The sequence below is a fragment of the Drosophila melanogaster genome, chromosome 2L, assembly GCF_000001215.4.
Source record: "Drosophila melanogaster chromosome 2L".
Taxonomy (NCBI): Eukaryota; Metazoa; Arthropoda; class Insecta; order Diptera; family Drosophilidae; genus Drosophila; species Drosophila melanogaster.
Genome location: NT_033779.5, coordinates 15529379 through 15601467, shown reverse-complemented (window position 1 = coordinate 15601467; position 72089 = coordinate 15529379). Strand labels below are relative to the sequence as shown.

The following is a 72089-nucleotide window of genomic DNA, read 5'->3' as shown; positions in this document are numbered from 1 at the left end:
TAAATGATGAGCTTAATAAATTCTTTAAAGAACTACGACTGTAATTTTTTTTTGCAATAAGCTAAATAATCGGTGGCTGAGTATTTCATAGTCTTTTCTGATTCTCATTCCTAGTTATTTATACTTTTGCTGTTTTGTTGCCTGTGGAGAATCGCTCGAGCAGGGTAACTGGTGCGCATTTCCCTTACAAGCCGGATTAAATATGGCTTAAAAGTCAGTTGACACGAGTTGGCCATTTCTCGCCGACTGCTGTTCACTCAACCTCCGGTTGGCCAGCTCCTCGTACTCTTCTCCGGGCAAAATGTTGTTGTTCGGCGGTGTGAGATGATAAAACATTTATGTAGATGGCCCAGGCCCAGAGTGCACCAGCAATCATTGACATTAAGTGGATAAGCAATGGGGTGGGAGCTCGGGATTGAGGCGAAATGTCTTTTAGATGTCGTTTAAATTAATTGCAATGAAGAGATTATTTAAAAGTGGAAACTGATTTAATGCACACGCCTTAAATGCTTCATATTCTTGATGGGGGTGGACCGCATTGAAGCTTGGGGCTCAGCTTTCAATATTAAAAGTGTAATCTCTTACCGTTTGCTTCCGACCATTTCGTCCAATCTTATTTTCCAATTACCAGCAGCTCTATGCCAATTAAATCACCTGCAAAATACCCAAAAGGGAAAGCAGAAACCAGCTTGGACAACCCTTATCTGGCCAATTATGACCGTCTATTTGGCAGGAAATATGTTGTGATATATTTTCCTTTTGCCTTGTTGCCTCGTTTAATTGCTCGAGTAGGTATTGAGTTTTCTAAGCAAAAAAAAAAACGCAATTCAAAATTGAAATTGAAAAAATATATCTCGGCTAGTCCGCAAAGGAAATTGCAAAATTTTCACATGTTGTGAGGTAAGAAAAAAGGATTCCGTTTGGTGGGAATTTTCACTTTTTGACACTTTTCTAACAAGGCTTTTGAAGACTGAATTCTGCTGTGTGAGAACGGAAATTAGCTTGATTAGATAGTCTGATGACTTCAGACAGTTGGGGTATGGGTGAAAGTCGTTCTAGTTGTTGAATGTACAGTGAAATGATATATTTCTGTGATACCTTTAAATGACCGATTCGAAATGTAACCCTAAATTGACTGAAATTAATTACTTCCTAGATATGCAGTTATCCTACGAATTTATTTATTGAATGTTTCTAATACAATCTCTATTTAATTCAACAGTACAAATATAAAGTTCAAAATTATAAATATGTACTGTGTAATATTTGCTAATTAGACAGAATTTCGAAATCAAATCCTGTGCTAATGGATCTCGATCTCCTAATTTTACGTTGTGATTCTGCGCCACTCGACGTCCATTCTGTGACCAGCTGGCGAGTTTTGGTCCTGGCGACTGGTCCGGCTCCTTGTGCCTTGTTCATCCTGCATGTCGCACAAATGTTGTATTACCTCCTGACATGCAACATGAATATTCACTTTGCACTTTGCGGGCGCATTGGCTGGGGCAAGGATTTGGGATACAGGTGTTTCCCCAGACTGCCCCAGGGACAAGCCGGGGAGTACGAGGTGGATGTTGATGTTGATGTTGTCCTTCTACCCGAATTTGCATCTTAATCTCTGCCGTCAGCGCCGCTGTTGACAAGCAGCAGCGGTAGCAAGAGCAGGACCAAATCGCCTGCTTACGAACTCGAGAGTCCTGCACGGTCTCCCCTGCTGATTGCTGTTTAGTTTTGCAATTTAAATCAGACTTTCAGGTGCAATGGTCGGACATTCCCTGCTTAAATTGGCAGGACATCTTCGTCCTGGCATACTTATCATCATCCGTCCCCCAAGGACGAGATGCTGTATCGAAAACCCCTTTGAAACCTCCATAACGCCTTTGGGGGCGGCTGGCTAGTTGGCTTTTATTTTTCGGTTCTGCTCTTTGCTGCGAAATAAAATCAAATGAAATGAAATGTAGATGCATATCCTTTTTTCGGCTGCTATCCTTGTATCGCCGCTGTGTGTGCGCATGTAAATTGTATAAATGTGCGCATAAATTTTCGTAGGCAAAATTTGAAATTCCGATTTTCGACCAGATTGGTAAACAATTTATGTAAGCAACCGAACTGAGCCGAACACATTGAAAATCTGGTCAGAAGTGTCCTCTGGCTTTGTTTTGTTAGCTCTACCAACCCCTGTACCCTAGTTCCGGATGGTGCTGGAAATCATGTAATTGCGTAACCCTTTCGATAATAGGGCCCTTGAGTACTCGTATGCGTGCGTTGGGTCCTTGCTTATGGTTATGGCCACACAGAGAGGCAAACAGACTCGCCCCATCACTTGTGCTTATCTTAAGTATTTTACTTATGTCCTGTCGGAATGTCCCAACTCCTGCTGTCTGTCCCCAAAATTTTCCATGTTTGCATTTGCACATTTCCCACTTTCCAGACCATTTTGGGTAGAGAATCATAGGCTGATTCTGAAAAGTTTTTCTACCACATTTTGTGCAGTGAAAAAAAAACATTTTTTTTTTTTGAATTGCAAATCACATATAAATTAATATTAAATCATTATTTCCCTAATGCTTAATGTAACAAAATTTAAAACTAAATGAACACATATTTGAATTGTAAGGATTATAAAAAGGAAATTGTTCATTGATATGATCCCAATTTGTTTTGTCGCTGTAGGAATTTTTAGCTTGGCATTTTGGACAAGATTTCTCAGATTATACAGCAATTGATTTACAGCAGTTTTGAGGTGGTTTAGCCTTAACACCGATACCTGGTTTTGGTAGAAAATCAATTTTGTGCTGATTACTTTCTCCATAGATAGTGACTTATTCAAAAGTTTTCATAGCTGTCCTTTTCGATAGTTTCGATTGTTTTTTAATCTATACAGAGCTGCTCTCATGGAATTTCGTCTGTGACCTCTCAATTCTGTTACCCGACTTGACTGGCTGAGCAGCTCTGCGTTCTCGACAATTTGCCATTAATTGAAAACAGATTTGCCGCCGAGATTGCATTGTCGACAGGCATCTGATTTCCGCACAAATTAATTATAACTGCCATTGACATGGCCCAGACCTCGACTGGCGATTGCCAATGGCCGATTGCCCAGCATGGGAGCTAAAAGCTGCTGGGACCTCTGCGATAAGGCGACTGCTGAGTTTAATTCAATTTTATTGAGATTTATTCAGCCAGAAGTGGAGAGCCGATCGAAATGACAGTGAAAGTGCTTTGGTCGTCCATTTAGTGCGGTATTAAATCGCGCGTGGAAAGTTCCTCAACTGCACCTAAATATATAAAATATTGTAATTGCAGCTATGTAGCATTGGGCGGAAACGGAAATGCCAACGTGTCAGCGGAAATGCAGCGGCATAAGAGTGAAATAGAGATTTGCACAAAAAAAAAAAAAAACGAAAGTGTCAAATCAATGGAGTGGATGCATTTTTCTGTGTCTGAATTTTAAGATGAATGTTCCGCATATGTTAAATATAATGCTGCAACATTTTTACAGCTAATTAATTTTAATAATTGGGGCAATTTATGGCCAAAATAATCGATAGTGTGGGTTATTAATGGACATTGGAAAACGCAGTTAATATGGAAAGTTTAACTATATATATAATAAATAAGTTCAATCCGTTGCTTTCATCGTTGGACAAATATTTCTATAAAAAAGTATCAGAGCTGGATAAAAGGCTACTGTCTTAATGCTAATATTTTGTATCTTTCAATAAGCTATCAAAAATGTACTTAAGTACTTTAAGAACGTTTAGTATTATGCTGTGAATTTGCATTTAGAAACGAATGCGCTTTTTCATGTTGCAATAATGAATACAGCTTACATTAAGATAATGCTTTCTAATTGAGATTAATGACCGGCTGACCTGTCAGCTGTCCGATTTGGTCCGCATTGCTCTCTGACCCAAGCCAATAAGCAATTGAAATCCAAATCCGTAAATTAATACAGATGTTCGGGTGTTTTGTGTTTGCCATTGGAGGCATTTAAATGGAGACAACAAATTAGTTTTATGTTTAGTGTTATGCAAATAAAATTATCGTTTAGTCCGACACTTTGGGCCCATTGAATGAAATGGCTGGAATGCTTGAACGGACAGTTGGATAGATTGATGGCTCTACATATTGATTTGTTTGCCAGCCATATATATTCCCCTCGGTGCAGCCATTTCAATTATTTAGTTTTGGCAAGGCAGCTATGCAGCTGCATGTGTGAATATTTGTGTCGGAAAGTATCTGTGTAGGATTTTAATTAAAAATTGATTTAGCGAAATTTGCATAAATTATGCATATCACAACGGTAAGCCAGCAAAGCACATAAACTCAGGCTGTGTCAATAAATTAGAAAAGATTAATTGCAAATTATATAACAATTTTCGGAGAGTTGCGTAAGAGGCCAGAGTTAAAATTAAAGATTTATAATTAACTTTACTGCATTTTACTCAATTCTGCAAAATGCATACCATGTTTTATTGCAAAGGCATAATTAAAAATCATTTAAGCTTGCTAACTCCACCGAGAGTCTTTTGAGTCAGAAAAGTTGACCAAAAAATATGCACAGTTCACAAAATACACTTTTTGCAGAGGGGAAGCGGGTGCAACAATTTATTGTGGCAGCGTGAAATATGGCAAAACTTTTGAAACGAACTTGGTCGAAAAGGACCGCAGCAACATTAACAAATGAATGGGTAACTGAATAAATGAATGACAAAGTGAGTGATAGACCGATGAAGTTACTTTTTATTTCCATTTGGATTTTCATATTGGTTATGATACAATTTTTATAAGCTTATAACACTATAACAACCCTTCTTAATGTCTCTTTCTACAGAGCATTACAATATCGCGTTCATATTATTACATTTTTATTTTTGCTACCATTTAATTTAATTATTCACCGCCTGCCTGTATCTCCTATTTTGGGCACAGTGGCATTTACATGAAAATTTAACATGGAAGGCAAATAAAAATCCATCCACTTATTTCTTTTAATGTTGCTGGCTGAATTTTACTTCAATTTCATTTACCTAGGGCAAATATTTATCGACACTCCCACCCAAAATGCTATTTATATGCAGTTCTGGTGGTTGCTCTGATTATTTTTCTGGTTTTTCGTACTGAAGAAAACATAACCTGTGGCTCTTTGTGACCAAACACTCGAACACTTTGGCTCCCACCTGCAAGTGGTTCGTTGGCAGCATGGAAATGGACTTTGTTAGTTTTTGGAATTTTTTTTTTATTTCTATTCCGGCGCAAACAAACTTCCACGTTCATCGATGGCAAATCCAATTTAAAATCAAATTTTACCCACCGGCCAGGCGGAGGAGAACTCTCGACATGGCTTCGAGTGCAAATTAAATAAAATCGTAAAGTGGCAAGAAAAATGTAGTCCCTCTCTAGTTGCCGGGCGTTGATTGTCTGTGATTGATTTTAATCGCCTCAAGTGATTTCACTAAACGATTCGACTCCAAAATTGGTTACTTTGCATTGTGTCTGTATCGCCTTGAATGTATGTATATACATGTATGTAGATAAATACGTACCTGTTTTGTGTGTGGGTGGTGGCTTACCTTTGGCTCAGAGTATTGCGCTTCCGGCAATTTTGGCTATAGCAACGAATTACTAGAGTATTTGCAAACTGTCCGCAACACATTTGCCTTCCCAAAACTGAGCTTGAAAAGCATTATTATTTGAACAGTTTAAGTTACGTAATTGCTTCACGATATCCTTGAGAATGGAGTATTTCGATCCAACGTATAAATAAATTGTTTAGATTACTTTGGGAAAGAAGTGTACCGATTTTGTAAATCAAGAGTATCCAAAATATATTGTTACTTTGCTACTGACTGTCGTTGGCAACATTTTTGCACATTTCGCTTTTGCAACAATTTCATAAAATTCAATTTAAATGCACACACTCTAGCGCAGAATATTCAAATGAGTTTCAAGCGCAACTTGCAATTCTACTCCACTTCTTCCCTCTTCGTTATTAGTTGAATGAGTATATATATATATATATAATTCAGCTGGCGAAAAATGCTGTGGAGAGTGCAATCTTGATACCGCTCTGATTGACACTTTTCGGTTTAAGCTCGCATTTAACTCGGCTCGCTTAATTAAAGTGGTACCCGGAAAAATGAAGCCGCTGAAAAGTTGGCCAACAAAGCCGGGCGTTGCAGCTGAACCACGAACAAAAGAGGCGAATAACTGCGGCCGACAAAAAACCTGGCTAAAAGTTTTTGGGGCCACAATTCGAGATTTTTTGTTTTCAGCGGAACTCAAACAAACGGAGGCGACGAAACCAATACAAACAGACAACAGCACCAGATAGAGTCACACCAAAATGAAGAAGGAGAAGCTAGAGAAAAGGATACCCGTCAGATTATCCCGGTGCTGGCAAACAACAAATTTCAAGTGCGCTGCAAGGCCATAATCCGCTAAGGCCTCCAACTAACCGTAACCGCTATGAAGGTTGCGGCCTGGAGACTGCCATAACATGGCTGATTACCCGCTGCAACTTGGCCAAAAACCGCTAAGCGCCCGGCAAAAGTTTTCATTAAAGTGGCTCTCGGCTTTCGGCCTTTGTAATTGCTCGGCATTGAGGAATTCGCCGAGCTGAGAGCTTAGCCCCGTTTCGGCTTTTGGCTCTGATTGACAGTCGCCAGGTGTGGTCTAGATTGGCCTACATTGGCCCCAGGCAGCAAATACTTGGCAAACAGCGACGAACGAATTTATTGGAGAATTTGTACAGGTTTCCACGTTTTTCAATACCTGTTCAAAACTTTGTGAAAGCTTTAAGAAAGAATGCACACTTTTCGATTCGTAAACGCAAATATTTTGCAAGCTTTTGAGCATTTAAGAACAGCTCTTAAAAATGACTTCTTAAAACATTCACGATTATGCATTTTAATTGGATGGAATGCATTCAAATGCTTTGCATTACAATCATTTATACTATTTATACTATACTATACATTAAAGAAAAACAGATGCATAAAATATCCGACAGAATTAAGCCCTCAGTTTTTTCTGTCAAACTTTAATTGACATCTTAAAGCAATCAACAAAATTTCTGTTATTTCTAAATATGTTAAGGCAGCAGAAAACTTTTTGCAAATTCTCGTTGTCCTTCCAATGATTGTGCCATGCGAATAGAAAATTAAAGCTGAAATCGTCCGACCATTTCATTTCCGGCAGCCAAGCACTGGCACATTATCCTTGACATTTTTCCACCAGCCTTTTGCGCTCAGATTTTACTTTTTTTTTCGGGCCGTCGTCTTCTCGTTTTTTGCCCCGCTTTGTTTAATGAATTATCAGTGCGCTCATTACCAGCACTTAAGGGGGCGGCTCCCAGGCAGGGAATACAGGGCGTGGCAGTGACACTGCAGCTTGAGTTTGTTTTATGTCACCGGTGTCCTTGGGCACTCTTAACCGCAGGCGCCTTGGATGCCAGATATACCCCCTTCCTTGCACTGAGATTCTTTTTCCTGTAGAGGATTATTTGACATTGATGCGTTGACTTGTTGAACTTGCGGCGAAGAGGGCAATATCTGTTGGCTTTGCCAAGCAGGAAAATTAAATCCAAGTGGCATTTGAGGGTACACTTGATATATCCCACTCCTGGCGGGCTAATCAATAAATGCAATTGCCATTAACTTTTCGGGTGCAACTTTTACCCAGCTCGCTTGTGTTTCGTTTGCGAACGGGGGACGAAACTATTTTTCAATTTTCGCCGCTGGAAAAGTTTTTTGTTCGTACAGCTGCCTCGGAAAGTAATGCAACATCCATTAAAAAAGAACGACAGCAGCGGAGTCGAGTGGAGGGGAAGGATTGAACGGGACGACAGGCAGTAGCACATTAAGCAGCCGGCAGCATCCTGCTTTGGGTCCTTCCTTCTCCTACCATATCGATTGCCAATGTGGCCAATTGAAAATAAATTCTAGGCAGAAAAGTACCGAAACAAAAATTAAAAAAAAGCTAGAATTGTATAAGTAATATATATAGTAAAATTGTTGTTTTATTTATGAGTCGAACTAATGTCCCGTCAGTTGACTAAGGACAACGCCAAGAAATAAAAAATAGTTTTTAGGAGAAATAGTTTCACGACTTTATTCTTTGGATCTCAGCTTAAGACTAAAAATCAAATGCAAATTGGATTGAGGAGAAGCCTCAGTATTTGAACAATATTTGTATTTCGGGAGAGCCTCGCTCTTGGGTTCTTAAGATTAGGTAGCGTTGAAAGAGGGCAGTCAAATCTGCTTAGGTCAGGCTTTAGGATGTTTACAAGAACGGCTGCGCTGCCAAAGATAAACGAATGCTGCGCAGCTGGGATACGTTATGGAAAATTACTAGAGTGCATTACTGATTTCTTTGAAATAATGGAAGTGGCTGGTTTGGACCACCCAAATACGTCACTCCCCTTCCCTTAAAGAGAAGCCTATACTTGGGCTGGGATTGATGGATATAGTGTGGGAAATGGAGTTTCTTCTATTTCTGTTTGTTGTGGTGTGTTTTGATTTTGATTTTTTCTTATTTTAAGTTTTGCATACAGCATCATAAATGGTTTAAATGATACATATCTTAAATATGAGTACAACAAAATTAGTGCGATTATTACAATGATCATTTGTATGTAAAGTGTAATATTGTTCTCTGAAATCATCTCAACAATGTCGTTGTGTTTTACAATTTTTATTTTTGTTATATTAAGTGGTGTGTATAGTGGTGTCAAATCTATTTCTGGTTCTAACAGATTTTCACTTAAAATTATATTATTGATTTCTATTTTGCATTGCGTTACTCTTATCATTTTGTTTCCTTCTATTTTTATTTTATTAATTGAATTTTGGCAATTTTGGTTAAGAATTGTTTGGGTTAAGTTCCAGGTTACAATTGTGTTTGGTTCTATGTATTTTATTATTTCGTTCGTGTGTACTGGCTTAAAATTACAAATTGGATTTAAGTGTTTAATAATATTGGTGACACATTCATTTTTTACTTCTTTATTTTCGGTATTATAAACTTTATTTTCTTTTTCAAAATATGATTGTGTGTCTGTGTAATCTAGCTGATAGCCGTTGGAGTCTGGGTAAGGAATTATTTTAATTGTGCTTATTAGTGAAAGGTAAATGGGTATGTGGGATATGATTAATACTTGGTTATCATTGTAGTTAATCCAAGTGGATGTTTTAATGTTCAAAATGTTTTGGCTGTTCACATTTTCAAGTTTGTCGTAGTTTAGTAATTTGGGGTTAAACAGTCCAAGTCTGGAAAGCTGCATAGCCATTTCCAAATCTTCTATGTATTCCGTAAACTGCATTAGTTCGAACAAAAGACTGTCAATGATGGTGTGGTTATTTTCATAATTCTGTATTTTTTGCATTCCGTCATTTATCAATCGTATGGCGTCGTTGAGTTCATGTAATTTTACTGAGTTATGGACGTTGATTTCAAGTTTTTTCTGTATTTCGACTCGATCATTTTCATCTAGTGTTCCAAATAGGTATTTAAAACCTGAACCCACAATGTTAATAAGACCCCGTTTGTTTCTATGTTTCAGGGTTATTCCGGCTAGTTCTCTTTTTATTTTATTGTATAAAAAATTGATCTGGGGTGCATGGTAATCGGTTCGTAGTCTTTGCTCAAAATAGTCAACCACGATGTCTATTTCAGTTAAATTGATTTTTAAGGAGTGATGTTCAAAGGAGGATGGTATCTGTACTGGCTTATCAGAAAAAAGGAGATATCCGTGGTTGGTGTCAATATTATTAATTTGAATTTGTTGTCCATGAACAGCTGTGATCAGTATAAACAATAGTGTTATCGGGTACCAGGTGCCTGTGAAATTGAGAGTTTATTATTTTTCTTTTGTTTTTTGAATTGTGTTTTGTAGTAGTGCGTAACTCTATTTCTATTAGTGATTTTGTAATGGTCAGGGTCTGTCTGTTCTACATTTTTGGTTGGTTTAAATGGGTTTTCTAATTTGCCTTTCTGTAGTGGACCTTTTCTGTAATTAGTGTCAATATTAAATTCCTGTCTGTCTTCATTTATTTTGTCTATTTTCTTCTCTTTAATTTTTTGAGTGTCTAATATGGGATGCCCAGCGTATAAGAAAATTTGAGCAGGTGTCTGTCCAGTAGTGTCATGTTTAATTTTATGGTTGTATGTGTAGAGGATTGTTTCTATCTTGCTTAATTTTACTTCTTCATCATCAGATGAATTGATTATACGAATTTTTTCATTTATTGTTTTGTGTAATCTTTCGACGTCTGCTACCCCGTTTTTTGCTGTATTGAGCTGTAATTCGACTTCTTCTTCTTCAAGCCATCGCTTTAAAGCTAAACTGGAGAAAGCTCCGTCTCTGTCTGCCTTTAATAATTTGGGTTTACCTAGTTGATTAAAAATGCGCATTAATGCGTTTCTGCATTCTATCCAATCCTTAGTTTTAATTTGCTCAAGTGTAGCGAATTTAGAATAAATATCAATGCAACTGATGTAATGTTTTCCCTCAGATGAATAAATATCTACTACAAATTTTTCTCGGCAATGTTCCGGGTTGGGTGTGATTTTTAAAGGCATTTTGGTGTTTCTATGTTCTGTTTTGGCCAAATTGCATATGTTGCATTCGTTTATTATATTCTGAATTAATAGTTGGCTATTTGGAAAGAAGTGATTTTCTTTAAATAATTTTGTCATTTTCTGTATACCAGGGTGTAAAAGTTTTTCATGTGATTGAAGTATGATTTCTTTGAATTCGGCGTATGAACCAACGTTCTTTAATAGGAAAAGACTGCGACTTACTTTTGTGTAGGTGGTATTAACAATTTCTATGTGTGCTCTTTGAATAATTTCAAAATCTACATCGCTCTCAATATAAATGGTAATGTTTCTATGGATAAAGTGATCGAGTAAAATTTGTTTGGCCTTTTCAAGTGTCATTACATCATATTGAATTGTGGTAATGGAGTTACCGAATATTTTTGAATGCTCTACTTTATTTTTATCGGATTTAATAAAGATTATTTGTTTTTTGAAATAATTTATTGGTTTTTCTGTTAAATGAATAAGGTTGCTATTGTCCTCTTCTGCACTATGTTGAGTAGCTTCACTATGATGATTTTCTTCAATTTTAATTCTTGATAATGCATCGGCAACTGAATTTTCTTTCCCTTTAATATAATCTATTTTAAATTGGTATTCGCTTAATCTAACTCTCCATCTTTCTAACTTAGCATTCGGTTCCTTTAAGTTATGAAGCCATCTAAGAGGTTGATGGTCACTGGCAATGAGAAATTGTCGTCCTAGTAAATAATGTCGAAAAGTTTTTGTGGCCCAAACTATGGCAAGTAATTCTTTTTCGATAGCACTGTAATTTAATTCGTGATCGTTAAGTGTTCTACTAATAAAAGATATAGGATGACCGTTTTGAGAAAGGACAGCCCCGAGGGCCAAGTTACTTGCATCTGTGGTTAAAACAAATTTCTTTTCAAAATCAGGTAATTGTAAAATTGGGTCACGAATTATCAAAGCCTTAAGTTTTTCGAATGCCTCTATGTACTCAAGTTTTTGTGTATCTATCTTTGCTCCTTTTTTTAAGCAGCTGGTCATGGGTTTTGCTATGTCTGCGTAATTTGGAATAAATTTGCGATAATAACCTGTTAATCCAAGGAAAGCTCTTATCTCTTTTACTTTTGTCGGAATTGGGTATGAAACTATGGCTTTAACTTTAATAGGATTTGGTTTAATACCATCAGGGGTAACTATGTGACCAAGAAAGTTAGCTTCCTTTTTTAAGAACTCACATTTGTCTAGTTGCAATTTTAAATTTGCATCTGCAAGCTTTGTAAAAACTAATTGTATTGAATTTAAATGTTCTGTAAGGGATGTTGAAAAAATTATAATATCATCCAGATACACCAAACAGTGTTTGTTAAGCAACGGTCGAAGGATATTATTCATGCACCTTTGAAAAGTAGCGGGTGCATTCCTAAGGCCAAATGGCATTCGAAGGTATTCGTAATGACCGCTTTTTGTGGAGAATGCAGTTTTAGAAATTGATTCTTCGTCCATTTCTATTTGATGAAATCCCTTTGCCAGATCGATCGTTGTAAAATATTGGCATTTACCCAGTTTGCCAAGAATTTCGTCCATATTTGGAATTGGATATCTGTCAGGTATGGTTATTTCATTTAGCTTTCTATAATCAATTACTACTCTGTACTTATTTACGCCAGAAGCATCCGGTTTCTTTGGTACGACCCAAGTAGGACTATTGTATGGAGAATTACTTTCCCTAATTAATCCCTGATTCAGCATTTCCTGTACTTGGTTTTCTACTTCGATTTCGTGTGTTTGCGCAAGTGGGTATTGTTTCGAATAAATTGGGGAGTTATGTGTTGTATTTAGTACGTGTTTAATTGTATTTGTAAATGTTAATTTCTCTCCCTCCTTATATTCAAGATTTCTAAATTTATTTAACAAGCCTTTTAACTTAAAAGTTTCCTCCTGATTTAGGTGATCTAATCGAAACTGTGAAAAATCTAATTTTTTTATTGATTCCTGATCTGAGCTTGCAATTGATTCTGGTGTCCTTTGGATATACAAATTTTGGTTTCTTTCGGATTCTGAAGTAATTAATTTGTATGTTTGATCAAAAAGGGTAACTGTATCATTTTTGTAATTAATAACTGATTGAGCATTTTTCAACAATTTTCTGCCAATTAGCATATCGTAATTATTAGAAAATCTGTGCACATAAAATGGTTCGGTTTTTTTGAAAATACTATTTCTGGGTAACATAATCAAGTCGTTCAAGGTAATAGGGCCATTTGATGTTAGAACTTCACATCTACTATTTTGAATGGGAAGACAAAATATATTTTCATTGATCATATTAATTGTTGATCCTGTGTCTAGAAGGCATTTGTATGAGCGCCCTTTGTATACTATTTTTATGTATTCGTATTTTCCGGGGCTGTTAACCGAAAATTTTCGTTTAGTTCAGAATTATTTTGGTTTTGTTTGTTATTAATTTGTACAGATTGGACTTGTTGTTGCCCTTCATTAATGAAGCTATGATTTTGATACGGATTGTATTGATTTTGGTTAAAATACTGTTGCTCGTAATAATTAGGTTGGACTTGTTCGAATTCATGCGCGTCTTGGAATCTAATTTCGTCAATAGACATTTTAGTTTGTTCACTGTCCGATGGTCTTAGTCGTTTAGTAATCGGGAAGTTAGTATTTTTATATGTAGAGGGTTGTTGTAGTCGAGGGTATGTATTTCCTCTAAAATGCGTTGTTTGGGGAAATTGGGCTTTGTTGGGATATTGTTGGAAATGATTTTTTTGAATAATGGGTTGTGGGTTTATGTATTGGTTGGGTCTGAAATAATTAGGTGCGTGCCACATGGGTGGGTTGTTAGTTATCTGCTGTGTATAGCTAGGTCTAAATGGTTGAATGTATTGATTAAAATTAGGTTGGAAGGGTTGGGAATATTGTGAGTAACTTGGTCGATTTTGAGTTTGAACATTTGTATTGAATTTTTGTGTTTTCGAATTCTGGTTAGAATTTGAATTTTTATTACGATATTCTGGTTTTTCATAAAATTCAAAATTAATGTGTTCTTCATAAATTCCCTCATTTTGCGCAATGGTAATTAAGGATCTTAAGTCTGTAATATCGTGATGGGCTAAAATAGTGAATAATTGTATTGGTAGTTTCCTTATCAGTATCTTAATAGATTCTTTAATACCCTGAATATAAATAAGAAAATCCGATTGGTTACCTTCCAGGTGTAGTTTCGAAATTAGTAATTGACGTCGTCTCTCCGCTTCTTCGCAGAATGCTCTTAGGCTTCCTCTGTATGGTGTCTCCCTGAAGTTCTCCAGAAGTTTGTAGTTTGGTGTTTGAATTTTAAATTCCGCGATGAGTCTTGCTTTAAGGGTAGGCCAATCTTCGATGTTCGGAAGTCCCAAAGATCGTGTAATTTGTCCGTCCAAGTTCCTTTCGATGGCTCCCAGTAGAATCCTCTGTTGTCGGACATCATTTGTTTGGTAGAGCGAAATTACGTAATCCACTCTGCTGATAAAGGTGTGAAGGGTTTCTGGATCACCCTTGAATGGCATAATGTCTTTAAGCTGCCGACGGGCTTCGGCAAGGTTTATGTCGCTCAGCGCAATAATTGGTTGTGACATTTTTATTGTAAAATTTTTAACTTTTGTGTTTTATTTTTTTGTTTTGTTTCGGATTCAATGTTATTATTATTTTTAAGCTTTCTAGTTTCACTTGTTTGTTTTTTTTGTTTTGTAAATTTTTGTGTTGTATTATTAAAATTCTATATTGTTTTAATTTTTTATTTTTATATGTTGGTTTTAAAACTTAGTTGCCTTTGGACTTAATATTTTTGTTTCGTATTTCACTTCCACTTATTATTGGATAACCGAATTGGAATTATAATCCAAGTTGAAGAGTTTTCACGAATTTATTTTGGGAGATGTTTCGAGCACTGGACTATAAAATTTAACTTATTTTCCACTCGAAGGTTCTTTTTTTCGGATACTTTTGTATCCTACCGACTGCGCCAGTAAAATTGTTGTTTTATTTATGAGTCGAACTAATGTCCCGTCAGTTGACTAAGGACAACGCCAAGAAATAAAAAATAGTTTTTAGGAGAAATAGTTTCACGACTTTATTCTTTGGATCTCAGCTTAAGACTAAAAATCAAATGCAAATTGGATTGAGGAGAAGCCTCAGTATTTGAACAATATTTGTATTTCGGGAGAGCCTCGCTCTTGGGTTCTTAAGATTAGGTAGCGTTGAAAGAGGGCAGTCAAATCTGCTTAGGTCAGGCTTTAGGATGTTTACAAGAACGGCTGCGCTGCCAAAGATAAACGAATGCTGCGCAGCTGGGATACGTTATGGAAAATTACTAGAGTGCATTACTGATTTCTTTGAAATAATGGAAGTGGCTGGTTTGGACCACCCAAATACGTCACTATATAGGTAACCAAATTTACAACACTATTTAACTTTCAATATATGTACACTTTTGTAGTATGCAAATAATCTGAAATACTAAGCTTTCTAATCATTTGAATTTGATTTAATTCTGCATTATATTTGCTTACATCTCAGTGTACTAAAGTGTTTTCCTATCACTTCCTACTCTCCCCTTCAAATAAGAAATATTCATTTCCATCCCAAGGCCATCAATTGGCATTTGGTGGTCGAATGTGGTACCTGCTAAAGTTATGACCTCCCACTCAGACTAATCAATACCCTTACTACGTTCATGTGTATTTTTTTCTTTTCTACCAAAAAAAATGGCCACAATTGATACAGGCTAAATATAAACAAAGCATCTGCAAAAAAAGCGAGGAAGCTAGGAAACTGAAGCTGAAACAGGTAGCAGCTGCCTGGCGCTAAAGTGCCAACTTATGCCACGAAAATGCTTGACTATAATGGCCGTTGTGGGGGCTTGAAGAATGTCGAGGTGGAGGTGGTTGGGTGGTTGGGCGGTAGGGCGGTATGCAGTTGTGTGACGCCACCACAAAGGCCGCCAAGATGACGACAACGACGACATGCAAAAGTGGGACGAGTGCTGGCTGCGCTGGTGCGTCGGCATTAAGTGGCATGTGGAAGCGGCTACAAGGACACTGATAATGATGGAAAAATTCCCTAGGCACATACACATAACACACATTGCTCCGTTTGCTCCGCTCATCGCTTTATCAGCGCAAGAAGTCAACTAGTTGGTACTCAGCTTAAAAGTCCTTCATCGCCTTGGCGACAACCGAAAGCCCGTTTTACACTTATCCAAAAAGATGTAACTTGTGGTGTTATTGAATTAAATTAATATTTTGAGTGCAGTAATTTTTGTAGCCTATTTTATTATTGAATTGTTTCTCTTCTACAATGCTTGTAATATTAACTTATTCCCATATAGGCTTTTATTTGCAGTGTGTAAATATTTAAAATATTCATCGCAGCTCGGCACTATCAAAACCACCAGGTCACGTATATATCCCTAATACCCTGCGCCAGCCACATAAATTGCACTGGCAGCCGCAAGACAGTGACAAAAGGGCACTTGCCGACCTTCCTTCCACTGCCTCCCACTACCACCCACCTTCTCGTCCTCTTTGCCACTGACAGGTGCAGTTCAGGATAATGGGAAGGAGAGGTGGGCGTGGAAGGTGGGGCTGCGAAACGAAATCGACCTTGACTGACAGCTTGACATGAACTCGACTGCTCTCGACGTTGTTGCTCTTTACTCTGCTTTACGCCGAGATCCAACATCGGGCTCATTATTTTCGCTTTAGCTGGACAGCAGGCGGTCAGGTGGGTGGAATGTAAATGGCTTTGCTCTTTAAAGCCGACAAACCGCAAGGGCTCGGCGTGCATCTGGGCCCGGTCCACGGTAAGTAACTCCAACTAGCCAACTTACCCCCGGCAGATGGAGTCCCTTTAAATGGCCAACCATTTTCGGTTACTTCTGCCTTCTGACACGTCTGCGTGCTTGAAATTCATAAGCCCAGGGAGTTTTATCAGCCAGTCATAGCTTAATTACATGTTACTCACGTATAAATCAAAGCGAACGTAACGGAATTGAGATCACGGAAGGAAATTAGCTGATAAAAAGTTCAGCAGAACTGGGCATATAATAATGGTATAAGGTTTAATAACTTTGTTCACGTTTCTATTCAGTAAGAAATTTCTGTGACTTAAAATATTTTTTAATGTTTTTTACAAAAATTAAATGTTTATTTCCTTGTAATCTTTAAACTGCGACCTTTAAATATTTACAGCTTATGCATGCTTAAGTCGGGACTAAAATATTTATGCGCTCATGAGCGAAAGGCCCAAATGAGCTATTGATGACGAGGTCACAGGAGGATAGTCCCCGATTCGGGATTGCCTGGGCGCTTTTCATTTCACACTATGTATCCCGGAAAAGTAGGCAAAACGGTTTTATTCAGCTGCCTGCGGCTCAAAGACAAAGTCAGGCTCTCCCCTGTGCGACATTGTGTGTTGAGTTGAGTGCGAAGGATGTGGCGTGGGGAGAGGTATAAAGCGGCTATCATGTCGTCGTTGTCGTCGTGCCAAAGGTTCATAAATTCGTTTTAATCCTGCTTTATGGCGACATCACATCGAACATGAACTTTAACGCGCATGTGACTACGGCGACGGCTTCATTTGCATTTTACAACTTCATTTGGCAGCCGGAATGCGAGGCGAAAAATAAAAGGAAATGGGCGCCGAACCAATTGGCGTAGTTTGGCTGTGTGAAGAAGTTCATCCCCCCTATTTTGCGGTCCGAAATTATTGTTTAATCTTGACCAACGCCTCCGCGAAAGTGAATGTGGCACGGCAAGCGGCAATTCAGTAACCTTTTACCCCGGATGTGGACATTTGCACGCCCCTCGATTAAGCCATTCGATACAGTGAAACTCGTTTTGCTTTTTTGTTTTATTTTTTTTTTTCTTCAATTCTCAACTAATTTTATTTTTGCTTTCTCTTGTTGTTTGGGTGAAATGTTTTCGAGTTTTAGTTTAGTGACACCCTAAAATACGTTTTCGGTTTTTGTTTTTATCGCTTTAAATTACAATTTAGAGTTTGGATCTAATTGGCGTACAATTTGTGACCTGAACTGCGGAACTGAAAAACAAACATCTAACAATCAAACAATATGTCAATCTATCGATCTGCAGTCTGTGCCAACTCATACTTATGATAATTAGATTCATCTATATTATCCTTGTTTATATTGAGATCGCTTAAAGTACAAAAACACTTGTAGTTAGACTAACACGAGAGTTTTATTGGGGATTCTAGGATTAGGTTCCAAATAGGTGTTTTCGTGAAAGTATTTTTTTTTTCTTCTATGGGATTGCTGTCTATACACTTACAATATCTTATGTTCTTCGACCTACGGCTTCACCGAATCGTATTTAATATTGCATAGTAGCGAGTATAAAGAGTGGAAAAGTGTTTCTATAATACAACAGAGGGGCTGGGTATCGAACCAGTTGAATGTCCTCCAGCTATCTAGCTAACTAACTATGCAGACAAATGCATTTAAGTCGACACGGAGGAGCTTGCAGGGAAAATGTGTATTTCGTTGTTGTAAAAGTAATAATTTACAAACCCAATTATAAGATAATGGTAACATTCATATTATCGACTCATGTAAAAGATGTGAAAATAAATCAAAATGTATTAGTTCCCAGAAGTGCAAGAAATTACCATACAAATTCTTTACTTCGGGTTTGTATAATAATATGAAAAAGAGTGATATGTCATAAATTATAAACTTTTGAATTTTGATTAGAGACTATGTTGATTCCTGCAAGCTCATGCCTTCTTTGGCGGACCAAAGTCTATCGATTTTCCTCCTGCCCCATCACTTAATCCTCCGGCTGTACACGATTGCGATTAGCTCTTGAAAATATCCTGTCTGGGCTGTGGAGAGGCGGGAGATCCACCTGAACCATTAGTACCAGCACTTCCATCACCATTTAACCGCTTCAACATGGCGTTCCGGTGCAACCAGTATGGTGGTGGATCGGGTGGTTGTCCTGGGAGTAGGGTCTTTGTCTTCAGATTGCTGGTCGCCGGCGGTTTTGGACTGTGCGAGGCTGCACTGTACATTACGGGATCCGCCAACTGCGCAGCCGACTGTCCAATGGCCACTCGCAAAGGAGTCTCCTTTTTACGGATCGTATCGCAGGTCTCCTTCATCTTGCACAGCTGATCCTGCAGGTTGCGGTACTCTTCCAGAAACCTCTCCAGCTGCGCGGCATGATAATCATAAGCGGCCACCGATGTGTTGGCAGCTCCGGCGGCCCTCGATGCCAGGGCTGAGAAGTCCAGAAGGGGCGTGGCCGCACTCGACAGAGATCGCTGATGCTGGACCGGACTTGAGGGCAGGCTGGGCTTCTGGCCCAGATGACTCGGCAGCAGTTTCCCTTGGTGGGCGCCACTTTGCACGAGGTTAAGGAAACTATTGGCCCGCTGGCCACCGCCCGTGTAGGTGGCCGTGCTTGAATAGTTTGCATAACTCGATTCCGCAGAATATCTCCTGCCCAGACCCATCGCTTCGTTAAGGAAGCTTCCATCGCCCAAGGTGCTACTACCATATTTACTGGAGTTATCCGCCAGCAGGGGTGATTGGCTATCCGAGGAGTTGCGGAAGTACTTTCCACTGGTCTTTAGTTTGCGGGGGAGCGTGCACAAGCCCCCATTTGGAGTGGTCGTGGCTTGGGCATAACCCTGACCCCGACCTTCCTGTTGCGCCTGGGCCACTGCATACTTGGCTATATCCAGCAGATCCGGATAGTTGCTATCAAACAAGTCGCTCTCCTGCCCCTCGCTGCAGAACACCGAGGTGGCCATCTCGTCCGCCGGATGGTTTCCATAGTGCGCGTATGGCGTGGCCTGTGTATTCAGAGACGATGGTGCCGCCGAGGTCACTGGTTTGCTGTGCGGGGAATTGATCTTGGTGGTGGCAATGGGTGTGGTCTTCCAGGTGTGTCCGGCATAGCCCGCTAAGCGGGCAGCAGCGTCCACCTGGCTGGAGATTGAACTCGATGCGGAATCGGTGCTGGTGAAAGGAAAAGAAGAAAAGATACCATTTTAATTTTTGTGGGACTCAAGAAAAAGGAAAAAAATATTTTAAAAAAAAGTAAAATAAAACTCTATAAACTGCTAATAAAAAAATACAAGGAAATACCCAAGTATACATTTTGGCTACATTTGAATGCTTACGATTTTTGATTTAAAAAAAAAAAGAAATTAAACATTTTTTATTCCTGCCCAGTTGAATGAGCTGTCCCCCTTTGTTTTCACAGCCCTAGTAATTGCCTGCATCCTATATTGCTTAAGTGCTTGACTTTTCGGATTGTCGTTATTCGGCAGTGTCATCGTCCATGAAGATAACCGGCACCGCAGATCCATTAACCCGCACTCGTACTCGCATCCGCGGCAGGATTCCTTTTACATGACAAGCGCCAATCAGGCAGAGTGAGTTCTTAGTGTGCCCGAAATAAACCACTTCTCCGGATCGCGTGTATGAGGATGTGGATGTGGTCTTGGATGCTGAAGGTTGGGTGCGGGGGGCAGGACGTTGAATGTGGATGTGCTCGCATATTTCGCGCGTCATTAGCACGCGCGTTCTCATAGTCGCCGGAGATGGAGGCGGATGGCTGGTGGGCAATGGGCGTGGGGTTTTTCAAAAAGAAGGCTCGAGCCAAGAGTGGAAGTGTCAAGTGTTGCCCATAATACGGACGCAATACGGAGATCCGGGCGCGTTCCGCACTCGAGCATGACAGCTCTTTGACAGGGACACGGACGCCCGGTCGGGGGACAATTGCCACTCGAAGTAACGAGAACCGCAGAAACAAAGGGCACCCGAGGCATACACTGAGTGAAGAAATCATGGTAATGGTAATGAGCTAATATAAGATGTACATTTTAAGCTTTAAATAAAATCTAAAGATATATTCAAAACCTACAAACGAAATTCAAGATATAAATAAGCCCAAAAAATTTTTACATGTTTTTAATTTCAAGAATTTCCCTCACACTTTTTGCCCGGTGTTGGAAAACTTACCCGCCGATGTCGATGAGGCGCGGTATGTGCAGATCCGTTTCCTCCAGCGGTGCTGAATTATTCGCCCCGGATGCGGAGACAACATGGCCCTGGGAGCCCTTCCTTTGCTGATGCTGCTGCTGATTGGGATGTGGGTGGTGCTGGCTCGCGGGCTGCTGTTGTGGGTGGTGATGCAGCTGTTGGTCCTCCTCCTCATCATCGCAGTGGGTGGACACGTGCAGGTAGTCTCCATTTCTTCGCTGTGCACTTCCTGCACTCGGATTTACGATGGCCGCCGCCTGCCCGGCATCGTTGTCATTTAGTGGCGTATGAGCTGCCCGCAGATAGCCCTGCTCCTCGGCATCGTGAAAGAGTCCGGCGCCCGTGGCACTGCCGCCTCCGCAACTAGCCCCTCCTCCCAGATCCGGTCTCGTTCTGGCCGTCATCTCGATCTTTTCGTAGCTCTCGCTTCTCCTCACAGGAGGTACAGAGTTCCAGAGACGCAGCTTTCTTCGCCTTTGTAGGGAACACAAGCAAATGGCCGCAAAGGAGGATCCACCGACGAGGAGCAGAGCGGCTACCGCCCCCAGCAGAATAATTCTTACGCCCCACGGAGCTTCCGGGGGTCTACGGGATACTGCCAGAGTCACACTGGCCTCCACTTTTCCAGCCTTATTTTCCGCCGCACACGTATAGATCCCGGCATCCTGCATGTCAGCCGTGAGAATGGTCAGGTTCGAGGCATTTCTCAGCATGTTGACCACATAGGTCTTCCTACCCTGAGTTGCTGCCGCTGTCCTGGGCTCCGAATCGGAGTCACCATCCCCGCCAGCACTGAGATTGGCTATCAGTCGGTTTTTAAGCAGCCACTTGACAGCCGGTTGGGGTACTCCTTCCACGTAGCAGCTCATGGTTATGTTCCTGCCCTCCACTCCATGCGCTGTGGTGTCCGTGGCCACAATTTGTGGAACGCACGCAAAGTCATCTACATCGAGCTTATCCCAAGCCCTCCCGGACAATCTAGGAGGAGACTCACATGTTGGCGGTATGCCACTCGGTATATTCTGCTGCAGCATCCAGGCCCTCAAAGGACGCAAGGAGCAGCTGCAATTCCAGGTATTGCGCGCCAACTCCAGACCATGCAGTGAAGCCAGCGAGGTGATCGTGCCACTCCTGACCTCGCTCAGCCGATTCCCATCCAGTTTTAGCCACTCCAGACTGCTCTCCAGCCCGGCAAATGCTCGCACAGCGATGTGCGAAAGGCGGCAGTCGCTCAGCTCCAGCTTCACCAATTGTGGGACATGACCAAATGCATCGTCTGGCACTCTCAGTATGGGATTGCCACTCAGTCGGAGCTCCCTTAGCTCTGAGACATGGTAGAGCGCCAATGAGGGTATTGCCGAGAGCAGGTTCTGGCTTAGATCCAGTTCCACTAGATTGATCAGCTTACGGAAGGCATGGCGTTCGATAAGCCGGAGGTGACACCTGGCCAGGTACACCTTCTGTAGGTTGAGCAACTGGGCGGTTGCGAAGCTATCGTCGGGTATTAGTTGGATCTCATTGCCGCTAAGGTCCAGCAACTGAGTTCCCGCGTCCAGCGGCTGCGGGATGTGGGTTAGGTTGGCGTTAAGGCACAAGACGGACTCCTTGCCACTCTTCCACTTGCACTCGCACACCGCTGGACACTCGGCCCTCAGCTGGCCCAGCTGAGAACAGCAGCACAGCAGCCAGAGTAGCAGGTGCAAATGGAGCGGCAGGCGAGGGCGCAGGGGCGGGTGCAGGCGCCGTTGGGGGCGTGGCCCTTTTCGACGCACCTTCGTCGCCAGCGTGCGGCGCTGGGCGCTGTTGTCGCTGGCTATGTCCTGACCGCTGGGCGGTCCCGGAGCCTCCAGCGTAGCGGCTGCTCTTCCCGCTGCCATCGCATACTCGGACTAGAATGATTCCGGATGAGTGTTCCGATTCCTATCCCGCTGGTGTACCGCCACAGGTCTACAAAGAGTCGGAAAATATGGGTATGTGGTTAGTGCAGCTGTCATAAACTCAGTTTAATGAACTGCAGGAAGAGTCCGTATATAGTTCTGTGGATGAACCACAGAGGGTAAAGCAAGCTAAGAACGACACTAGTTTTTAAAACGTTTTGATAATTATACCGTAATTTACCCTATAGACTTTATTTACTTTAATTATTTGCTTTATTATTATTTTAAATAATCCTGACCAAAAATTTCATTTCGAAATATATATTTCGTTAGTAACCTAATATTTTTTCTGCCAGTGCTCTTTCCTGAAACCCCTTGTCTTGGCCACATTAAGTCATAAAAACACCCAGCCAGGAGTTCCACAACAGAGCTCTAATTCCCCTTCTACCATGCCAAACTTTAGCATAGCTAGAATTTCGGTTTTCTGTTTTTTTTCCGATTTTTTATTTTTGGTTATGCCCCGTGGTTTGTTTGACTTGGCTAGAGTCTCAAATCGCCCACTGTGATGCGCGTGTGTATGTGTGCATGCGGCATGTTGCAATTATGGCCGTCGACCATGCAAGCCAAACACAACAAGTTCCCGGCTTTACCCCCCTGCGCGACGCTGCCTCTTGCCAGGCTTAATACATGAAATTTGCATGCAGGCAACGGGGCGTATGCACAACATTTTGGCATTTCCGCGTTAATTTTTCAAGCCCAAGCCGCATGCCTGCCGAGTTCCTATCTTGGTCGCTTTGGTCCCAAGGCACCTGCTGCTCCTTCTAGTGCAGTGCGACTTAAGCTATATAAATTTGAAATTTAATGTTTATAAGTAAAATTTAAAAAATGGGAAAAAGGAACAATAAAACACATTATACGTAAAGAAATTACAATTTGTTGTTTTAAAATGCGAATGTTAAATTTGGTCGAACCCAAATTCTTTAAAAATAAAAGAGACGAGCTCATTTTTTTGCGAAACGGGAAAATAAAATTTGTATATATGACGCTTTTTCACAGATTTCGCAAAGAAAATCGGTTTGTTGACTACCCGATGGCATTTCACAGGATTCAGTGATTCGATTTCAAGGGGCAAATATCGAGGCTGTTGCAAGTGCCTGTTGGGCAAATCGATCCAGTGATGGCTTAATTATAAATTAACGCTGCATAAATACTTAAATCAAGCTGCCCGGTTGGTCGAATACTCAATCGGGCTCAGAACAGTTGACTTTTGAATACGAAAGCGAGTTTTTAATGTCGGATTCCAAAGCGAAGCAGAATGGGAAGCGGGAACAGAAACCGCAAAGCAAACAAAATGCTTGCAAAAACCGCGATGGTGTCGAAATGGAAGGGGGTGTGAGTAAAATGGAATGGCTTTGTCACTTACGTCTGGATGTGGGTGTGTGTGTTAGTGTGAGAGTGGAGGGCGTTTAGGGGTCAATACACTGGACTCCAGCGGCAGAAATGAAATGAAGTTTTTGCATGTATCTAAAAATACTCAGCTGCATTTTTGCCCGGCCAAAACAAAGACAAAACGAGTACGAGTACGAATACGAAGCAGATACTGAAAAAGGGAAATACCCGCAGACACAGATACAGATACGAGTGTGTGTGTATGTGGCTCTGTGGTTGTGGGATTGTCGTTGCCGTTTATCATATGTGAGCACTACGCCGTGAAGTATGCAACATGCAAATGCAAATGCTGCTGGCTGGTTGGTTGCCTTTGTTGTGGCCTTTCTACGGCGCCTCCTTCGTCAACCAAGTCCAAGTCGTGTTTGTTCTTCTTGTGCACTTGCTGCAGACACTAATCCTATTTATGTTGCATTGCAGCGGGGTTAATAATTTTATTTCCAACTGCAGAACTGCAGTGTCCGTTGCAGTTTTCCATTCCCGTTGTCGCTTCCAAAAGCCGCTTGCCCTGCTTATGACACACGATACGTGCCCGGGGTTGGAGAAACTTTCCATGGAGTTTGTCAGTTCTTTCTGACGCAACCACACACACAATGACGAACAGAAAATCGGGAGCAATGGCCCCTGTTTAGAGCGGCGGAGCGATGAGATTGGGACGTTCAGCCCAATGAAACTCGCATTAACGTGGGCTATAACCACTCACAAATGTTATATCTCATGTGTCACTGAGGATTCCCAGAAGTTGGGAAACATGCACTTAAATCCAACCTCAATAAAATATATTAAAATTCTGATATACAATTTTGAAGGCATGACACAGTATTAAAATAACGCAATCGCGAGCTTTGGCCAATCATTTAATAATTAATTTAAATGACAAACTATTCAAGCGTATACTTAATATTTTTGCAAAAAAAACTGTTCTCAGAAGCAGAACCTTATTTTTTGGGCATTACTTAAAGTACGCTGTCCCTACTAAAAGTCCATAAGTTATGCTTACTCGGTGCGAGATGTATTATGTGACAGCTGCCAAATGGCGGCAAACTTGGTTTTTGGCACGGATTTTTGGCCAACTTTGTGTTTGTTCTCTCTCACACACATTCTTAGCCCTTACTTTAATGTAAAAATAATGTCTTTTCTGGCCGCATTGATTGCAAATAAATTACGCACACACCGTGGTGTCGGAGCAGAATGAGGGGGTAAAGTTGAGTTCGACTGAGAGAACAGATTAAGTGGCCCAAAAAGCTGCCATCGTTGACTTCATAAAGCCACATATACACACACAAACATATAAGCAAATAGGGGTAAATGGGAAAACCCGGTCTGGCCAAAATGGCAGTGCCATTAATTTCACTTTGGCGCCGCGTTTCGCTTGCTGAAACTTTAATTAGAAAATCCCGGCAAAGATTTTTGTGTAATTTTCCCTGCTTGAATGCCTCGCCTCGACCAAGCCTGAATTTCCACTCGACGAGCTGCTTCGCACAGATAATGAAGTTCTTTCTTCCACTTTCCTTGTATTCTTTGCATTCACACTTCCGGCTTCATTATGCGCAAATTATTTTAGCTGCACTTCCCCAACCGATTTTCCTTCCCCTAGGCTTGGGGCAAATATTATTTCACTTCTGCTGTTCGGAGACTTTGATAGTAAATTCCCATTTAATACCCTTACTCTGGGATCCGGGGTCTATGTCTCTAAAATCCGTGTAAATAAAGGGAACTGATAAAATCGTTAGCTAAGCTTTAAATGCTATAGTTCACCTTTACGAGTGGGATTTGCTAAACTAAATTATTATTATATCATTAATTTTAATATTGTTTATTTCGAAAGGGGTTGGTTTTATTTATTTATATTATTAGGTTAGAGTTTATATTTTATTTGTTCATTATTCCTGTCCTACAATCCGATTTTATCTTTGAAAGGGCATATGGGAGTCTCCTAGTTATCACCAAAAGGGGAAACGGAGTTAAAAGTAATCTCTAGACTATTCCCTCCAGTTCACTGTCATTATTCATTTTTGTGTGTATTTCTTTTTGTGCTGTGTAACCTTTTTTGCCGCATTGTTTTGCAGCTGTAAAGCAATTTTCGCAAGCATAATAGACCTTACCAGCTAAAAACAAAAAAGGGGAAAAACAACTGGCGAACGAACTAGTGAGTGGGGAAAATTCGAGCAAAATGCCAGAAAAATAAAAAGCAAGAGCAGCGGTAAAGCTGTAGCTAAGCGTTATTTCTCAAGAGTCTTAGCTCAAGGAGAAGTCTCGCGGGAGCCTGGAAAGTATGGCTATCCCAGCATTTCCCCTCAACCGCGATCTGCGGTCAGCTGCAGTTTCAGGACGAAATCCCTAACTAGGCCTAGTCCTCGCTCTCCCGCTATTTGCACCGCTGCATCCTTTCAACTACGCCGACCCTAGCTTGCTCTCGTTTTCGTCAAGGACCACTTCACTGGCTGTTGTTTGCTATTAGTTGCTTTTCTTTGTCAACATTTGTCCTGCCATTTGCTGTTGGTTTTAAGTGAGGCATTCCTGCAGGGGGAGCGAAAATATGCCAAAAGAACGTCACGGGACTTAATCACCTGTTCGGTCAGTAGCAGTGCTAACGACCCTGCAATCCTTTAGCTTAAGCCAAGAAGAACTCAGTTAAATAAATTTACAAATGAAACAAAAGACAGAGAATTGAGATCTTTGTTTTAAAATGCCATATTGCATATGTCAATTATTTTCTAATATTGAAATTAGTCATTTCATTCATTTTATAGAATAACAATATAATATAATATGTAATAATACAATATAAAATTTAATGAAGAATGTGACGATTCGTTACCAGTTATGTCATAAAATAAATTTATTGAAATACAAACACATGTGAAATTGGGCATTCTCTTTATAAGTGAGATATTTTCTCTCATTCAACCAAAAGCATGAACAACTTCAGATGAGAGCGAATTTATATTTATGCATTACAAGTAGCAGCACTCAGACATAAGTTTATATTGAGCTTGACACTTATTGGGCATGATAAATCACTCGTGATGGTCTGGCACATTCAATGAGGTAATTATTAACATAGGCAAATATAAATTTATTGCCACTGATAAAGGAGGTAGTGTATTGTCATCGCTGTGAAAGTTTCGTGTGCGGCAATTAAATAAGCGTTTATCTGGACCCGGCCATAAAAAAGTTGTTGGCTTAAGTTCCCGATAAGCATCCTTGGCTTTGGAAAGCTCGCGAACGTGTGTCTTATTAAGCCATAAATAGAGAAATAAAAGTTAAATTATATCAGGCAGCTAGACAGGCACGCGCACCTTTTCCGATCCTTATACCATCAGTATCCCTACCCAATAACCAATAATACCGAATGCCAATAAAAGTAAACAGCCCGAACCAACAACAAAGCAGAGCCGCAGGGCCGCCCGCATATTACGTATACGCACACACCAGTGTACACGTTTACAATATCCTTAACATAAATATCCAAAAATACTGGGGGTGCTTCAATTTTACGACGATACGGAGTCAAGTCCCTCTGACAACGTGTTCAATTGCCGCAATAAAACTTCTTGATAATATGTGAAAATCATACAAAGCACAATATTAAATTAGCCCACAACAAAAATGAGAATGGCAATGGAATGTTGACGACAACAACAAGAGAGGACCAACAAAGCACATCGTACATTAAATTGTGGCCATGGACCATAAAATGTGCAAATGTCAGCCGAAAAAAGCCAAGAAAAGTTGATCAGCATATTTTTAGGCCGAGAAGAGGGCGTAACCAAAATCAACTGCCGCAAGGTAAGGCCATAGAATCGAATGGTTCTATTTTAATGTGGCTGTTGTGGGATTCGGGCATCCATTTCGACAAACCGACAGAGGGATGTATTTTAGAAATTAAATTAATGTTTGCAGATATTTTCGAAGGACGGTCGATTGTGCGGATGATTTTACGGGAAAATTCAGAGAACCTATCCCCGTTTGTTTCCAATGATAGCTGGGTCAACGCACCAAAAGCCACAAGTTTATTATCTCTCTTTGCATATTTAAATGATTAAATTTATGGAAAGTGTTGTTGAATATCAACAATTTTTATCAGTAGCCAACCCACAGCCAATTAGTTCAAACCGAAAAAACCGAACCACATTAATTTACCCAACCGAAAGAATCTTCACTTTCACCAGCTCTGAACGTAATTCAATATTCAATTTTTCATTGGGCAATCCAAGCGTTCACCTTCATTTGCTTGAACAAGATGCCAACCTCAATCAAAACAAATGAAAACAGCGCGTCACTTTATTTGTTGGCTCTGTTTTGGACACACCGAACTTTTGTCAGCCGAAAAGTTTCGGGTGCCAGGAGCCCGAATTGGTTTTGTGTGACAGTTATTGATTATTTAGTCGGGGTCCTCGCTGATGGTCTGAGAATGAAATGGAGTGGCAGGTGAGGCTGCTGGGAAATCACCGAAATTGGAACAGATTTTGGGATCGAAACGCCGCAACAGCAGCACAACTAATTGTCCAGGTTCGAACTGAAATGCCATGGCAACGTCGTCGAGGACGAGCAGATGCAACTTTAATGACGGAAAGTGGGTTTTGGGCCAAGGAAGGGATTTTGGTCCGGAAATTTGATTTGCTCTTTCAGCTGAATGTGGCAACTTTTCCAAAAAAAATACACAACAACAGCAGCCCTTGGCTAAATGCAGTTTTCCCTACGCCAAAGGACTGCAGCGCACAAAAACTCAATAATAACATAATATATACACATTCCCACATTCCGATTTTTTCCGTTTTCACTTTTTTTGTTGGGCTGCGATTTCCTGCCGCGTTTTCACGCCAGGCTGATTCGATTTGCACTTGAATCGGTGGTTGGCGGTCACAGGCTTGCGGATCTTGCAATTTTTTTTAACTGTATGGCGATGCCAACGATTCGCCCAAATTCCAATGGCATTTACTTTCATTTTGCGCAAATATTTGCCAGATCCGAATGCAAAAATTACACATGCATTCCGAAGGCAACAATTTTTTTGACACGGCTATTATGCACAAATGCTGACTATTGATTGTATTTCTGCCAAGTTCTTGCTTTCTTACATAAACAATTTTTTTTGCTTAGTAATTTTTGTTTATACAAAATTTAATCACTATTTATATATTGTTGAAGCTAAGTTACAAATCTCTCACAAATCCCAATTCAGATGCATTTTTTTACGAAGAGAATTCATTCTATGCATTCTTTTATATTGTTTAAAAGTTTTTTATTTCTTCTTTCTAAAATATATAATATATCAAGCATTTGTTTTTAGATACATGATCAGCACGCAATTCTTGTGGTTTTTAAGGCCAATTATACAGTTGAACCAATCCAAGGTATTTCTATATCAAACATTCTTAGTGCAGGAGAGCTTGTAAAAATCTTGGTTGAAATCCTTTTATGACAAGGAGGAAAACTCAGACAGTAACCGACTTGATTGCATTTCCTTTAGCTTCCACCTGCCTGCCGTCTACGATTCTGTTTTCAATTTCCCTTATTTCATCCCGCCTTCCAGCCATAGAGACAATATTGCCTCTGGCATTGCACACAGCCGTTGACTTTTCCAATTGCAGCATCAACATCAGACGTTGAAAAATCCTCAGTCCCATTCCACCGCCCAACCAGCTGATTGCTCCGGGAAAACTTTGAAACAACATGTAGTGGCAGCTAAACTAACAGATAACAGATAACGGATAGCGGATGGCGGAGCAGTCTCCTCCTGGTTCGTCAAGGATTTCGACTCTCCTTACATTTCTACTTTGTCGCAGGCAGTCGCGTTTTCAGTTCAATGGCAATAATCAGCCAACTGAAAGCCTTTGTTTATTAGCGGTGCCACTGACAAAATGAAGTCCTGGCGGAGGGATTGTGAAACAGATTGTGAAACCAACTTGATTATTTTACTTGTTTTAGTTAAACAGGGCATCCATTCTTAGGATTACTTGCCTGTAGGTTTATTATAAGCTTTAAATTAATAAAAGTTTGCTTTTTAAAGCACTTGATCAAACGGAACTTAATCACTATAACACATAAATAAAGACCAATGAATTAGAGTACGAGATTGCATTTCAATATGTAAGTTTGCAGTGTTTTGCAGCTTATCCTGCTGGGAGCGACAGTAAAAAAGGACACTTTATGATTGCCATCATCATTGAGCTCACTCGACGAAATGAAATGCAAACACGTATCGGCCCATTTCTCATAATTGAAATTGTAACGGATCAGGGAATGCAAATAAATACAGTTCCCGATCCTCGCCCCATTAAAAGCCTTTCAATGCATTTACCACCCGTCTATTGTGCACAGTCATGAATTATTGGCCATACAACCCATAATCTGCCACCCTGGTTTTTTACGCATTGCTTTTTGTCCTTGTAAAGGACTCTCGGGTGACCCACATGGCATTTTTCAGTTGTTAGTTGCAGTCAATTAAATGCAACGGATTATATCAAAATCTTTGCTATTTTTAATAAATATGCAAACATTTGCATAGAACACGACCTTAAAAAAAGATAACTAACGTTGAAAAAAGAAAGCATTTTTTTATTGTTGGCCCGGCCACGAATGGCAATTTATAATAACCGGTCTATTTTATAGCTTCAACAGCGACAATCGACAGGATAAAGCTAACAACATTTTGCAGGACAAGGACTAAGCCCGCTAAAAGCCCACTGCTGGCTGATGGAACTGAAGAGAAAGCCATTTCCCAGGGACTGGCATTAGTTTGGCATAAATTTAAGGGCTTACCCACCTCTATTTTTGGTTATTTATGCTGAATAACAAAGCGTCCGCTCGGAAAGTATTTAAATATGCATATGAAATGTTGGGCTACATCGGGGATTAGTACAGTGGATTATGCCTACAAGGGAATTCGTTAAAGCGTTCTTTTCTTTAGTATGCTTGCTTCACAAAAAAATGTAAATCTAGCACACGCCATAAATATTTGTATTTAATTTTGCGTTTAATTTGAATTTGCTTTAATAAATTCGATAAATTTCTTTGCTATTTGATAAGCAGATACAGTGGGCATTTTCGGCTTTAAACAATGGTATATTTCGTAAATGACATTAATAGAAACTAAATTCAGTGAATTAAATTCCTGATGACAGAGATCTTTTACGTTCGTTGGAATATACTTCATTTTAATTACCTTAAGCTCAATGGTATCATTTAAATTTTATGCGTGCATATATTATGTGTATATTATCTAACACTTTTTCTTTTTTGGACACACCCACTGTAGATCCTGAGGTATTGCCAATATAGCATTTTTAATACCTTTTTGCTGAATGCATCGGCACAAAAGAGCTCCACACCTGACCACACACACAGGTACAGTACCCTCCCCCCCCACACCTAACATACCATTTTCCCAGCCATCCCGATATCCATGCCACTCTTCCGCATGTGTGTATGTACATACATATATAACGTTTATTTGCCTTTGTTGTTGGCTTTTGTGCGCTATGTGCCTGAATGTTGCTGGCGTTGTATTGTTATTGAAAAGCATTTGGTCATCAAATATGTATATGCATACTGCCATATATTCTACCTATTCATATATCAATATACATGCACGAATATGTATGGACCGGCATTCGGGTCAGTGGATCAAAAATGCCAAAGACGACTTACAAAAGTTAAAAGCAGGCTGGCCATCAGCATCGATATGTGGGTTTCTGTATTTTCCTTTTACATACGAGTGTGAATGTACTCGTCCCCACATCTGTGCTCCACTTTCGCTTTTGTGTTTGTGCATTTGCCATAATGGTCCAACTTTCGGTCAAGTGGAGGCCTTACGCGAAGAAGACCTGAAAGGCGAAGGTCAACAGCTGTTCGATGGGCAAAGAAAAGTTTTTACTCAAGCTGTAATTCATTTTCCGAGGGAACTTCCAAAGTTATTGGAATTTGTTTTCCGTTCTATTTCAATAAATATATCCTAATTGAATGAAAACTTGTATTAAGAGAAATCAACTTTTCAATGGTAGTAATAAGATTTGTGCTTTTAAGTAAATATCTTCACAATCTGCACAACTCATTTAATAATAAATATAAGGATAAGTAATTTGTCATCAATTATATTATAAATTTTATTAAGTTCTGCTTAGCAATACCTATTTAATATATCAATCTATACCAATCGCAGATTCCAATTCGATCGACGTCTTAGCCGAATGCAGTAAACTAACTCTAACAGTGAATCCCTGTGTGGAAATGACTAAAGCTCGCCAGGTTTCCATTTTCCGAGTTCCCTAAGAAGCCAATAAAAGTCACAGCCAAGTCCCAATGCCAAGCATCGCCAATCCACCATTTTCCACCCACAACCCCTTGCATTACCATAAAAAGCGAATGCAGTTTGAGGCAACATACGAAACGCATCTGTATGCACTTTTGCTTTTCCTAGCCAAACATCAGCCGGCGAATGCAACACTAAGGCGAAAGTGTTGTTCCTCCTCCATTTTCTAGCATCTGCATATGTATGTGTGTGTACTGCATGATGAGGGGGCGGAAGGCGTGGCCGCTTATGCGCCATTATGCAGCGGAGAGTAGCAGCGGTGCTAAGTGCTTTTTCTTTGCTCATGAGCGTCCAAAAAGCCTCGACGGATGAGGAGAGTGGGCGAAAGCATTGTTACCACATTTGGTGGTGGGGGATGGGTCTTAATGGGAGGCGATGGGCATGTGGATAGGCCACTTTTCACAGTTAAAGTTGGATTTGGTTTTCAATGCTATTGGTTTGGCCTTAGGTGCTTCTGGTAAAAGATATGCCCACCACTTTATTTAATAGAAACAGATTTATTAAAATTTATAGCTTCATATTAAGTGTTTATTCAAACTAAGATTTATTCCTATTTAACAATCAGTTATATTTGTGTAAGAAAACCGCAATTATGCTAAAGGTATAATAATAAATGCAAATAATGCACCGATAAATTCAACAAATAAAACTAAATTGGCTTCCTACGTGATTTAAATGATAATTATTGATTTAGTGCAACTGTGTTGAATTGTTTTACATAAGAATATAAATATTTGTCTCTATTGATATGACATTATATTCATATTATTTAAATGATATGCTCATATATTAAAAATAAAATAACGCTTACTTGTTCAATTTATACAAATAAGAGCGCAGATAATGGAATAAAGGCTTACAAATTCTATCTTTCCATAAATACATTGCAAAAGTAAAATATAAAAAAATTAAAAATAACAACAAATATGTTCAGACGTATCGTCTTTAGTAGTTAGCAGTTAAAATCCTGAAAAAATCGAGCCAAGCCCTTGCAAGTCTGCAGAGCATTTGGCAATCATTATCCAAGCCCGTTGTTTTCTGGCACAATAGAAGCCACTAAAAAGAGTAAACAATTTGCGCGCATAAAAGCCGAAGAGCAAATAAACTCCTTCCACAAAGTCCTGGCAGCCCAGAACAATGCAAATAAAACAAAAGCGAAACGAAACGAAACGGAGCATTTTAGCTTGCCTACTTATGCAAACAGGACCAAAGCTACACACACACGCCGTCCACACACACGCACAAATACTGGCAAACACCCACACACACAGATGCACACACACACACACGCACAAGGTGCTTTGTGATGTTGCTGTTGTTTTTGCGGCCATTGCGGGCTGGGATGTTTAATTTAAACTGCGGATAGGCATCCAACAATTTTTAATCATGTTTATGGCCAAGCAAATACACACACCCTGGGATCAGATTTAATTGCACACAAAAAAAATTATGAATTCAGAGGCAGGGCACGCAGTTTTTGGTATTTATTTCAATAACCAGAAGAGAAAGACTAGCCGAAATTCCGGGAAGGTTGAAAGCTGCAGTAATTAAATCTATCAATCTGCAAATTAAAAATTCATTTAACCGACTAAATGAACACAATTTCAAAATGTGTATAACCTTTTGTTACTAATTGCAAGGTATCAATCAAGCCAACTCGAAATTCGGCAAAATAGTTAAGCGTAAAATTTGGTTTAGTTTTTAGTATAACGATATAGCTTTACCGTTATCTATTAAATGTCATTAAAGATTTTCTGCGTTGAACTCATAATTTACAAACTTATTTATATTAGTATATGTAATTACTTAGTCCACATATGATATCTAAATTATTATCAGGTTCTTTCCATCTTTCCATTCCTTGCTAATGAGTTCAAATTAGATAACTAAGCCTAACGACCATCTCCAAATTAAACTTACTTTGCTGAGACCGCTATTTTTAATTGTCTGAATCAATCCGCGCTCGAAATTTTAATTAAATATTTAAATTAAATGTGCAAGCAAATACCAACACGGGTAATATGCAAACAAAGGTATATACATATACACATGCCCCTGTCCTAGGCTTTCTCTTTAACCCACTTATGCTGTGATGAAAATAATTTTTTTTGCGCATAATAAATACTTTTTAGTAGTTTGTTGTTGCTGCCATAGTCCGCCATTCATTTGCATTCATTAGGAATTTCATTCGTGTGTGCGGGAGTGTGTTAGCAATTAAACAAAACTCCGCAAAAGCAAGAGAGAAGGGGCAAAGTCAAGGACAAAATTTTGCTTTACACGTGCCACGCACACAGAGCTGTTCAGGATTGGCAGGATTCTAGAGCCTGCAGCTTTTGCCAGGACAATCAAACAGTTTTACAAATGCCTGCGTATGTGTGTGTGTGTATGTGGGCGGGCTTTTAAATATGCATGGCATTGCACAAAAGAGAGAAATGCATTTCCAACATGACGCTGATTACAGAGAAAGCGGATGAAATACTCTCACCTTGGAAGGCTAGTCCGATTTTATGTTCATTTTTTTTTAATAGCTATGATTTATTATCTGACATCATATCTTTTAAAGTTTTAAAAAGAGTATTTTGGCATTAAGAAATATTTATTTATCTGTTATATATTAAGAAGTTGATTTAAATATTTGCATATTCACCTGGTTCGAATTCATAATAAACTTTTAATTTTTAACTATTTTTAGAAGAATTCCATATTAATTTATGTGTCGACTGAAATTTTCAATAAATTCCCTTAACTTTTATGCAAGTTTTCGATGCAGCCTGTCCAAAAAATCCAGAGATGCCTGCACAGAACGGACCAGAAAAAGTTGCCGAGGACAAAGGTCAAGTCCCAGATTGCCACGTAAGCAAAGCGAGTGCCACCTGCTCACCTGCCGCACCTGTCGGCCTAGTTTCGGTTCCCAGCAGAATCCATCCCATCGCATCCCCGTTTGCTCCATATTAGAATCTGACCTTTGGCCATTGTATCTAAAAGCCTGAAAATAGTGCCCCGTCATGCGGTGAGGACTTTAATATAGAAAAGACCGAGGCCGTCCAAACAGCTGGGCAACTGACCACTGGACTTCCCTTTCCGCTTTTCCGCTCCCCTTTTTGCCATTTCCCGATTTTACTGGCCATTTTCTCAGGCAACCTTCAGACCGGGCCGCAAACTTTTGATTAATGTTTGTTAGTTTGTCTCGGCGTGAAATGTATTTGTTTTAAAACAAAATGCAGTGCAAAAAGTGTGAACAGAAGGTGTGAGTGGGATGCAGATAGGTCTGCTCTAAGCCATATCCTTTTTCACCACCCCCCGTTTTCAGCCCAACGACTTTTGGTTTTAATTCATTCTCGTTTTTTTACGGGTTTGCTTGTTCATTCCATTTTACATATATCCCTTTTTCACTTCTGCTTATTTTTACCCTCTTTATTCCCGTTTATTTCGCCTGTTCATTCATCTTTACAGTACGCAAGCCCGAAAAATATTTTTTGTTATATATTGACTAGCAAAATATTTGGCTTTAGCACGTGTCCGTGCACACAAACATAGGGAAACACTATCAAAGATTTTTTGGACAAAGAAAGATTTTTACAGTAGAAATCCACTAAGTAATACAATAGTTTATTTTCTAAAACTCAATTTTATGTTGCCTTTCAAAGCAAATGTTTCAAATATAAATATTTTAATTAAATTACAGAGTTCGGAATTTATCTAGCTCGTTTCACTTAGTCAATGCCAACTGTTCTGATAACTTTTAGTCATATTTTGTGTATATTTTTATAGGTTCGCATAGGCCGTGCATGCGTACGTGTGCTTGTGCGATGCAGTCAGGCGTGAACTAAAAGATTAGAATTTCAAACATTTTTTTGCACTCAATTCTTTTTAGCCGATACCCAATTTGTTGGTGGCGCCTGCTCCTGGCCCCATTTACTTGTCCAATTTGCAGGGCAGCTGCCAAAATGCCTAGAAGGGCATGACGGAATCGAGCAAGACAAACGAGGTCTAAATGCCCCAGAAGCCCCGGAAAGTAGGCAGCCGAACATTTTTAAAGACCCGAAAAAAGGCGGCGTTTAATACACTTTTTATGCTTGATTTGTTGCCCACGAAAATATGCTTTAACTGCCTAAAAGCAGTTGTTTTTGCCGGGTAGAACGTGCTGATTTCCGGGTCAGGATAAAGGATACCCGCAGGAGGGTTTAATGAGTGCCCCCTAGCCGACCCTTAGGTTTTGTGGGAGACAAGGCACGCATCAGGAAATTAGAAGGGATGGCCAGATAAGAATTAGAAGGCCGTGGGGGATAAGCTTTATTGTTCTTCCAACGGTTTGAGTTTTTTTACGCTTTCATGGGGACTCGAGACCAGAAAGTACGTTATAACCAAAAACAGTGGCATTTAAGTTTTAAATTTTTCAAGATACAAATATGTGATTGAATCATCCAGAAAACTAAATGCGATTGAAACAAATTGCAGCTGCCAAGTGGAGAATGTCAAGTTCAGAGCGGAATGATCGTCTATGCAATGTCAGTTGATTGTGCAAGCGATGGGAAATTCGAGTGTGGGCGTGTTGAGTGAGACACATACATAGGTGCAATGCTGACTGACTAATCAGAGGGACGTTGGGTTGTCAGCATTACAAATCCATTCCATTTCCCTTTCCCGATGACTGCCATCGCAGCGATTCAAGCATCTCGTCATCGTTGGCGGCGCATGTAAAGCGATATTTCAGCTGTCACTTCATGCTTCAACTATTCGAAATCAAATCAATGCGAAAGGATTTTTCCCCCGCCAACTATGTACCGACTCGTTGGCAATGATTTATGTTAAGAGAACTGCACACACGCAGATTGCGGAGGGGTGCGGCGAATCGTAAGAGTTACACCTTTTACCAACGCAATGAAATCGATTGCGAATCAACTATTGAGAATGCTGGGGAAATCAATTCGGAAAGTTAAATTGAACTAAGGCTGACTAACTGTATGGGTTTCAATTGACATTTTTATGACAGAAGATACTCTCTTTTGCATCTATTTGTTTTTCATGCTCATATTAAAGGAATTAAAAAAGTTTAAAAATTGCATTAAATAACTAGAGTTTGTTATTTTGTTAAAGGAAATTAATAAACTATCAGAAATACCCATAAAATATAGACTTTTTGTAAGTATCTAACTAAGCATTTCAATTAAAAAAACAAACAATGCAATACAACACTTCTAGCGCTAATTTATTACTATTACACATTTTTTAGGAGTGTACTTGAAAGGCGAGCTTTCAGAGCTTCTTTCCTTCTCCAGTTTGCATTGTCGTGTGAGTTTTTCCACCATAAATTCACAAAAGTGAATCTACATTGCAAATGCAGGCAAATGTAAGTGTGTGTGTGTGGGTGTATGTATCGGTGTTGTAAAAAAAAAAAACAAAGCATAAATGTGGCACACAAAAGGGGCAAGAGAGATGGGGCTATGAAACAGAGGCTAACGAAGCGTAAAGTTTGCCAACTGACTACCGCCCGAATTTCCCCTCTCCCTGGCCATCAGTGTTTGCCTTGTGGCATTTTTTATTAAATATTCCTAATAAATTATGCAAAATTTTTGTATTGCCGAGCGAGATCGAGAGGAATATTGGCAAAAGAAAGAGAACGAGCGACGAAAAAATGTGAATTGTGGTCAAATCAAAAAGAGGGCCGACATCTGTGTGTGTGTGGGCGTGTCATAACTATCAATAACTTGGCCCAAAAAGCCATATTCAGATCTTTGGACCACAGTATATGCGTAGGCAAGGGGAACGATGGCAAACGGCAACGGTTTTAAGGACGAAGCCTTGTGAACGCCCATCGGTCTGCATTATAATACAATAAAAGTAAAGGATATCGCTGTATCCGCTCTGTTCTGCGATAATAAAATAAAATTGAAATATGGTTTGCAATTGAGTGAGCGCAGTGAGTTGAAAGTCTGAAATCAGGAAATGCGATTGTGGGAAAGCCGAAAAAGTGGATTGGCGACCCTGACAGCAATAGTATCTTTGTATCTGAGCAACGTATCGTGACGGATGTTGTTAAATTTCGTTTGATAGATGTTCTTCAATACCTTGACATTCAATGATTGTTTGATGATGGAATGTAACGTCTGATAAAAGCGTAACTGCTGTTATTTTGAACGTACGGCGACACCCTTTACATATTCTTGACGATAATAAACAATTTCTATTCAGCCAAATAAATATTTTTGAAAAGCTCATCCCCCATTCTATCCAATTTTGTTTGTATAAATGTTGAGCTAATCAAAAATCTGGAAAATGTAAAAAGTTCCTATGAATGAATAATCAAAGTCAACGTCTTTTAAATGTATTTGTTTTCTGTTCAAAAGGATATTCCCTTTCCATACGTCGAATGAACTCAGCTGTAATCAATTCGCAATCGCATTATCATCAGTGTTTTTCCCGTCTTGAATTCTCTTCGCAATTGCCTGAGCATTCCGTCAACGTGAAAACTCATGATGTATGAAAAATTGTTAAACAAAGAACTAAGCTTATGAATTAATAAGCTTACACCAGCAAAAAAGAACCTCCACGTCTATAAAAAAGAAAGCTCTTTGGGGAGTAAAGGGCTTCTGCCAAACTTGAGATTTTTGGAGGGCTGGGATAAAAAAAATCTGCAGCAGCAACAGCAAGAAAACAACAATAACAATAAATACGGCAAATGTCTTATTTATTCTGAATTTTTTTGCCAGCAGCAAAAATGAGGAGAAATTAAGTTGCCGCCTGCAGCTTTGTAACACCAGCCAGAGATTGGCACACCCTCAGCCCAAAAAACGCCCCCAAACAACACATACCCGCATAAAAAAAAAACAACGCAATACCAAGAAAAACATCAGCAACAACACGAAGGAAAAGCAAAGAGTGTTTATCTGATTTAAACGCTGCCAACAGTCGGCAACATTTCCCCGCCTCTACCGCCATTTGTTGTTCTCCCTCTGTCCATACTGGGGCAACCTTTTGCGTGTCTTTGACTGCCGTCGGCTTTTCCTCCGCTCACTACCACACAAAAACTTATGTTTTCCGACTTTCACTGGCCGAGCTTAATTCGCACTCGGGTGAAAACTTTAATATTAATCATACGACACGTAAGCCCAACTTAAATAGTCCACTCTACACTGGAACTATGCCCACCTAAAACAGTCCAGTCTAAACTGGAACTAAAATTTAACTTAACTAAAATACAATAAACTTAAGAACTGAATATATATTTCGGACAAAAAACTAATTTACCAATCAAATAATTTTGAATTATATACCCAAATACTTTCCATAATAATGGAAAAAACTGTACATTGCCATTTAAAAGTGTATATTCATAAAAGTTTTGGCCAAAGCAGATACATACTTCCACAAGATTACCCATGGCCAACACATGAAGCGCTTAGTGTAAATTTCCCACGCAGCTCGGTTGGGTTTTGTCTAAACCCGTTCTATTGACTCTCCCCCGAGTGAAAATGTTTTCTGCGGTTGCAGTCGCCAAACGTCAAAAGTTCTTAGTTAAATTCGTTTTCGTTTTTCGCAAACTTTCCTCAAGTGGCTCATTGTGGTTGCTGGCGCTGTGAAATGTTGACCCACCAAACGGAAAACTAGGGGGAGTCCCGGTCTCCGAAATGGTGGGAAGAAGATGGCAGATAACCGCCGCGACACTTGCTTACTTTTGACAAGGACTCGCAACACGCACACAAATAACCAAAACTAAAACTAAGACTCTGACTAGGACAACATTCGCGTCCTGCTCCCTTGCGGTTACTCCGGTTGCCGAGCAATCCTGCCAGCAACAACTTAGCATAGGACTAAACCCAAGACATGCAAAAACTTTTCGGATGTGGCTGGGAAAACGCAAATGATTAAGTGCGTAGCGTGCTATAATTCAACAAGACAACGTTGCAGCGATAGAGACGCCAAGGGAAAACCCCAAGCACGACAGGACTAGAATGACTCCTTCCGCAATGATGCAATTGCAAATGACATGGCCAATGGAGCGAGTTAGGGCAAAAGCAAATGCTTTGTGGCAGCCATGAAAGGGATAAGTTTTGATTGAGGCGAATTGAATTTGATGCGACAAAGAGCCAGGCTTGAATATGGCCAAATGAGGAGCGCGGAATCACGGCAGGGGATTACTGGTTAAATCAGGCATCTTGGGTCAACTTTGGGGCTGCGTAAATTAGCAGCCAGAAGTTTGCCTTAAGCATAATCTTCATATAATCTTCAGAGCACGCCATTGAGCTATATTATAAATAACATTGGTTTACTGCGAATTATAACACATTATGATCAAAATACGAAACTATGATTTCTTATATAATATATATGTTCTTATGGAAATATGTAGAACACATTCTATCACTACATGATCAAAATGAGCAAGAGATAGTTTTTTTAACATTTTCCATTAAAGTAAAACTTTTCAAAATGTTTGACTTTTAAATATTTTATGAATTATGCTACTTTTAATCGGTTGTATGTTCAGAAGAAGCTCACGTCGGTTGCATTGGAACTACGATCCTTGACAGCCATCTGGTCTTGTCTCCTCTTTCGAGCTTCTGCTCGAGTTTCCACCGCTTTTCCTGCTCTGCTTGCTTTCAGATTTCCCAGCGACGGCAACAAACACGAGTTTTGCTGTTTAGCATTTCAACACAAAAACAGACAGAGTTGTTGGTGCTCCTGTGGCAGAAGAGCAATTAATATGTATCTCTTACTCGGCACGCTTTATCACTTCACGCCACTCCACTCCTTGGCTGGGAAATGGAATTTCACTCCATGGCAAGTTGCTTATATTTTTGTTTCCATTTGTATGTTTTCCCTACCGTTTGTTCTGCTGGTTGCTTGTTATTTCGTTTCTTTTTGTATTTGCTACTTGCTGCTACATCTGCTGCTTTTGGACAAAAACTTTGCACGTAGCCATTTTATTTAGTGCTTGGGCATTTGGCACAGTTACAGTTAGTGTTACATTAGGCCACGCCCAGCGGCCATCTAGCAGACGCACAATTTTGGTAGCATTTCGGGCAAAGTGATTTATGACAGGCTGCACGGCGTATACTTGATATTCCCTTTGCCATTGCATGCAAAACGCATTTTCGCAAATTTTTAAATGGCCCGAGAAGAAGGAAGAGATGCAAAGGAGCCAGCAAAAATGAGTGGCAAGAAATGGCACGCGCTCAAGCTAAAAATTTAATTAAAATGCACATTTGTTTGTCCTTGACAGCGTTTTATATTTTTTACTTAATTGGTAGAACCGAGCAGTCTCTAAGCCCGGAATGAAGCAGCGGAATGAGAGCGATGAGCAAAATGCCAGGATGTAGGACGCAGGATACCCCTATAAAACGCACACACACACACTTGATGCGGTTAGATAGGGAAAATTACGACGAAACGTTGACACAGAAACTAAAACACGCACGACCAACCTGAATTAGTCGAGCAAGAAGTGAGTTGGTGTGCGAATGTGACTCCGAAACGTAGTTAGTCATGAGGACATCCTTGCCCCATCCTTCGCCCATCTGGATACCATTTTGCAGGTGCTCGCAATGAAAACTGGCCTGGCAGAAGTTAACTTGATTATGCAGCCGGGACATGTCGTTGATCAACTTGCGGGAGATTTAATAGAATTGACGAGGTGGGAAAGCTTCAAAATTAAGGGGCACTTAACGTAAACACCAGCTGACATAAATGTCGAATAAAGTGAGTGCTGTTATGGCCGAGTTAGTTTTGAATTATGCAGTCTTTGAATATCTAATATGATTTATATAACCATATGAAATGGATTTCCCACTTAAAAATATAAGGCCCCAAAATATAGCTAAGGCAAAGCAACAAATATCAATCCAATAATAGCTAAAATTGCTAATTAAACAGATACGCCTGCCATTGGGATCCCACGAGCATCCATTTGGGGTCCAATTCCCACAGCTTTGCAAAATCATTTCCGTATGGTGAGTGCCATTCATATTGCAATGCCCGAGACTTTGCATTTCCAGGCGAACTTCTGCTGGTGCTATATTTCTGGCGGAAATTGGGAGCAGCAGTCGGGTACGTGCCGTAAAAGCTGCCAACTTGCAGCAATTTCTCACATTTTACCCCCCGATCCGGGATCCGGACCCGGGTTTATGGGGTCATAGCACGCAATTATGGGGGGATTGGCATTACCAGGGCTTCCCGGGATCAACCAAACTAATATCCATTTCGGCTTGTCCCTTGTCCAAAACAAAACGCATTAAGGCGGAAGTGCATTTCGGGTTTATTTTGCATTTCGCAGAGACATGCACGTATTCATATTTACCTAAATAACTACTCAGAATGGTGGAACTGTGGGCAGACCAAGAGGTGGGCGGGAGGGACAATTTCCTCTGTTGTCCTTTTTATGATGGGCATACAAATGCTGAGCCAAAAGGATTTTACTTACAAACGAGCGAGCAGAGGAAAAAGTGCAGAAGAATCGCATTGTCCCTTTGCCAGGAAGATAGAATGAACGAAGGACGAATGAGGGGTCATAAGCCAGGACATAGACAAGCGCACAAGGATATGTAGTGGCATAAGGATTTGTTTTGCTCGGCTGCAGATAATGAGGATGATGATGAGCCTGCTCATGCTTCTGCACCGGCTCCTTTGCCCCTCAACTTACATATGTGCAGTCACGGTCTGTCTGCCTTGTTGTTTTGAGCCCAGTCTGCCGTCTCAGTCTCCTTCACAGCTGCCGTCTCTTTCAGTGTCGCATCTTGTCTGGGACGCGGGACATGGGACATGGGGCATGCATAAGTGGCTGCCTCACAAAACTTGTTATTTGTATTTACTTTTGATTGTTGCAGCTGCACTCTGCCCTCCCTTTTCACTACAGACAAGTGTCAACACAAAAATTGCACTTTACTCTAACTTGTATTCTCCACTGCTACTCCCAAAACAATTAAATGGCTCATCGCATACCACTTCTGCCTGAACTATTTTGGATCTGCTGCATTTTTTATGGCCCTTTAAAATCTGCATCTGGGCATTTCTTTATTTCTGCCATTTGTTTTACGCTGATGTCACTCACTGCAAAATGAACTGTCAAGTGGAAAAATCGAAGGAACGAAACGAAGCTGTCACTGGCTGAATGATGCTTTAATGGGCTCTTGTTGTTTCGAGTATATATGTGAGAAATGGAAAAACGTACAAAAATATTTGTCGAAAAGCTGCCAAAAGAACGCCGATTAAATGTATCCAATTGGTTTGGAGATGGATGTGGGATAAGACTACGTAACATTTACATCAACATTTGGAAAACACATTTTCACTAGAGAAGCATATCATTGAGCTGCATACAGAGCAAGAAATATTTAGTTTTTAATTTGATCCTGTGTAATACGCTTATTTCCCGAAATATAATAATAACATTTTTCGGTAAGCACACTTACTCTCGTTTAAGAAAGGCAAGCTTTGAATTATCCCCAAACGTCTTTATTGACTGCCGCATGTGTTCCATCGATTCCACTCCACTTAGCCAAACCCATTCAACCCAAGTGCATTGGCTGGCACAACGACCAGTTCATGACGTCAGGAACAGGTCGGAAAATTCTCACCCATTTACCGCACTTTTCCGTTCGATTCACCATGAGAAATAAATGCCCCCTGCTGCCAGTTGGCCAGTCATCCACAAATAGCATTTTGTGTCTATTTTAGAGTAATTTTCCACTTAAACGGTTTTTTCTCTCGAAGGCAGCTGGAATGCCTTTGGAAAATCCCCTCCCGAAGCAGGCAAGAAGTCATCTGCTTGTGCTGCGTCTGGCAGCCGCCAAAAAATGCCAAGTTGGAATGAAAATTATTGGTTCGCCCCTCCTCCGGAAAATGGGTAACCAAAAAAGGACGAGCGCAAATATATGGAAGGTTCCAAATTGAGTTTGAGCGGTTTTCCCAACACGCCCCGTAGTTTTTCACTCTTCTGCTATCGATTTCAATTGTGCTAAGGCAACTGTATCTCCCTCGACTTCAAGCCCCTGCACACACCACCCACACCACCCCACTCCACCCAACCACAATCTCTTCCCCTTTTGGCCAACTTCAAAGTGAGCAGCGTGCAATGAAATTGACACCCGCAGCGTCGACTCCATTGGAATGAAACTATGGATGGGTGAAAAATAAATGTGTAACGAATTGGAAGCATTTCGCATCCCTCCCCAACCATTGCGACCCTTTTCCCACCGCCATTTGCCTTGGTAATAAAACCATTTTAATGAGATTCAAGCTTTAAATTTCGCGCTTTATTTACGTGAGTGTTGGTGGGGATCAGAAATGGGGAAAAAAATTAAAACGGCTGGCCACAAGGGGCATGGCATAAAAGTGGGCAGAAGCGTGTTAACTTTGATGGGTTCAAAAAGATCTTAACGACTCTGAGCTACCTAGCATCCAATAATTTATGTTGCTATTTTAATTTCTGATACGCAAAATTATACTCATCACTGTTGTTAAATGCTTTTTTATATTAAAGATATTTAAAAGGGAAACAAAGTTTATAAATTCAAGAGTTTTAAGTTGACTAACACGAATTTAAATATACAAAACAAAAAATATATATAAGGTCATTCATCTTGAACATTTTTAAGTTTTTGTTTTTGTAAAAATTCATTAAGCAGTTTCCCAGCACCTATGTTTGAATTCATTTGTCTTCTTCATAAAACGAACATACCCAAAGAAAGATATGGAACAATTGGGCTGACTCAATTATGTAACTCAACGAGAATTTTAATTAAAAGCATGCAGATGATTTAATTGATTCCTGTGTATAACGTATACGTTGGATGGGCAACTGCTGACCAGCGAACACAGGCTAAGCAGCCCACTTAAACGGAGTTTGGCAAATATTTTAACAACTTTGTTACGCTGTTTTTTTTTTATGAAAATTGGACACCAGCGAAAAACAGAAAGCAGCTGCGAAGATGGAGCTTCTTAGATGGAGGTTTACACAGTTAATAATAAAAACCATTTACTATGCAAATATTTGATCGGCTGGCAGGTCAGCGGAGATGGGGGAGCATGGATGCTCTTGCCCATGTCGAGCCATTTTTCACGCTCAACGTATGGGAATTTTGAATTTTGGACACGAGATGAAAGATGAGCAAAGTCAAAATCCAAGTTGAGTGCCGGGAAATGTGTTTGCGATGGGTTAAGTATGACTTACTGTATGCATATGCATTTCATAGCCCTCCGACTTTTAGTTCGGTCTCGTGTTTGCTTTGACTTTGAGCGAGGCAGCCATGAAAAATTAAACGGGGATTGCCATGCGGCAGCTGAACGGCATTTTCTCTGGTAGCTTGAACAACTTTTTCCACTCGCTCGCCTGTCAGCGTTTTTCTTTCGATTTTCCGCCGCCTGCGAGATGATGTATGTCGGACAAGTGCTTCGGTTCGAGGGGAATGTGGAATGTGTTGGCGGTGGTGGCTGCTGCTGCAGGATGTGGGTTAGTCAGCCAAGCATGTGGCTTGCATTTAATTACGGGGATTTGCCCGGATCCCAACTACAGACTGCCTGATAAGGGGGCTAATTGAGCTGCGAGCGAGTGAATTGCCTCGGCCAATATATAAAGTGCGGTGAAAGCACTTTCCTTGGCCACAAGTTTTGGGTCACATTATAAGGAGGTTGGCAAGTCAGGGTTGGCCTTTGGATTATGGTTTTTGAGGGCACATACTTTAATTATTAACTATCAGTTTTCTCTTGGAAATGGTAGACAGTAAGGAACTTTTTCCCACAGCTTAGCAAACGAAGACCATATGTCATAGTTAATTGTGGGCATTATTTATTCAGGTCTTGAAAGCAACCAATAAGAAAACTATCCCTAATATTTGAATAATTTTATATATTTCTCACCCAAAAACTGCTCTCGCAAATAAAAATCTATTTTTTTAAATGATTCATTTTACTTTATTGTAATTTTGGTTGTAGGTATTCCGCCCCTCTCCTCCTGACAAACTGTTTGCAGAAAAGAACAAAGTTCTGTGCACGGTCAACTCATCTGAAATTGCGATAGGTCAGGTTCTGTCAACCCCTGAAAAATGGAGCATCTACTATTAAATTTTGCTGCTCGATTTGCCAGCAAAAGGTGACCAAGGACATCAATTTGCCGCCCCCTACAGTGAACTCTAAATAAAATGTAGCAAAAGGCCAGGGCTTACCTTGTGCAATAATAAAAATTCGTTGTACAAGGTAGTTTGCAACTCGTAAAAGTGTTGCCAATGTTGATGTGGCTGCTGCGCTGCTGTTTGTGTAGGTTTTCTTGTTGTTTTTTTAGCATCAAATGCTTTGGCGAACTTTTGGCTTAGTTGTTGTTGGCGATTTGTTGTTTGTAGCTTTTGTATTAGCCATAGAACATAGTTGTAGCCAGCATTGTTGTTTTCGTTGATGACCGACTGACTGAACCTGCTGCTGCTGACGATGTTGATGTTGCCGCCGTGTTGTTGCTGCTGCTGCTGCACTTGGTGTTGGTGCCGTTGCCGTTCATTGTTTGTATTTTGAGATAGAGAGAGAGGGAGTTATAAAACGTTTTGTGCTTATTGTTTTAGACACTTGTCATGGAATGAATTTGCAAACTATTTTATTTGGTTGTCTCTTGCCATTTTAGGCAATTGTAAACAATATCTGTTGTTTATTTTCGTTTGCTTGCTCCCTTTTTGATGAATTGTTTATGGGTATTTGGCTAACGATGAGGAAGAACAATAAAAATTTAATTTTTTAAATATTTTCCATGTGTGCTTTTTACGGATTTCACATTTCTTTCTCGCTGCTGATGATGATGCGAAATGGCAGCCCATATGCCAAAAGATTTATGACCATACAAAATGGCAAGCGGCTGTCTTGCCCCTGCTCCCCGATGCCCCATGAATTATGCAATGAAATTTATTTCATTTTTCCCATTTGAGGGCGAGAGCACATGAGAATTTTTTAGGAGTGTCGAGGTTGTCGACAGACTTCTGTTATTGTTATAAATGGGGGAGAAATGATTCTTTAATTTATGAAAAAAGTGGCGTATTTTTCATATGCACCAAACAACCTGGGGGATTTTTTTTTTTAAGAAGGGGGGTACAAAACTTGCCCCCGGCACATTGACACCTAGACATTCGTCGAGAGTCTCATTCCTGGCATGGCCCATTGTCCCCGGCCGCTTTTGTCGCCTGTCTTTTCTTCCACTTATTAGTCTGCGTTTTGCAAATATTTGCATACGAGGCACGTTTCAGACATTTTTCTTTGGCTCATTCCTTTTATTTTGTTCCTATTATTATTATTACTCCTTGCTGCCACTCAGCTTTCCCCGATTTTCCATTTTCCTCTTCTCAGCTTTCTTCGTTGTAGTGTAAATGCGAGATTTCTTCGCACCACATAAAGCAAGTAAAAAAAGAAATGGGTTTGAATATGAAAGTTAAAGTATTTTAATCAGTTATGAAATTTTTAATGTCGGCAAGTTGTCGTATAACATTAATTCCTCCAAGGCAATGAAGAAGTTACAGAGGTTACATGAATTTTAAGATATTTAAAGAATGAAAAGGGAAATAATGATTTCAGTCTTTATAATAAGGCCATTAAGAAGGTGTCGTGAAAACAAAAAAAAAAAAATAAACAAATGAAATGACATATTAATAAAAACATAATTATACACATTTAAAAACTTATTCAAACCCATTTAAACATAATTGTCTCTTCTTGTATTGCTATACGATATGAGGAAAACAAATATATCGACGTCTTATTGGATCCACTTATTTAGTATTAAAAGTCGGGGCTTGGTGCTGGTTTAAAAGTTGACTCCACAAGGATACCCGTCGATTGATAGCCCGAACATTTCCAAGAACTAATCCTTAAGACGACCCCCGTAATCCACTTAATCCTCCGAGCCAAACACGTTGCTGCCTATCAGACAAACGATTTCGAAAACGGAATCAAGGAAACGCCGTAAGGACATTTGGCAGGCCTCCCTCGTTGTCCTTCATCCTCAATCCCCCTTTGACGACCCTTGATTGCTGCTGTTTTTCGGGCCCTTCCACGGGCGCCACATCAATTTGTAATTTGTAAATGAAATTGCCCTTGCTCGGGCTTCCCTTTTTTGCGCCCAGAAAAATGCAAATTTGTCAAATTGATTTAAAGCCCCGGTGTCGGCCAATTTAAATGCCAAAAATTAATTACACATGCACTCGCACACATCAGCTCTGCTCTGACTGGGTTTCATATATGTATTTTTATTTATTTATTTATTTTTTTTTTATTTCTGTTTGAGCCGTCTTTGCTTGACACATTTGGGTGTTTTGAAACTTTTGATCTGCGGTAGAACAGCCGCTTGCCTGCTAAATAACACAGCCCGATTGTCGAGATTAGCACTCGTCCTCGTGGTCACTGGCACCTCACACATTCAGTTGGCAGCTCTGGCCCAAGTCAAGTATCCGCACCGTTGGCCCGCTGCTAAACGAACTCCGCCGCGCTCCCGAGTAAACTGACTTTGGGCAACGAGCTACGCCAGCAGGTGACCCGAACTGGGCCTCGGCCATCGCCCGAAGCAGGGTCTTATCAGAGCCGAAGGATAACCCGAGAGAGAGCAACGCAGTCGCACATGAGAGAGCCGGCTTTTGTTGGTGATTGGAGTGTGGTGGCTTTCTGCATTACTCGTTGGTGAAAGGACCCATGTGCTATGGTGAATGTTGGCTCTTATCAGTGGTGTTCGGTGGGGGACAGGTTTTATCGGCCTCCAGACTGCTGCCCCGCTCCATATATCCTTGCCAGCTGACTTGTCCTTCGGGCTGACGAATGTGGGCAGGCGTCTGGCAGGAATGTGCCAAAATGTCAAGCAAGCAAGCTGGTTTTTGTTTGCGCCAAAACCGATGATAAGACCAATTCACTTACTGTCGTAGAAAACTGATTTTTATAAGAACACGGGTTGATTTTCACTCAACCCAGTCACTCTACTGTCAAACCAGTTACCTGCAGATTTTCAGATTATTGAGCTAAGCATAGATGGACCTTCTTTCATGGGAATATTATCGTAGTTTGATTTACCATATATCCTCTATTGCTTGAAATGGTTCAAGCTATTTAAGAATGAATTGAGAATTTAAATTTAATAGGTACAACATGCATTCTTATATTATTCTTAAATGATTTAAAAATGATTTCACTATAAGATTTAGTTTTCGGGAAACATAAAAAATTGCATGCCCTCTGTTTTATTTTCCAAATCACAAAAAAAAAACACAAAAGTTCACTACAAGGATTCTGATGAACAGCTTCAGCGCAAGGACAACGTGTCCTCTGCATGCCTTGTGGAGTCACAATGCCCAGGCAACAGTCCGCTCAGCTCCTTTCCCCGCAGGCTGACACCTCGGAACATTCATACCGACTTTCATACTCCTGTCTGCCGGAGATTGTTATGTTTTGGCCACTCCATTGGGGCGATGCTTGCGGTGCTGGACGGTAGAAGGAAATCCATCGCTTATGCGCGCTTTCCTCGGGGCAAAATCAATGCAGCGGCATGTCAGCCTGGTTTATTGGCTTCCATTCGGACACTAAGGAGGCCAAACTAATTACCGTGCATAATAAATCAGATCCCTGTCATAGACTGCCATTAGTTTGACACCACCCTCCTGCCCGACGTCCCACTGGCCAACGGGAGAGCTCTTCTAGCATTTATGCAAATTGGCAGCAATGCCAGTGCCCGCGGCGAATATCGCAGCAATGGCCGAGTATCGGACTTGGCTTGCTGCCTTTTGCATTATTAATTGCAATTTGCTTGCTATTTTTCCAAGAAAAGTGTACCGGCTATAACCTAATAATAGTCAAGCACATGGCTCTCCCCTGACCACGCTGCCAATCGAGTTTATTTATGCAAAATTAATTGATTTCTATCGAAAACGAAGGGGTAATGGAAAATGCAATTGACACATTTTTCCCGGAACATAATGAGGGGTAATTTATAATCATGGCACAACTGAAAGCTCTTAAAATAGGAGCCACGTTGCGTAACTTTGCCGATGATGGAGTCAAATTGTTACAAATTAATAGTTTTTGTTTTGTAATTTTAGCTCGAAAAATTGTTAACCATGTCAATACAGAAGAAATGATTGATTCCTGTGTATCACGAGAAATTTTTAATATTATAAATTAAAATTAAGATTATTTTTCTTACCTCAGTTGCCGGAAGAAGTTGACTTTCTTGCGTGATTCGGAAAGATTGTGCATGTGATCATCAAGAAACTTAAAATCCAGTCCTGTGGTAAACTCAAAATCGTTTTTCGGCCTTCGATTGAATATGGGATCTGGTGTTTCCGTCTTTTGAACAAAGGGCTTACAACGATTTGGATACGGCTGGGAGTATTGCCTTGTGTAGCTCGACAACATGGGCGGTTCCATGTTGTCCTCGATTAGGGAAATGCCGTAACGGGGACTGCGGAAAAGTAAAGTAAGGTGAAAGATCACACAGTAATCCACAATCCCAATATATAGGTGTGATTGGGTATCGAAACAAAAGACCTCAAGCTGCTCGCATTTTCCCAATATACCCTTTATATCCCTAAACAGCATAATTTTCCACTCACTCATCCATGTTGAACGACTGAAAGTTGACCAGCTTTTTCTGCTGCGTAGAAATCGTCCTTAAACCCCTGGCGCCCTCCTCGAGCATCGCCTGTGTGGTGGACTTCAATTCATCCTTGGTCATTGGTTCCCACAGTTTGGTTTTCTTTTTGCAGGCCATTTTGACTGTGATTGTGTGCGTGTCGGAAAAGTGAGTAACAATGTGAACGAAGTTTGCTGAGCGATCTGAAATGTTTCTCAGAGTGAATTCCTTTCAACCTTTGAGCCCAGCTCGCCATAATCCCCAGTGCACAAAAACAGAAATCACATCATTAAACTGCCAGCGTGGTGCTGGCAGTCGTTGCACAATATTATAAGCGCCACAATTGAATTCACAAGCGGATTTGTTGCGGGCGGAGGCAAATGATTTCTGAATCAATAGCCGATGAAAATGAAAATCGAATAGTGGGTCATCGGTGGAAATGCACAGGAGTCGAAATAAGAGGGGGCGCTATGGGCGGTGTGGGCGGTGAGTTCCGGTGTGTTTAGTGGCCAACCCGACTACAATGGCCAATAACAATGGCTGATTGGCTCTTTGGCGTCTCCCATAATGATCTGCCACCTCTATTTGCACTTGCAACGGCATTAATACGAGCTAATTAAACAAATATTGTGTTCATCCGACTACGAGTGTCCATGCATGAATGTGTGCGAGCTGTTGTTGCGATTAGGTGGTGTGTAGATACATCGGCGCCAGTAGCATTACAAAGCAATTTCACTATGAGAAATTATTTCAAAAGCTTTCTTCAAGAAACTAAAAAATTTTGAATTTTTTAATTAATATGAAAAATCATCCTACTAAAAAGTGTAATCCGTGAGCAATCTGACGATTTAAGTAGTTATGAATGTGACTGTATTAAAAACTGTATTATCCCCAGTCACAAGCGAGACATAAAGACTTGGCCGGGAGTGTATTTATTCCCGTGATTACCCATATCAGACGCCTTGTATCAACAGTCGACATCGGGTCGTCGATGACACCAAGCCGAATGTTCAACAACATAATGCGATGGCCGTCGAGGGGAATTGGCGGAAACGGAAGTGATGCAGAAAATGAACGCACGACGATCGGGGATGGCGGTGGTCTTCATGTGGCTCATAAATTATGGGGTAGCATTTTGCAGCCGGTGCATTTTGCGGCGCATAATTTGCATTTTTAAGCATTTTCACAGTGCATTGGACATAATTAAAAACAACGACACTGGGGCTTCTGACCGCAAGTCCTGTTCCAATTCCGAGACTGCAAACCATGGCAAAAACTCCGCTTAACCTTGACAGGGTTGAGCAAAGGCACAGGGATCAAAAAAACATATCGAAATTGTTAAAAGTAATATTACATTTTTTCAAGTTTTGATAGAAAATTTAAAATAAAACTTAATCTCATGGACATATACGTATTTTTGTTTACTGAAATTATTTAGCCGCCATTTAATTTACAATTTCACAATCTGATAGCTCAGTGCAAAGATGTTGCCGACAGTCAAGTTTCTCACCTTCATGTTTCTCTCGTCCCAAGTTGGCTTTTACAAGGTTTTCTGGGGGCGTGGCAGCATCAACTTCGGGGGCAGGCAGCCATGGTGCACTTAACAAATTAATGTCAAGCCACAATAAAAGTCAACAGCTGGCTTGCAACAGGGGCGGCGAAAGGCAAAGCTATGTTTTGCCATCTTAGGTGAAAGGGTTGCAGTGAAAGTGGCGGGTAAAAGGGGTTAGTACGTGCAATGAACGGAATCCGACACACATAAGTTAAACAAATATACTGCGCACCCGCACACACATAAAAATGCAGATGCAGATGCACAGTTGGTCGTCGTAAAGTCTCCATGAGGGGGAAGTGCACCTGCTGCCAAAGACTCCGAACTCATAGCAGAGATGCTGAATCAAATTCTCATATTAAATAATCGAATTCCTCGCATGCACATCATTTTAAATTCACATTCGCACTTTCCTTCAGATCCGCATCTACTGCACATGCATTTCACATTCGCTTCCTCGCTTTTAGAATCGGTTTGCCTTTCTCTTCGAAAATTTCATCCAGCTTTTTGTATCTTGCATCTTTAAGCAATTTTTCTCGCCAACTCGTTTTGCCCGAGATTTTGCGCTTGACATATAATTTTTATAAGGATATTCAGGGGAGTGGACTAATGGGGGCTTAAGGAGAAAAAAAAGGTACAAAAAATAATTATAAATTGCAATTTTCAAAAGAATGTGATAAGTTAAATGATCTTTTTGAATATGAAAATAAAATATATTTCTCAAATTCAAAATTCAAGTTTTACGTTATAAATTAATGAAAGCATAAACAAACCAACAACCCCCATTAAAAAAGAGATCTCTACACCCCTGTTTAAACATTTTCTGTATCCTTTATTTGCGGATGGCAAAAACTTCTGGCACGCACGTCCGCCCCAACTTTTGATGGCTGAGGTGCGAAATTTTGCGAGCTGTACGAGCCAAATAGGCATAAAATTATTTAAAACTCGACGCGAGACTGCAGAAAAGGATGCGTCATAAATGTGAGGCAGTTTCGCACTTCTCATACTTCATTGTGTTTAATTTCTCTCTTCAATTTTAAGGAGATTCATCATACTTCTGTTGTTCCATTTTCTGCCAGGCCTGGACGTATTCCTTGTAGAAATCAGAAAGCAGGTGTGGAACATGCTGTAAGGCCAGTTCCAAAGGAACCAACTCGGGTTCAATGAGATTCGTAAACTTTATGTAGAGGAATTGCTCCTTGTGGATGTTTTGTACCATGTCCAATATCGATTCCACTTGGTAGCCTCGCTCAAAAGCATCGATTGCGGGAACCGGTGGAAGATTGGCTAAATCCGAAGAGAACTTCTTGACGGGTTTCTTTACTGTTTGAACTAGAGTGCTGCGAGGTGATATTGTTGACAAGTTGCATGTCCGTTTATCGGAATGTCTCTAAAAAGTTTATGATTAGTTTTGGCGGATGAATTTTCCTGGAATATTCACTCACATTGTCCTGGAGAAAGGGAACTCTGCGCTTTCGTACGGCTGATTCCATTTGGTCTTATTAAATATATATATTTTCGTGTTGAATTGTTTTTTTTTGTATACACTGAAGTTAAACTCTTTTTACTCCTTCCGAGTGGCACTTCATAGCCGGCTCTTCTCTACAAATTCATATGACTTTCGCTTCTGTTGCCTGTTCTACAAATGAACTTCCTGCGGCCAAAACAACTTCACGGCACTTTGAGCCGGCCCATGGCAACCGGGTAGATGGAGATGGACGGCAGGGGGAAATGCAGTTAAATGAGCGGAAATACGAAATTAACTCGCCACGAAAGCACAGAGCAAACAAAGAAATTGTTGTACAACTAAAAAAAAATATCCCCACACACTCGCAGAGTGAAGAAAAATGAAGAGGAAATAGAGAATGAGAAAATCAAGTGCCGTAGCACAAAAAAAGGGGGTAAAAAACGCAATTGAAAGCAAGCAAAGGGACAGAACAGAAAAAATGTATAATAGCAAAATAAACGTTGCCACTTGGCCAAATTTAATGCAAATATTTGGCCAGCCGCAAACGGAAATGCTGTCTCTCCCGCTGCCGACGAAAAGCCTTCCATGCCTTTCCCTAATGCGATGCGGCTTGGTAAATCGCGGTAAATTAAGAAATTAAAGTATTTGAAATACTGCCCAAAAACAAATTTCCATGCGCGTTGCAAAAAGTACATTTCCGGGTTTCCCCGCCACCTATTTTAGATTATTCTCCACATAGAATTCCGCTGAGCTTGATAAATAGAAGCGAAGCATTCGAGAACCGTGCATGATTTATGTAGATATACATACGCTCTGTTCTATGCCGTTCGCTTGTATATTTCCTTGCTGTGACAACGACGCACTTTTCGGGACTTACGAAATTGTATTTAATTGTTAGGGTTGCCCAAAAGGACAGGGAAGTCCTTTGGTCGGCATATAAAATTAAACAAACATTCTGCCTCGCCATGGAAATGACAATAAAAATAGCATCAAATTTATGGCATACCGAAATAGAGAGGTGGAGGACACGAAAATGGTAAAGGAGGCGAAGGACCTCGTTGAGGGCATTTTATTCTCTTGCATCGTCCTTTTATTTCAACTCCATTTTGTCTGTCATTCACTGAAAACATAACTTCTTATGTTTTCCTTGACAAAATAAATATTAACATATTCAAACAAAATAACAAAACATAAGAAAAAAAGCTACACAACATGAAATTTTTTTTGGTATTGCTATTATAATTGGTTTGAAAAAATATATACATAATTATTGACACTTTAAAATCATATTTTTATTGTTTTATAAAGCTAAGCTTTAAAAAAACCAAACAAAGTAAGAAATATTTTAGAAATATTATTTCTCAATTAAATTTGATGTACTACATATAAGTTCAAATTTATTTTCGGAGACACACAATTTTGCCTGAGTGTCTTTTGGCAAGCGGCGTCTACTGCTTGGCACTGACTTTGCCTTTTTCAGCCGCACTGACTTTGCACAATTAATGGCCACCTTCTGCTGTACCGCTGCCACTCCACCTTTCCCCTCGCCATCCACGCCACTAACCAGGCATTCCCAATTCCGCGCAATTATTGCGGCCATTGTGTGAGAACCTTTTGCCAAGTGTCTTGTGTGTCATCGTCACCGCTAAATTTAACATAATCCTCGGATGCTTCAGACCGAATGCTGCCCACTCCGGCGGCTCCTGTTGGGCGCCAGGAAAATTGTTGGCAGCTGACGCGACTTGGCCAGGATGTTACTCGAGGTCCTTTGTGTTAGCCCTTTTCCGCTGCTGGTGCTCATTCGCCTGCCGCTTTTCTTCCTGCGCATAATTAATTTCACGTTCTTGCCAAAAATTATGCGACAGGATTTGTTTGCCCACGCTCATTTCCCCTCACCGAAAATTCCTTCACTCTGATTTCATCCTACTTTAGTCTTGTTGTATTTGTTTTGCATTTTGGCAGCATTTCGTCAGGCGCCGGACGAACTTAAATCCTTCGGCGGACCGTCAAGTTGGCCAATTGTGCTGCAAAGTCAGCTTAAAATAAAAAGTGTTCTGGAATAGTCAGTGTAAACGGCTAAGCCATTTTAAATGCTGAAAATTCCATTGTCATGTCGAAGAAGTTGAGAGCTGCAAAGTGAATTTCTTATACTAATAGGTTTATTTCAAAGGCAATTCCAGAGGAATGTGTATACTTTTCATGTCAACATACGCATATGTTGAGGCTTTTTGAATTATTATTGGTTTTCAAGGAAATAAAGTTGTGTGGCTGTCCACAAAGTTGTTCAGCTTTTAGAGCTCTATCAAATTCAAGGAATATAATACATCAAGATCTAAATCTTCTTGGGCAGCCTACATTGGATTTTCAAGCTAACTTGGCTCGCATGAATGGCTGCATTCAAAATGCAAACAAAAGGCGAAATAGACAAACAATATCAAAAATGTATATTTATCAGTGGCACAATACACAATCTTTGCACATTGCTCTGCATAAGTTTAACCCCCGGTATTCACACTTGGTCATTTATAATTGTTTTCCAACTGCAATCGATAACAATTCAAATCCATTGCTGCCAATAAACAATTATTGCAGCTAACAGAAAACAGAGCTCCTCCCTTCGCCCCATGGGTTCTAGGCCATCAGCCCCATTAGCCACAGAGTGGTAGTCGCATATAAGCCAACGGACATTTGGCCAGACTATCGTTGAGCTTTTTATCTTCATAAAAACACCAGCAGACAAAACACACATACTGCAAGAGATGGCATTCAAATTCATAGCAAAAATGTTCAAAAATTGGCGAACGAAAAATGTAGTGAAAGCTCAGGGTGGGAAAACGTGGTGGACAATCCCACCGAGGAGCACTAAATAAAGTTTGCAATGAAAAACTATTAGGGAGTCGGCACAAAAAATTCACTTAGAATGTCATAGGAAAAAATAACAACAGGACAGCAACAAAAAAAAACAAAAAAAAAATGAAGGGAAGTTTATCCACCCATGGAAACTCCTATTTGCAAATTCCAAGAGAGGCAATGAAATGGCAACCGACTGTATGGGATTGGACGAATTCAAGGGGCTTTTTTTTTGGTTGAGGGAGAACAAGCCGAAACAGGAAATTAAAATCGAATCGTGTGTGCTTTGAATTGTGCATCTTCCATCTGAGCACATGGATCTTTGTATCCGCGTATCTGTGCATCTGCGGGTTCTCACTTCGATAAGTAGACGCCCCAACACCAGAAAGTGTTTAATTTGATAGGGCCCCAGGGAATTCAACTTAAGTTCGTGGTGGGGTCTGGTCAAAAACTTTTCGCCGTTACCTTGACTTCCAGAATTTATGTGCAAAGTTTCCCCCGTCTGCGTTACTCTGTGCCTGTGTGTGTGCGTTGCCCAATTATGCAATTTTAGCGCATAAATTTCATGACTCGCGACCGGCGGCCATTGCAGGGAGGAAGCTCCAGATTCGGTAACCAGCTCCAGCTCGAGCTCCAGCTCCAGCTTCCTCCTTCACATTCCCCCGGCAACTTGGGTTGGATGTTCACACAACTGCGACTATCTAATTAAAGCGTCCAGTTGGTGGGACATCTTTTCTGGCCCAGTCCCAGTTTAAGAATCGTTCCCAGCCTGACTGGCAGTGCAATTTAAATGCAGCCAGCAAAATAGGTAAAACCACTTTTATAGCCTCAAGAAAGGGTATGACAAATGCGAGATTAAGAAAATATTAACCTATATTGAGGGAAATTTGTGAAATTAACAAGTTTTGGCAAGTATTTTATAGATCATTTTCAAAAACATTTTTATATCGCGCTTAAAAACACCGTGTCCCTAATGGATGCCTGCCAATCTGCTCAGATATTCATTTATGCCCGCAATGCCCAATGAACTCCGAGTGTATTCCATCTTCGTCTCGTTTTGAGTCCAATGTTGCCGGAGCTGAGTCTTGGTCCCGCTCGTAAATATAAAAGTTGGCATCGCTCCCCGGAGACAAATCAGTTTGATTTTGATTGCATCTTTTACGGCCTTTGGCACCCTATAACTTTTTCCGGCTCACCTTGGCGGCCCCGTGAATTCTGAAGTGGCCCAGAAAGCGGCGACACAGGTCCAAACCGAAGCCCGGAGCAGATGTCGGGTTGAGTACTATCATGGCAGATGGTTGTCTTAATCCCAACCAGCTGCACTGAAATAAATTGTCCAGGAAGTTTAGACCAGGTAATTAAGCAGCTAATATATGAATATGGGCCTACTGTAAAAAAATTGAAACAAATTTCAATTCTAGTAAATGTCGTGTAATAAGCGGTTTCTTATTGGTTGATTTATTTACTTACTGCAAAATTATAACCCGGCAGTAAAAGGGTATCGCTAAAGATTTGTTATAATCATAAAAACTGTATAAAAATTATATAATTTAAATTTAATGATATAAACTAAATTTATTTCAGTGCACATTTCCTTTCTTCTTCCGCTCAACTGCAGTTTGGCATTATTGGGGCATGTCCTGTATGTGTTTCGTCATGTTTTGTAGCCCGTCCTTCGTCCTTCGGCGTTCGCCTGCTTTTACTTGCCAGGATAAGCTCGTAAAACTTTTGGTAAGCCAAGAACCGACAAGAGCGAAAAAAAACTTGACTTTCTTTATTTGTTGTTGCGCTTTTTCTGGCTTTGTTTGCCGGAAGTTTTATGCGTGAGCCGAAAGGTGACCAAACAGCATGGGAAACAAGGAAAATTAAGGACTTTAATGAATCGTTGGGGAGCGGTTGAGGATCCAGCGAGAAAGCAAAATAAAGAAAAGTACATCTCCGCAATGGCAGGTCTAACAAAATTTCACACACAAAATGCTTTTACAATTGAAATGTCAATAATGTTTTATGACATTGCAGCGATGGGTCCAAGGAAAACAAATCAAGGAGACCAGCCACCAACAGCCCGCAAAATATTTTCATTTGCCTGACAAATCTTGACATGCAACAGCAATCAAAAGCGACGGCTTCGGCCTTCCTGTCCAGGGGGCAGTAGGGGGTTAAGGTTGCGGGCGCCACCAAAACAGGACAGCATTTTGTGGCCTGTCTTGCGGTGTTCGCCTGAAATTGGCCAGAAACAAACGCAAAAAAAAGTACAAACGATAAAAGGGACAGAGGAAATCCAATTCAAAATGCCATCAGACATTCTAATTTCATTCATTTTTCAATACAATTCCAGGGTCCGGCTTCCACTCGATTCCTTGTGGCCGCATAAATTGTGATTCCGATAAAGGCAAAACAGGCCAAATATACGGAATCACAATGCGACGAGAACGAAAATAGTGACTGTGACTGTTTCGTGGATGCGTGACTTCAAATTCAGAACAAGTCTAATTAAATTTCATAAATTTTTTTTTTGTCATAAAACACATACTGTTTTATTAGGTCACTTGTTTTCTCGATTGTTTGATAGCCGTTGATTTGTTCGGTTTGTAGACACGTTCTTCCATGAAGTCTACGTGCCGTAGACTTATAATAAATGTGAGTGTTGTTTTTCAGAACTCACTTGGCCTCCTTTCGCAAAACGACAATGTGGTGACACTAGACCATTTCGAGTTTCCGTAGCAGTAGTTCCAACTACAAAGGACCTCGGGGTATAACAAATTTTTACCACATAGAAAGCTCGCAAACGTAAAAGATTTTTGTAGTCTTACAGATTTCTCTGCCAGATACGAATTTCCATTTGAATCGGAAGTACGTCTGAAGACTTATGACCATTAATTGGACCTTGATCTCGGTCTTGAGGGCTAATTGAAATTACCCATTGTTTGATCGGGTAAGCGAAATTGAATTGGGCCGCCGCTAAATGATAATTATCATTATGAAGCACGTATCCAATGTTCCCTGTAAACTAATTAAACCTGCAGCAGCAACAGAAATAATTGCCAACGCTTTCCCCAAAATGCAATCACAAATTAATTGTGGCAATAATTGCTTTATAAATAACTATAAGACCACAACTAGCAGCTTGCAGAACATTTATGTATGTAAGTTTGTGGCTTACAATTGTATATATGTTTATTTATAGATGTGTGCAGGTGCACGAGTGTAGGAGTTCTGTTAGTGTGTGTGTTCGTGCAAATCCATTGAAACGTCTTATTAGTTAATATGCAATCCTAGCTGATTTAAGACCTCATCGCGGGAAGGCCGAAAACGCACTAAGCTAACAGAGGAGTCTGAATGTTTGAATAACTTGCAATAATTATAGCCTGTTTTGATTTGTATAAATTATAGAAAAGTTATAAATCTGTTCATGTTTTATGCTTCTGGTATTCATTTATCCATTAATTAAACTGCCTATTTGTTAAACACAAAAATATATACATTTAAACACTTAATATACCACGATGCAAATGCTTTGCTAGAAAGTTTAAATAAAATGCTCCTTGAAAGATAACATATTTGACACGCAATTTTCTAAGTGCATCCAATTGAAGAGGATGAGAAAGTGGCTGGGCTTAATACTCGCCTAATGAGGCCAACGGCGCGTATGATTGATTTAGGTAACGGGGAGAATGGGTCTGAGTAAAATCCGCTTGGGGCTGAGATTTCTATTTGCATAATTCATAATTTAATTGACTCGCACTTAAAGCAGAGGTAGAGCTTCTAGCCCTAAAGTATAAAAAAGGCTTGATAAGGAAAGATTAGCGCGTAATGCTTATTTTATTATACAATTTACCTAATAACTATTTTACATTTTAATTTTTCTTCATAATAATAAAACAGGTAATCAAAGAAACATTCCTTACCATGCTCACTACCTTGAATGTCTTGGGCTAATTATAGTTATTTATATTCCACAATTCATTAAATCAACTTAATTAATGCAAACTATACGACAACTTTTTTTAGGTATTTAATGTAAGGTCGATTTATAAAAATTTGCTAATTCAGTAACCTATTCTTCAAAGGCCATTGGCTCACTTACGTAAGACACAAGTGACTCACGTCAAGATATGCCTTGGTCGTCGCCTTGTTCTGATCCACTTGTGATATCCTTAGGGAGCCCGCTCATTATGTAAATTGTGTTCTCTGTGTATTTGGCACTTCGATAACAGTATTAACAACAAATGTTTCATCGTTGACTGCTGACCAATTTTGTCGGCATTGCCAATTTGGGGCTACTACCCTCGTCTTCGTTTTTTTTTTTCTACCGATTTTCCTTTTCTCCTTTGCGAACTGAATGGGCTGCCCGAATTTGGAGTATGTCCGCTGTCAACAGCATTTGTTGAACGCTTTCTGAGGGCCCCTTCTCCCCTCCTCCAAAGTTGCCCCATTCGCAAGGACTTTCAGACTTATGAAGCATCGAGCATTGTTGTGCCGGGACAACCGTTGACAGCCAGAAAGGAGACAAGTTTTTCTTTCGTTTCGGCTTGGACAAAACGGTGCGTAGTTGAGCGCAGCTGCTTCAAAATATAATAAATAAATAAACATAATTTATAAGTAGCAGATTTTTTACGTCTGTGTTGGCACAAATACTTAAGCACTCCCGCTTCCATACGCCGACAAGGATCTGCTTGGCACTGAAATTTATTTCATTTTTATCTCGGCAGATGAACGCGGTGCCATGTTGCGGGTATTTTGTGCCGAGGCAAGAGCGCTGAGACAAAACACGATGAGATTAAGCATCTTCTTTCCACGGGATTCCCTTATTTTGTGAGTTGCGGGCTTGCGTGCGTGGGAGGGTGGGCGCATCCCACGTTAAGTGCATTGCGTGTCCTTACGTAATCGGGATGTTGATGATTCAATTCACAATTTTTGCTGATATTTTGCTTCTTTATCTACATCCTTGGGAGATTCCCAAATTAGACACTTAAAATGTGTATTGATGTACCGCAATGGTATTAACACTCTTATTGTGCTTTTCCTATATTATTACCACTAAAAATATCATGTTTATTTAATAAGAAAGTATTTTACTTTTCAGCTACAGCTGCAAAGTTTATAAATTTAAGCTAAAACGTAAACATAGTTTCACTTTTAGCCATCTGCCATCACCTTACGCTATGTAAGGTAACACTCTGCGTTACGTTGACCCTTCGCTGCTGTGGTTCGCGTACCCTTCACCACTCAACCTACTTGACCCACACTGGCTCCATATTGCACTTTAGATTGTCAAAACCACGGCGGTCCCGCCCTGATTTTTTTCTTTCCTAGCTGCTGTTAAAAATGCCAAGCCGAAATGAAGAACAAAGAATTTGTTGAAGGCCTGGCTAACCGGAAGTCGAAAACACAAACGAACTAAAAGCCGCACTCAGCAGCAGTGCGGTATACACAATAATATACATACATACATATATATATATATATATTTGTATGTGGGCGTGACGCACAAGTCCGGGAGGACCTCACCCACATACTCGACTCAAGCCGAAGGGGGGCACATTCAAATGGTTCCATATTTCTTGACAATTTAGGACACCATTAGCGAAAAATTATTACTGTGCAGCCAGTAAGTGGAGTGCGAGCAGTCCGAGTGGGAGTCGCACGGAGGGAATTTTCCAGGACGACGGCGGCAGCTAAAACTGGAAAAAAAATAGGCGACAATAGGCGAGGGCATCGTCGTCCGGTTTTTGGCAGTGACAAGCCCGCAGCAGCCATAAAAATGCTAAGGGAAAAATCGAAGGAAAGTCAGCATTGTACAGTGACTCAGACTATGCCACAATGTTAATGAATTAGAAGACAATAATATTTATTTTCATGGTTTGTAGAACAGTACATTATTGCATAAGTGTTTTTATAATCAATATTCTAGTATAATTTAATATATACATACATGATTATAGAAAACCAAATTTATATTCAACTATTTATTTGTTAATTATATTAATTTAACGCGTTTACCACCGAAATATTTTTTAACGCAAGGTAATTGGATATATATCTATATATATAAAGGAATTATCAAAATGTGTACCAATCTATAAGCTCTGCCCTTGTGCAACAACAAACCACAGTACAGTTGCTATGTTTTGCCCTTTTTGTTGTATTTTGGGAAAAGCGCGGAAAACTTATGTGGGTGCTTAAGTGAACCATTAGCGCCGCGCGTCATTAAGTTGTTTCCGCTTCGCACACTTCTCGCTCTGTTTTCCATTTCGGTTGTGGGAAAGAAAAAGGGATACGGATCCGGATTCGAGTCTAGGCCCAGACAAGTCGCTCGAGCGGAGTATATGGGGCGTACTCGGGGGAGGAATCTGGTTGGCCCAGGTCACATCATTAATGGTTATGGACCCGTACCCAGAACCAGACCAGGACCAGACACCCAAGACGGTCTTGCTTTTTGCGAGTCCTCTGCGGTTCATTGACCAGACGGAGGGCGTGTTGATTTATGCCGCTCCAATGGTATATGGCCGGCTGCCTGCTCGTTTTCCCAGTGCCAGTAGGCTCAACATGTTTTCCGCCCGCTTTCCTTTTGCAGCGCAATTAGATGGAGGGAATGGGGCCAGCCAAGTCAAGTCCACACATCGGCCAGTGTTAAGAGCAAATTTCAATTAAACACAAATCGGTGCAAAAACCACACGAAACGTCAGGTAGCCGAGTTGTTAGTGTTGGGCTTGTTGGCCAGGCGAACAAGCGCTGCCAGCACTCGACTGCCGCAGGCCAACAGACACTAGCACCACCAGTCCATCGAGGAACTCAACTAACCATCAATGCCATTTAGCGCCATGGCCACCTCACTGCAGTCCAGCTCGACTACGTTTAGCTCGGGTCAGTTGAGATCGGAGCAGTTTCGAGTTGCACGGCACGCCAGTTTGTGTGCCACTTGAGCGGTAAGCCCAGTAAATAAGGACACTGTAGAAAAAAGCCACATTGTCCTCACAAATTAATTCAATACATATTTCGATATTCATTTATATTAACCAAAAGCACTTTAACTATATGAATTTAAAGCCAGTTATTAGGTAACTGCTAGGCACTAGGCCAAGTGACCATTTTTTCGCACAGTGCACGCACCTGAAACAGGGCTTGCTGGATGATGGTGTGCGTGCAGCCGGTTAATGACAAATAAAACCCCTTGGCAGAACGGCAATCGCAGCAGCACGGGATCAGTAGCCTGAAAATGCATGACGACCCGACAGCCATTACGGGCTAAATGGATTTGATGAGCGTTTATGTGCAGTGGCGGCGATTGCATGTTCTAATTATGACAAAGGGCCGGACATGCCACCCACTGACCATCCCTGCCCCATCTGACCCATGCTCCTGCACATTTGGCCTTGTCTTGCGGTGTGTATGAGAGGTATTCAGGTGTGCGAGTGGCAGTTGCACCTTCCCTACCACAGGCAGCGTGTTATGCAAATGTTTGCCTTTATCGCCGTTCAACGAGCTAAGCGCAAATTAAATTTGTTATTAATAGAGGGGAAACGTGGCAACCACAAGCCACGGGAATGCATTTATTAGCCAGAGAGCGCTTAAAGGAAAACAACTGACTGCTCATAAACAATTCGCCATTAATAAGGGTAATCTGTTAATATAGAAAGTGTAGATTTATTTATTTACTTTTGAATTTTCAAAAATTTTTCATATATCCGAAATTAGATTACATTATCATAAACCATATAACTTATGATAAAACAAAAGGAAACTGTTAGGAGAGTTTCATGGAATGAATCGGATAGATAAGTTTCAGACAGACTGGAATTTGCTCACTTACCGCGGTGTAAACTTATGACTGAAATCAAAACACTCTTTGCAAGTGTGACTACAAAAATACCTGTAATCGGAATAGGAATTCCTTACACAAAATGCCTTCACATGAACCGAACCACTGCCAGTGGTTAATCGGAAACCAAATAACAAAATCGGTTTGTAAGCCTCCGGAACTGAATGCTACTGAAAATTGCCATAGAAATACGCACACACTAAGTTATTATTATTTGTACCTTAGCCGTATTTCTTTGGCTCGCATTCTGCCCGGCCCAGTTCAGCCAATTGGCTTATCAGATATCCGCCTTTTGGTCACGCCCCTTGCAAACCGAATTTGCATGTTTATTGTGCGGTGGCTTTATGGCTGTAATAGCAATAATTAAGGCTTATTTACAAGCTCACAATGCCCGGCTTGGGCGATGGCGACAACAATTAGAGCGCCCTCGCCACGAGAATAACGACCCAACAGCAGCCGAGGACAACAACTGCAGGGGCCACTGAGTACAGGTAACAGCAGCTGGCCAACAGGATCCAGCAGCCATTCTGCGTCCTTCGGTGTGTTCGGTGTGTTCGGTGCAAGTGTGTGGTCATTTGACGGCTCATATTGGTAATTATTTGCACATTGGGACAAGGATAACACACACGAAGCTGTAACGGGTTGGTGCGGAGGTAGGCCGAGGTGTTCAGGGACAGTCGAACGCTTTGATTAGCCGCACCACCCACTCGACCAACCACTCAACCGCCCACTCAACCACCCGAGAGCAACACAATCAATGGCGGCAAAGGCAGCAAGAACTGCATGCCAATGCAGTCGATCGTAGGTGGTACACAAAAGAAAACTTTGATGTACAATTGTTGCAAAACATTTTGATTAAATGTGAAAAAGTTCCTATTAAATAAAAACAGATAATAGATTTAAAAAAGGATATTATGCAACCATAATTTTAGAATTAAACTTAGATGCCAAATATGCCATTTTTCTATGTGCTCTTGCTAGCGTTCGGCTCGCAGTTCTCAGCTCTTGGACGCTTTTAGCTGGCAAATGAAATGAAATGCTTCTCGAATTGCCGATTGAGCTGAAGCAATTTGGTTTATATCTTTTATGTGCGCCAAACACAAACATTTTGCACGTAAAGGCAATAAACCCTGCACATGCCCTTTGTGTGCAAAACGCAGGTGAGGTGGCATTGAAAGCAAGAAGTATTCTGCTGGATTGGAAGGAATTTCAGCGAAGCCGACGGGAAGCTCCCTGCCAATGACGATATCATTTCAAATTGTTTTCAATCAAATGTGACTTGCATCTGTAATTTGTATGCAAACGAGTAACGAGTTGCCCTCCCGGTTTTCCCCGCCCATGCCCATCAAACTGATTTGTGATTGACATGCTGGGAATGCTGCGGAAATGGCTGGAAAGGAAAAGCTGACGCAGTGGCTGCCAACGGAAAATAAACTGCCTCGGAGGCAAACTCTTCGAAACCTGGCCAGTTGATTAGATTTTGATCGTGTCTTGGCGATGCAATGGCGTGGGAATTGAATCTGGTTCGGTGAAATATCCGAACCGGGACCACCATTACTATCATCTATATAAACTTACTTGTAATTCGATATTTTTAATGATTCACCGAGATGCATTGCACAATAAAAAACCAATAAAAATGAAATTAGTAATTATTTCAAAAAATCCTTTAAGCAAATAATTACGTAATAACATGAGGAACTATGTACTCATATTTATTTAATTTTTTTTTAATCTTAAGATTACAGATTGCTATTTAAAGTTGAGACGAAAATGTATTAACTCCATTAAAATTAAATTCAACTAGCACTATGTGTATATATTATGTTTCTTAAGCCAGTTTTATTTCGTTTTTCTTATAACCTAATAATTGATAAATTTTTAATAATTAATACATTTTATTATTTCTCACGTTTTGTCTCACGTTTTAAAACCAAATACTGTATTTACTGTGTTCTGTATAATAAAGTATATTTTTACATATTTCTACTTGCTTGTATGTTTGTCTGCCTCTTCTTTTATTTGTGCCCCTGCAATGTTTGCATTGTTAATTAAATTATAATGCGCGTGTTAATTACTTAATGAAGCGAATTGTTGCATCCATTGTTCATTATGCACTGTGCATGTCAGTGGCAGCTTCACTCAATTGTGCAATGACCGATGATGGCCACAAAGGACTTCTTCATCAAAGACATCATCATCAACTTTCACTGAACTTTGGCCCGACCTGACCTGTCCACTTTTTGTCCCCCTTAGTCAACGTCTTAGTCGGCGGCTTAGCCCGCCTTTTGCCTGTCTAAGGGCCATTAGAATGGATATGCTGGCCGACTGCTCATTAAAAGTCAAGAGAAACAAGAGAAAACGCTACAGTCAAGTTTTTCGTCTATCAGATACCCGTTACCCAGCTCCCAGCAGGAGTGCGAATGAGAAAGTTTACAATTTTTTGGTGCATATAAATAAAATAAAGTCAAAACAACGCGGTATGTGGGCGGTAAAGTGATCGTTTAAGTGGACAGGAAACAATTATAGTGAGATCTCCACGGTTATAAGGACGGGCAGACGGACATGGCCATATCAACTAGGCTATTGATCCTTATCGGGACTATATATATATATTTAATAGGGTTGGAAACGAATATATACTCCACGAATATATACTCCAACAAGAAGTTGGGGTGCATACCGTAAAAGCAATAGAGTTAATAATAGTATGAATTTCTTGGAAAATTACCCGTTTTGTGTTGGGTCTGTGTTTAGAACCTGCGGGCTCAATACGTTGAAATTATGTATACTTAATTTTTTCTAATGACCACAGAACTCTCCAACTTGAGGTCTTTAAAGGGTCCTTGGCGACGGTTTGTTTTCTGCTAAATTATGGCTCTCATAATTTAGACAAACACACAATGGCAGGCACGGATTGAGCCGTTTATCAGTGTAGGTTTGAGGTTTTTCTGGTTTTCCGGGTTTTCACCTAAGAGCTTACACATGTGAGTTGTAGAGCCAAAGAGCCTGCGGAAATCTACTGGCACTGTTGATTTAGTTTGCACTTGTTGCGTGGCTAACAAATTGTTATCCTTTATTTATGGCGGATTTCGTCGCCATTTGTGCTCCTGGGGCTCCGGCTCCGTTTGTGCCCCAAAAAAGTGGCAACAAGGCGCTAAGCGCATTAGCAGACTCCCTGGGAGCACTCCTGTGTGTCCTTGTGTGCCGGGGTTATTTATTGGAAGTGTGCCGAGTGCGGTGACAATGCGCTAATGTGCGGCACACGCTGGGCATAAATTCAATTCTTATTTTCACTGCATTGCCGGAAATGTTTCCAGCACACAATTTGAAGAGGTCGTCAGCTTTGAAATGTTTCCCTTATCCGCAACAATCATAATATTGAAGTACATTGACCACATTTGAAAAGTGGAACGCTTTTGAAGTAATTTTCAAAATTTCTATAACCTTCTTAAAACCACTAACGAACTACTAAGAAAAATGTTGGATATAGCGCTAGGGAGAGTTTTCCAGCAGTGCGAAAGGCGTTCAACATGTGGCATCTGCGCCAAGCACTACCATCAAATGGGTGCATTGCATATAGCCGAGACGAACTCCTTCACTTTTATGGCAATTGCGTTAAAAACACGCACGACAGGGCAGCGAGGGTTAAGCGGACAACGTGTCGTATGCGCGCTCAAATCAAATGAAGCGCAGTTGACGGCAACATTGCGCTGCAAGTGTCGCATGTTTCGCTGTGTGGGTGACATTGCAACGTGATGAGAGTGGGAAAATGTCACAGTGCGGAAGGGTGGAGGAATGCCAAGGTGCAGCAGACAGATGCCAGAATGCGCTTTGGAAATCCGCCTTAATTTCCCATTTAAATGACACTACAAGAAGCGGCAGAGGCCAGAAATGGGCAATACAAAAACCTGAGGGCGTTTCCATTTGAAAGCTAGAAATTAAATTACAAACGCATTAATAACTAAGAAATTCACAAATTGAAATAACAGGTGGCAATTGCTCATGATTTAAGAGAAAATTTGAAAGAAAAAACGTTGACAGCTAGCAATTAATAAACACATGTAGCCTTTCATGTCGAAAGCAAAACTAATTAATTACTGCGGCCAGGCCTTTATGATTTTAATTCATACACTTTAGTTTTACAAATAGCCAGTGCAAACGATTTTATTGCCCTCGCAGAGCCCGTTCCATAAATAAATACATATGTCTATAAAGGGGGCTGACTATTTTCCATCATTTGGCGAACAGTCGGTCACATCCATCAACTGTCAAGCGACAAAAACGATTCGCGTGTGTTAGTTTCGGATTATTCATAAAAATCAGGGGAAAACACTAGAATGCCGGTAGAACACTAATAGCCAGTGTATTGACAACGACAGCAATTTTTGCTAGACAAATAAATGAATTGAATTGTTGTTTACCGTTCGTGTTATTTGGGAATGGCGTGGAATTGCATTTTCGAAAACGCTTTTCCAAACTGACAGCTGAAGTTATATCACGAACTTAATTGCTATGCACACAATGCGATTGCCAACCGGAAGTTGAATGCGGCATCTATATAAATAACTGCTGATAGATGTTGTATCTACTATAAAGCTGCACATTATTTTGGGAGGCTGCTTCCGTTTTGCGGTTTCAAATTTATTATCAAAAAAGTATGGGATTAAATAGTTGGCTATTTCATGATTCGCTGTATCCAAAGGAAAGTGCACGGCTCTTGAATAACTGGATATACTATCCTTTCATTTATATTTTAAAGTTTTATTTTATAGCCCAATTAATATCCATATGATACGCCTCGCGACACACATTCGTTTTTGTCTTCTCCCCCTCGTTAAAACGTGATAGAAATTCAATCGACCATTTGGTATTTGAAGGCGGCATGCAAATTGACTGTACGGAAAATATTTCGCAATTAAATATTTAAAATGCAGGCACGCTGTCATATTTTGTGCCCATTTCAATTTGACTTGCTTGTTCCGCACATATTTTTTGCGCTGCTCCCATTTCTGCGCTTGCGAATCAAATTGAGGCTACCAACTGTCGGTAATTTGCATATTTGAGCTGGAAATTGTCAGCCACGAAGTGGGCTTAAGACCCACACTCACAGGACCAGCTCTGCGGCTGATTGAAGGAGTCTAAACTGGGCTTTTAAATAGATATATGGGGATGGGGTATGGTTTTGGTATGACAAATGGGCGTAGCTGGGAAATTCATTGGACTCAAAATTGATTTATTATGCAGTAATTGTTTTGGCCCCATTCGGAGTCTGCATACAGAATGGGGTTTCAGAGACTAATAACACATTTAACTGCTCGAGCATTAAACTAAGTGACTAGGCAAGCAATTGTCAATCGGAAAATGGGATCAATTGGCTAAAGACTTTGGCACACATACTAAATTCGTGCACTAATTAAGAGAATCAAAATGCCATATTGAACTGTTACGATTGTAAAGCTATATGAAGATTGTATAGTTTATTAGGCAACGGTAATCTCACGGTGGCTTTTTAAAAAAGGCAATGAGAATTGTTATCTATCGCTTTTCTTACTTATTGACTTTGCCCCATTTATTAAATAATTAAAAGGAAACCCAGCTCTCGGCTTTCAAGTGCTTTTCGATTGTATTCTTAAGAAGGCCCACAAGCTGCTTACCCGGCAATCCTTGCGGCCATCCCTCATTAAATGCTAAACAAAGTGTGCCCCTGATCCGGTCTTATCCTCAGCGAATCCTGGCTGCTAAATGTCCGGCAATTATGCACAGACAACGTAAATTTCAATGATTTCATTGTGTGGCTTTTCATTTGGAATTTATTGCCCGAATGGCGCGAGATGGGGTTGTATGAATGGGATTTGGTTTAGCTGAGTGCAGAAAGTTGCAGACCCTGCTGGCGGAAAATCAACATGAAAATAAAGTTTTATATTTATTATTTAAAATGGTTGTGTGTAATTCTGCGAGTGTCGACGGCGTTGGCAAATTAAATCGTTTCCATAAGCCCGCTTCGAGGCGAAACTCAACTCAGCGGAGGACGCATTAAAGTTTTATTAATGAAGTGCTCGCTTTAAGCAAACACTTTGGCGACAAGCCCTTCGGGGAAATGCGGAAATAAAAACCATTTTCTCATTCAATTTGCATTTTTCATTTCCATTTTACGGCGGTACAGAGACGAACTGATGGCAACAAAAAAAAAAAAAAAAAAAACGGCAACCGAAACAAATGTTGCCCATCACACGCCGCTGTCATTCAATCCAAGATCAATTGCTGTAAAAATGACAAAATTATGCCAGCATCGTTATTCGAGGAAGTTTGGGGATTCGGGGAAAATTTGCAGTGGATTTGGTCTCTTTCATTTCGGTTTAATCTGTTCAAATGACCGACGATCAAAAAAGAACAACAATAACAGCGAAAAAACTAGTCTGAGTTGCCATTTGACAGATTCAATTTGCTGAGAGCGGGAGTTTTGTAAACTCAACTGGAAATGGTTCGTGCGGAAAGCGAATGGTTAAATTGAGTGTGTTTCTTCTTTGTGTTTGTGTTTAGCGATTATTAGGGAAAGTCCTAACCCAGGGGAATTTAGTCTTTAAGGTTGGAAAGTCAAACGAAAGTGGGGGAAAACAGGCAAAGAGTGTATGTCCTTCAAATGTTCAAATGAAGTTAAATTATCCAACGTTATATTGAAATAATTTTGGGCTTTAAAGCTCTACTGACAAGTTATTAAATTTTATCCAAAATTCCCCTTGACTTCTGCCGACTTGAACGCTGTAACCGTCGGAAAAGCTGTCCTTCCTGAACTCATATCTCAGGCAGCATCGTAGAGCAATTTCCACGTCTTACTTCTTCCTGCACATTATGTTCTCCTCTAAGTGCCGAAAAAGATGCAGCAGCTGGAAACTTTAGTGTGCCCCAACTTCCCCTTCGGACCCGGATCCTAGCCCCTCTATCTCCATCATCGTCAGCGACGTCATACAGAGAAACTAAAATTAGAGAGCTCTTAAAGAAAGAAAAACTTTTGGCCCAGTAATGGCTTCATAACACGCAACATTACAGGGCAATAGATGTGCGAGGGCAGGCGTAGCCCCCTGCTAATATGCAACTATATATTATGGGACACTATCCGGGGGGATGCCCCCTATCCACCCTAGCCAGCAACTCTGTTGACTTTGGCGGCACCTGCAGCAGCGGGTCCTGAAGGATCGGGACCTGGAGTTGCGCAACAGCTGCCAACGCGCAGCTAGCTGCCGTTAATAACTGTTATAGTTGTAATTATAATAAAACTTGACTCTACGCAAGGATAGTGGAGAGAAAAGCGGGCCCAGCCACGCCCTCGCGCATCTGCCGCCTAACAATCTCCAGGCTATTTAGCTGACTTTGCAACGGATTTTCATTTGGCTACAACCGCAGTCCCGTTAAAAGGTAAAGTAAAAGGTAAGGGGTCCCGGAGATGAAGTCAATGTATCTTAGGTTCACTCACTGACTTATGGTGTTTGAAAACATTCTAGACATTTTTATACAACAAAATATCTAAAATATTCGACA

General features: G+C 40.4%; 3 protein-coding genes and 1 long non-coding RNA gene across 6 annotated transcripts, besides 2 other annotated features; all 4 read right to left on the bottom strand.

The window, feature by feature from the left end:
• Positions 1–8008: 8008 nt before the first annotated feature.
• Positions 8009–15003: a mobile genetic element.
• Positions 15004–17489: 2486 nt separating this feature from the next.
• On the bottom strand, positions 17490–48745 carry kek3 (kekkon 3). 2 transcript variants are annotated; one of them, NM_001169515.2, is made up of 4 exons: positions 48659–48745; positions 46438–46958; positions 20618–22585; positions 17490–19609 (listed from the first exon to the last, which is right to left on the bottom strand). In NM_001169515.2, the coding sequence occupies exons 3-4, from the start codon at positions 22513–22515 to the stop codon at positions 18442–18444; spliced, it is 3066 nt and encodes a 1021-aa protein (NP_001162986.1). In that variant the 5' UTR covers positions 22516–22585; positions 46438–46958; positions 48659–48745; the 3' UTR covers positions 17490–18441. The 2 variants fall into 2 exon arrangements, with proteins under 2 accessions (NP_001162986.1, NP_523575.1); NM_078851.3 differs by having other exon boundaries at positions 17889–19609; positions 48595–48745.
• Positions 48746–49438: 693 nt separating this feature from the next.
• On the bottom strand, positions 49439–51096 carry CG15256 (uncharacterized protein). 2 transcript variants are annotated; one of them, NM_001259107.2, is made up of 3 exons: positions 50839–51096; positions 50430–50687; positions 49439–50371 (listed from the first exon to the last, which is right to left on the bottom strand). In NM_001259107.2, exons 1-3 carry the CDS (start codon positions 50994–50996, stop codon positions 50347–50349), a joined length of 441 nt encoding a protein of 146 aa, NP_001246036.1. In that variant the 5' UTR covers positions 50997–51096; the 3' UTR covers positions 49439–50346. The 2 variants fall into 2 exon arrangements, with proteins under 2 accessions (NP_001246036.1, NP_609754.2); NM_135910.4 differs by having other exon boundaries at positions 50104–50371.
• Positions 51097–51191: 95 nt separating this feature from the next.
• lncRNA:CR45728 (long non-coding RNA:CR45728) lies at positions 51192–51599 on the bottom strand. Its single transcript, NR_124287.1, has one exon. It is a non-coding gene; the product is annotated as a long non-coding RNA:CR45728 (long non-coding RNA).
• A 1625-nt stretch (positions 51600–53224) lies between these two features.
• Positions 53225–53949, bottom strand: Skadu. The gene is made up of 2 exons (NM_001169514.2): positions 53856–53949; positions 53225–53800 (listed from the first exon to the last, which is right to left on the bottom strand). The coding sequence occupies exons 1-2, from the start codon at positions 53901–53903 to the stop codon at positions 53447–53449; spliced, it is 402 nt and encodes a 133-aa protein (NP_001162985.1). The 5' UTR covers positions 53904–53949; the 3' UTR covers positions 53225–53446.
• Positions 53950–66903: 12954 nt separating this feature from the next.
• Positions 66904–67023: a mobile genetic element.
• Positions 67024–72089: the final 5066 nt, after the last annotated feature.

Bases quoted from the DNA above. Each gene is read 5' to 3' on its own strand.
- kek3 (NM_001169515.2), bottom strand. From the start codon at position 22,515: ATGGCAGCGGGAAGAGCAGCCGCTACGCTGGAGGCTCCGGGACCGCCC. The intron at 19,610-20,617 runs GTAAGTTTTCCA...TCCTTTCACCAG, and splicing joins CGCCTCATCGACATCGGCGG to CACCGATTCCGCATCGAGTT.
- CG15256 (NM_001259107.2), bottom strand. From the start codon at position 50,996: ATGGCCTGCAAAAAGAAAACCAAACTGTGGGAACCAATGACCAAGGAT. The intron at 50,688-50,838 runs GTGAGTGGAAAA...ACTTTTCCGCAG, and splicing joins CAGTCGTTCAACATGGATGA to TCCCCGTTACGGCATTTCCC. The intron at 50,372-50,429 runs GTAAGAAAAATA...CGTGATACACAG, and splicing joins AACTTCTTCCGGCAACTGAG to GAATCAATCATTTCTTCTGT.
- Skadu (NM_001169514.2), bottom strand. From the start codon at position 53,903: ATGGAATCAGCCGTACGAAAGCGCAGAGTTCCCTTTCTCCAGGACAAT. The intron at 53,801-53,855 runs GTGAGTGAATAT...TAAACTTTTTAG, and splicing joins TTCCCTTTCTCCAGGACAAT to AGACATTCCGATAAACGGAC.